This window comes from Struthio camelus, chromosome 18, assembly GCF_040807025.1.
Source record: "Struthio camelus isolate bStrCam1 chromosome 18, bStrCam1.hap1, whole genome shotgun sequence".
NCBI classification, from domain to species: Eukaryota; Metazoa; Chordata; class Aves; order Struthioniformes; family Struthionidae; genus Struthio; species Struthio camelus.
The window spans coordinates 4,743,833-4,815,921 of NC_090959.1; positions in this window are offsets into that span (position 1 = coordinate 4,743,833).

The following is a 72,089-nucleotide window of genomic DNA, read 5'->3' on the forward strand; positions in this document are numbered from 1 at the left end:
ACCTTGCTCAGCTCTGCTCTCCAATCTTAAAGAAAGATAGAGCAGAACTAAACAAGGTCTACAGAAGGCAGTGGAATTGATTAAAGGAACGGAAAACTGCACTGTGAGGAGAGATTAAAAGATTAGAACCATATATCTTAGACGTGAGAAGAATAAGGGGTGCTGATAGATATATAAAGTAGCAAAATGTTTAAAGAAGGTAAGTCAGGAACTCCTATTCCTTGAGCAAGAGGCACGTACAATGCCATTAAAATTAACTAGTTTAGAGCTAATAAAGCAAATCACCTCAGCAGCCTCCTAAGCAGGGAGATGATAGCGATATTCAAAGGACGACTGCCATCCCTGTAAAGGGAGTCCAAGCATACTTGAGGAGTACCGATTTGTGATGAACAGAAATCATCATGGTTCTGAGCCCAGCCCAACCCTGAGTTCCTGAAGTCTGAATAAACTTCTTATAATGCATCTTACTAAGTTCATTAATGGATTTACTGCCTCCTCTCCAGAGGCAGCAGACACACTAACTTTCGGAGAGAAATAGCATTTTATACATCTCTGTGCTGAGGCCTTCTTTCCCCCTTTATTTCTTTGGAACTAACGAACTAGAAACTTCTCTGAGTGAAATCTACAGCGGCAGGGTCTAGCCTTAGTGTTCGTTTCAATAGATATGTTAGACGCATTTAAGTAAGACAGCAAATCTCTGCTAGGAGACTGTTGCAATTGCTGAAAGATAGGAATGAACAGCTTTCTAAAATGCATCTCAGCTTCGGCTGGCTGAGCACTCCCGGTCCTATCCAGAGCAAAATCAAACGGCTTGCGTGCCCCAGCCTCGGCTGGCGCTGGGAGCAGGCGAGGAGTACTCGCTCCCGGGTACCACAGGTCAGCCGGGAGGAGGGAAATCAAGGGAAGGCTGCATTTCACAGGCACAAGATGAGAAATCATATGCTCGGTCTCCTACCTCGGGCCCTGGGCAGCTCCCTCGACCTTTTTTCGTGTGGACTGGGAGACTGCCGCGAAGCACACACGAGGGGAGCTGCCGTGGGCTCAGAGCTGAACTATAAAGCTGCTCCTATTCTCTGGAATTTATTAAATTGTACGTCATTGCAGCAACAGCACTCGGGGCTGGGCGTTTCCAGGGAATTGTTACACTTCTCAGATGGTTAATCACTTGGCCTTTGGCCTCCTGCCTTATAACTCTGCTTGACATGTCCTATAATTACTACTTGGAGACTTTTATTACTTAATTATACAATGAGCTATTGCAATTTAACGTGTCATCAATCTCTCCCAACCCACCCCTAATGCACCCCCAAACAAGTTTCTCCCTTCAAGCACACTTTTCTGCAAATCTATACAAAGCAAGGAACTATGGAATTTGTGCTTTGATCAATAAGTTGCAAAATTTGCTGCAGTAAAAATTTCTTCCCCATTTTATATGCTTCTTCTGCTCCTCTACTTTTGAGCCCTTTAATTTCAGGCTTTTATAATATCTACAGTCGCATTTACCAGTGCTGGCATAAAGCGGCCAAATCATCTCATCCTTTTTAATATGTCTCCTAAAACCAAATTAGGTCTCCACCAGACAGTCTGTTGGCTTGTTCGAACATCTGCCTGGTGCTTCATGGGCTGCTTACAGAGCTCTCTGAACTGCTGAACCGCGTCCTCCCACGGACCGGTGGCCTAGCCAGCGTGCATTTGCTCAAGTCGTGAAACATTTCAGCCCACTTTAAAGACCAGCTTTGCTGTTGTATCATGGGAGCTGAATGAAGAAAACATTATTATCATATTAGGGGGAGTTGGGTTTGGGGATGGGCTCTCAGTCACCTCCTGTTTCTTACCTTACGGTTCGTGCTTTAGAAGAAGCACGAGGCTGAGATTCTGGAGTGGTTCTCGAAGGCAAAATCCCTGTGATAACTGAAAGGAAGAGTGTACAGTGAAAGATAATTTTAAACCGACTTGACTCCCTGCAACAGTCCCCAGTGCAAGGGTGCACTGATTTATGACAACCTCCCAAAGCCGCCTACAGACTGTTTGACAGGCCAGACAGACACAGATTCTTAATAGTGTGCTGTACAGACCCATCCCCTTCCATCTCCAACATCTCTCCTGCACCAAAGACCAGAGCTCAACATAAATCTGCTGTGCCTGCACCAGGGGAATTGTCCCCTGGCCTCCTGCAGCTTAAGGGCTGCTTCAGGAGATGGAATTAATACCTTGATGCTCAGTATTGATCTTTATTTGATTTATATTCCCTTGATCTGATTTTCTTGTTGGCGTCATGCGTATAAATCAAAAGTAACACCCACAAGAGTCAAAGAAGCTTCACTGTCTTTAAACTCGTGCAAGTCAAATTCAGGGTCTGTTTCCTTAATTTCAGCCTCTTCGGGTGTGAAGGAATAGCAGATTTTTAAAAGACTGGCTTACTGTAGAGTGCAAACTAGACAGACATTTTAAGATGCAGCCTTCAGCCATCCATTTTAATTATTTCTTGAACCTGGATTTCAGAAGAATGAATTCCTGGATTCTATCTCATGCAATTAGATTTTCCCCTCGAAACATCCCTATCCACAATAGCCAGCAATCTTCCCTTTCAGACTTCCATTTGTGGGTTGAATTAAGTTTTCTGTGCAGGAACTTGAGGAGGGAAGGTAGTAGGGACAAGAAAAGTAGTTGTACAGTATGGTTTCCGATGCGTGACCATTTTGCATCGAGTCATTTGGATAAGAGCCGACAAAGACATCAAAGTTCTGTAATCAGTTTTCACTCTCAAGGGAGTCCAACAACTAATATATCTCCTGTAACTTCAGCGGCATTTCATAGCTGTGGTATGAGGGATTGCTACATCCTTGAAACTCTCCTAGGAAATTCAGGGCCTCTTTCTCAGACCAGCACTTGGAATTTCTAAAACATCCATTAATTTGTCCAGAAACTCTTGTTTATGTACTGGACAGGTGCTGCGTCATGAACAGGGAAGAAGAGTGGTCTACTCGCACTATTTCTTTTCATCGTGGCATACGTAGTGAGGGTTGATAAAGGTCTGGAGGGATCAAGTTCAATTCTTTTGCTGTGGAAGCCCACTCAAAGTAATAGAACCGGTGTGAAATATTTATAAAGGAGAAAGCTTCCACGGAGTCCCCTGGTGATTCTCTGCAGCAACCCTTAGGTACTGATGTGACTGATGGAAAAAGTAAGTGTGTCTGAGCAAAGGCCATGGACCGTAAAAAGGCTTTGTAGACAAAATGGGCCCTCTTAATTAAGTTCTGTGGTTTTTTGGATCGCCAGGAGGGATAACTTTGACAGTCAGGCCTGGAGTGAACATACAGGCTGCTCCTCTTCATCTCTCCTTCATGCCCAGGTTTGCCTCAGCCCCTCCCTCCTGGAACTCTCTAACAAGGCACAGAGACAGTTTTTAGTTAAAGCTTTTTTTTTTTTTAATTTTATTTATTTTTCAATCAGCCGTTTACAAAGAAGGAACATGTGATTGTGGAGCCATTTATTCCTGTAGAATTAGTATTACCGTAACATGTTTAAATTTTATTTTCACTATGGTCTGCATTTATAGCACTCTCTTGAGGAATAATCGCAGCCATTTTAAGTCTTTTACCTGAAATTACTGCCTCTCATGCTTAAACTCCCAGACAGCTAGAAAAGGCTGTTGGAAAAATGTATTTGCATGCCAATATGTTAAAACAATACTCCAGCTCATTAGATTATTTTGAAGTTTTGTCTGATTTATTACTTTTTAAAACCATCTTGAAGACAACTCCGCCGTTGGGATTAAACACACCCTGGGGGAAGGCTCTCCACGCTCAGAGACCAACTTGGGGAAGGTGGAAAGGCACAAGATGGAGCTTACATGAGAATTTTGCAATATTATATATTAAGCATCATCGCATAGCCTTGAGGGGAAGGAAGAAAAACAGAATCAATGCAGTCAAAGCAATGGCTATTCAGTTTGTTTTCAACACACTGTCAGCTCTTTCTTATATCGCTATCTTCTGATAATGAGGAAGGGAAAGGGAACGGATGAGAGATTGGTTTCTCCAGTTTGAGTCTTGATGCGCTTCATGTGAGCAACACATTATGCATACTGCATCGTACTACACCCATGAAAGCCCTGGGATCTTTCATTTTGATGATGCCTCATTTCTTAGGGTAAACAATAAGCACATTTGGTGGAATTCCAAAGACCTTCTGCAGATTAGTTATAGTCTCCACTGAGAAACCAATTACTCTAAAGTTTGAATGCTGTTTAAGACTGCGACACTTGCTAAATTGGGTTCAGAGAGCACTGTGTGGGCAAAAAGGTGCATGTTTTTATTATTCTGTATCAGTGCACTCACGTGTGTTCAAACCAAGGAGGGAGAATAGAAAAAGCCAGTTCCCTCCAAATACCACCCTCCATTTTCATGTGTCATCAGATAGAACAGAAAAAAGTATAGGGACAGGAAGGGATTTGAGTTGAGGTTTGCTCTTTGCTGCAGGATACAGGAAGGAAATATGAATGGCTTCCCTTTGATTAATGTGCGCCCAAGGTCACACATGCAACTGTAACAGTCAATAGCAATCAGATTAGTGTAATGTATTATTCAGTGTTTATGATGGTGAATTTGTATGGTGCCCGTGAGGCAGCTTTGATCCCCTTGAAATGTTTTCTGAATGCCACTTGGGATTGACACAAAGCTGAGGCCGCTGTGCAGAGTCTCTACCTGATGTTCCTCCTGTCAGCTGCGTATAATTGCACACTCTTATTGTTTCTTTGTGGACACATGCTTAGTTTTAATCATTCTGTAATTGGTTACCAGCCTGGCCTTTCTGGTCCAAAGCATTTTCATATGGGAAATGATAAAAAATAATCCTTTTAACTGAAGGTCCTAAATGCTTTACAAATATGGCTTCATTAGGCCTTGCTATGAATTGGTGATAGCTGTACATATGCAACACTTGGACCATCAGTGAGCAGGCAGCACCCTTTAGGATGCAACACTGAGTTGTGTGACAGGTAGATAATAGGTCACAATTCATATTTTCTTCATTTAATAACCATTCCCCTTGCTCAGGAAAGGCTTTTAAGTCATTTCCAGCTCTCTTCATATATTTGAAATGATTTTGTCAAATTATTCCTACAGATAATTTCTGCGTTTTTTTTCTTCACAGTCCTTTGCAGAATGAATAAAGAACTATGGATATTTGTTTGTATATAAGGCAATCCTTTGAAAGTAAACAGTACTGCATAATACAACAAGTACAGTGGAGATGTTTTTGGAGTTCTGTATATTTGAAAAAAATAGACTCTTAACGAACAATTCGTTGGGGAGTGGGATGTAAGGTTCATTCTGTGTTTAGTTTTGTTTAACACAGAGTCACACGTTCTTGTTTCTGTTAACTGTTCAGAAATTTATGAGTTTAAAATAAACTTTTCATGAACACTTTGAAACGCTTCTACAGACTCTTCTTCTAACTATTTGCCCAGGTCACTGCTAGAAGTCAGTTCAACACCAAGCTTGTAATTCCCACAATACCACACCGGGGGCCTGGAATTACTTCTCCCACTCGCCGTTTCTGAGAAGTGCCCTCTATCCCCCTGCAGCTGTCTGCAGTGGAAAGCAAGGACTCGATTCAAACTCTTTGAGCTGTACGTCCCATGCATTTCAGTTCCTGCTGCGGACTGTAGTTTGTCCTCAGCTCGGACTCCACATACCCTCCCTGCACTTCAGCTCAGGACGTCTGCGGAGAAGCAGAGCTGAAGCCACCCTGTCCGAACCAAATCTGCCCAACACGGAGGTCAGTCCAGCTCCATGCCTGAGCTCGTGCACGTGAGCAGAGGCTGGTCAGGGTGTGCGAGGGAGCTTGGGGCCACCTCTAGCAGAGGCTGTGCTGGGACCACAGGTACTACAGGCTGGCAGCAGCAGGCTCTGAAGGAGAATCCCATCAACTCGCTTTAGCCAAAAGCATTGCTGCTCCCAGGGTCTGTGAGAGGAACAGCTGAGATCCTGACAAGAGTGCGAGATCTTTAAATGTCCCGCTCTGCACTTAACATTCAGGTTACCAATGCGCAACAGATAAATGGATGTGTACAAAACTCAGGGTGAAAGAGTGATGGGTTGGTGGGTGTTGTTCTTATTAAAAGGAACTTGTTGGGTTAGTGCTCTTATTAAATTTGAAAGCGTAGACACATCAAACCTTTATAGTGTTTGGTCGGGTAGCACTCTAGTAAATAATTTCGTACAGTGGCTCACAAATCCTCACTTGAAAACTAACTCATTTTAATTGCCTCGGATGTAAGCTGTCTCTCATGGATCGAGAAGTATCTAGAAAGCTGTTAGCAGGGCACAACAGACATCAGTGCACTATATCTAGTTGGGGAAGCAGTATGAGGAGTACCTCAGGGATTTTTATGAGGTCCAGTCTTGTTCAAAAGCATCATTAATGACCTGGAAAAGCAGGTAAAGAGCACATTAATTAAATTCCCAGGTGATACTAAAATTGGAAGGCATAGCAAACAACAATGAGAAAACCATCCTGGAAAAGAGCTGATGGACCCAGACAGAAAAGAAATGAGGCAAGATACAATTAAAGGAAATCTATGGATGGATGGATTGGTATGTGGGATGCACAATGCACACTCAGTGGGAACAAACAATGCAGAAAGACCAAAATGGTTGATATTTGAAAATAACTTTTTGGTAATGCAGCATGGCTTCCAGTAAGGCTATCATACAATCAGGTCTGAATGAGCAGAGGCATTACAAATGAAAAAGGATGAAAGTCTTGTTCAGAAAACTTCAGCTGGGCACATGCAGAATATTGCATTCAGTTAAGACCATTTCAACAATAGGAAAAAGTTGACAAATGGAAGGCAATTAAAAAGGAGCAACAGAAAGATATCTGCACTTATAAATAAAAATATATTATGATACTTTTGCTGAGCTAAAATTTGAACGGGTGAGGGAGAAAATTTTGAATGGAGGAGGGAGAAATATGGTGAACATCAACATGTGTTTAAGATGTAGTCAGATATATTTAACATGTAGATAGAAGAAGCAGCAGGGATTCTTGGTGGCAGCCAGAAAGTGCTCACTAGGGAGGATAGGAAGATATTGGCTGAACATCAGCATCAGTTTCCTAATATCAGAGCAATTAGTCCCATTGAAAGATCTCTCAAAAAAAGTGCTGAGTGGTTTTAAACGAGTACGGTCCAAGAACGAGAAAATACACCATACTGCAGAAAACAGTCTCCCACTGGCGCAAAGTTTTAAAAAATCCTCCACCTTTAGCCGTTTTGTTTCTAGCTCTGATAGCTAAGTCATCCTGACATTCAGTACTTTCACTGTTAGAAGGATCTTGCTATTTCCCACTTTTATTTTTACACATCGGAGGGCAGCAGTCAACAAGGAAAAGCAACCTGGAGCGGATGAAGGACCTTCCCTTTTCATTCACTCTGAAAACTGTTGGCGAAAGAAGGCTCCTTCTGGGAACTTTCTGCAGCTTTCAGGAGCAGCACTCATGCGATGCATTAGGTGCCCTTGTGTTCACTCCCAGAAGTTTTTGGGACAGGTGAGAAACGCTTCAGCACGGAGAAACCTCTCGGAGGTGTTTGCTAGAGCATTGCCAGGGCCCAAGAGCCTCACGAGGCCATAACGGCCTGAGCAGCCTCACCTGGAGCTCCCCTGCACTCCCCACCCACGGCCTCAGCTCCATTTCAGCCCCAGCCCCAGCCCCAGCCCTGGTCAGGTCTGGAGGTGCCCCTGTGCTGGCCCTGTCCCCTGTGGACTTGGGGCTATCCCCAGCCCTGTCCCCCATGGGCTCCAGGGCTGTGCTGGCCCCTGCCTTTGTTGGCTTGTACTGCCCCACAGAGCAGCCCTGCTCCCAGCCTGTGTGACCTTCTGTGTTTGTCCCTGTGGTGGCTTGGATGTCCCCTTTGGAGTGGTGAGTGTCAGCTGGCAGCTGTCCCCTTCTCTGTGTGCAGAGCCCTGAACCCGATGTCTCCCTCCTGCTGTGGTTACCAGCATGCTAGATGAGTTCACAGGGTGGCGAGAGCATGAAAGGAGAAAGGACTCTTTCTTCCAGGCTTGTTTGGCTGCTTTCTGTGGTGTGAACTGACAAATAACGTCAGATTTCTGCAGCAATGAACCCTGTTCTCTAGAAGCCTGACTAACCCTTAGTTAGGCTTGTCTTTCCCTCTTTTTGTTGGAATAACATAAGTGTTGCTTTCTTGATATGCAGGGCAAAAGCTATGGTATAAGATATTCCTTTGTAAAAGGAGAGAAATGGGGGAATTGTTACCTTCCTATTTCTCTGGCTATCCTTTTTGTTGCCTCCCAAGAATTATGAAAAGACTAAGTGTTCAAAACAAGCTCCCACCTCCCTTTTTTGCAGAAGTAGACATTGCATCCCCAAAGTGAGGATTTCAAACTTAGCAATATGTTTGTGTGGAAAGAGTCATCTGCTGAGTTCAACACCTATTTCTATAGCTGCGGGAGAGAGGAAAAGGGCAGTTAGCAGAGAGAGGAGTGGTTTTCTTACAGTCTGAGACACAACGGAGCCAGGCAATATGCTCCTGAAGTCCACTGAAATTCAGTTACTTTTCAGTTTTGTGACAGTTTGAAGTTAGCTGTGCTTTGAGCAGTGGGTAGGATCAGATGACTCCAAAAGGCTCTTCCAATCTGAATTATTCTGGTTCTGTGATTGTTTTCAAGTTGCAAACACAAGTGGAATTGCTTGAGGAAGAGCAGGACTGCTCCTACAGTATGTCCTGCTGATTGCCCAGCCCTGAAGGAAAGGATATATTTGCTCCTGAGACCTCCAGCCCTGCTTAGGAAACTCAGTATGTTCTGAACAACGCCACAGAATGTGGCATTCAAATGTCAGTGCAACCTGTATGACCGTGAATTGGAAGCAAAATTGGGCCGCTTAGGATTATAACTGAGCATTAAGGCCTGATCCAGGGGATGCAAGGATCAGACTCTCAGGCACGAATCCTGGGCCAACATGCTGGGCAGTGACCTGGAGCCGTCATCCATCCAGAGGTCACAGGCAACGGAGCTGCTTTGTAAGGACCCTCTCCAACAGTGCTGGGCCCTCATAAAGAGGCCAGAGTTCATAATCAGTCTCTGGCATTTCTTTCCTTCCTCCCCACCATGTTCCAGCCCATCTGCCACAATATTCCATGGAGCATCCAGCTCTCCTTGATCCCTGGTCCGGGGAGAATGCACAGCCCCACGGTGCAGGCTAGTACTGGACTGCAGCTGTCTGTAAGTGGGCAGGCAGCAGGTATAAGTGCTCCTGCAATCATATTATTGCTTACACAATGATTGTACTGCACTGCAAGATAAAAGGTTCTTTGCTATCAAGTGTAGGAGCCAGACTCAATCCCTATTGTGCCTTCTCACTCACTTTATTAAGTTTACTTCATTTCTGCTCTGTCTCTGCACCTCTGTGCCCTCTGCCGTGTGTACCAAATCTTATTGACATTTTAATATTAAATTATTATGACAAGAAGATATTCCACTTGCTAAGTAATTTGTTTTATTCTGAGGAAAATTGGAAGCTGCAGAAAAACCATTATGAAAGATTAAGACAATGGAGTGATACTGACTGATACAATATAAATTATTATTTTGTCGGCAGAGCACCCAAATCCTCCACTAAAATTTTAAGCGATAAAGCCAACAAGTTAGAAAATTAAATTTGGGGGAATGAGGAGAATATTATGCACACAGGAAAAAGTAATATTCAGGCATACAAGTTGCAGAAAAACACATCCCAAAGAAACCTGGAGAAACACAAAGGGGACTCACAAAATGAGCGTTTGGCCTCAGCTTTGCTCCTATTCAGAGTGCCTTTGAAATTGTCATTGACTCTGCTGAAACACAACTGATCCTCGCAAAGGCAGAGTTATAAGGATGCACTGGGTACAGAATTTCTCCCAGAGTGAGTAGAAAGGTGAACTTTTCTTCTTCTGAAGATTCGCTTTCTCTTTGTGAAGGTCTGAGGATTTGCCCTTGCAGAGGAGCATGTAGCTCCTGTCTCCCACCTCCCTCCATCTTCCGCTCTCCAAGGAATAAAATAAGCTTCTGCAGAAACAAACCTCAAACACTGAAAACGAGGCGGCTTTGACAGACGCATCATCTCTCAGTGGCAGTCTGGGGAATGGAACTTGCCCCTCGCTTTTCCTGCGTTCCCCCCTCAGCAGGGGAAGCGGCTGTTAAGATAGCACTCTGGTAGTAAGTAAAGCTCTCGGTCTGGGTAATGTCTTCCTGCTTCTAGAGTAAATGCAAGCTCATAGCTATCTGAGAAATAAAGAGCTAGCAGACATGACTAGTAAAGAAAGGATCATTTTATATGAAACTTGTGGTCCTGCAGCATCCCTACCAGTGCTTGCAGTTTGAATTTCATTTTAAATGCACTACTTTTTGTACAAAGAACACTTCACCAAAATATTGTTCCTGCCTGGCAGTTAACCTAGCAAGTGGTAGAACTGTAACTTAAACAAATGTAACTCACTCTTTATCATCATAATGTATTTTAAAAGGTAAGGTTGCTGTTGGCTTTCTGGAAGGAGGCAAACATCAGAATCATTTCTGATCTGAAAGCACTATTGTGAGCTTAGATACAATTTCCTTTGTTCCAATAACCTTGGTTGCACACAAGAGAAGCAGCTATTCTATACTACTATACTAGAAAGATTCTGCACGGCAAGTACGTTTAGGAATAAAAAGTCAGGCTTTTCCCATCTATCAGTGCTCTCCACTGAGTAAAACTGGGAAATGCTGATATCCAGCTCTGACTTTGTACAGAAGCCAAGAAGTTGCATCTTCACTGCCTATCTTTGGTCAACTAAGGTTAACTGCCGTAGGCCACCGTTGATGTCAATGGAGCAGGCTGGGGAGAGGGAAGCATCAGTTACCTAAATCGAGTCAGGTTTACGTGGAAAACCAGGCTGGGCTTCAAAGTTCAGCTGCTGATGGAGGTATGAACCTGTCCCACATCAGCTCGGGCTTGTGTTTACACCTCTTGAGAAATCTGAGGATTATTTATAGGTACCTGCTCAAATAACATTTCCAAGAAAAGCTTTCCTAGAAGGCACAAGTTAAGGAAGTATCCAGACAGGTTGTTATGGACCTAATAGATTGTATGGACCCAAAATGGTCATAGGGGTAGACTCTGTTTAAGGAAGATGAGCTGATTTAGGCACCGTGACCTTGCTGTTGATTGTGCTGTGATTTTTGTTTTTTTTTTTCTCCATGTAAGGCTTCAGATGATTATTGCAGGCACATGATTGCAAGTCACTGTATAAACAGCTTCATCCTCTGCTAGCTGGATTTATTCATAATCTCACTCTAGATTAGTAATGAATCTTCAGTACTAACACTCGCTTTCTCCAAAACAGATGGAAACATTCCTACTAGAAACACAAGCAAGCTGGGGCTCTTCACGATTTGTGAGTGGCTGGAATGCCCCATCTTGGGCACCAAATATAGAGTATTGGGTTTACTTGTTAGAAAGTGAAAAGTGATTACTGTTAAAGAGCTAATAAAGTCTACCTAGAAAACAGGACCTGGTGACAAAACGAAGATCTGGAGCTAGCTCCTTCCAGCTTGCGCTTCTCAAAGAGGTTGTTGCACCATGAGTAACAGGAAACTTTCATGATGACTCAGTTCAGCAGTTCATTCTCTTTCTCCCTGGGTGACCTGGAGCAGGTAATTATGTCCTCCCTTCCTTCACTGGTACAAGGCAGGAAGGACAAAAGGCAAACTCATTCTTTGTGAGGAAATATAAGCTGGAGCTGTAGAGCACAGGGAAAGTCCAATGCAGGGACTTGTTCCTTAGCCTGTTGCATGCAAGTCTTGGAGGCTGAGCAAGTTAAGTGTTTGGTTGACATTTCAGAGGACTCCTTAACCAATGGACAATGTAATATATGTTTATCATAAAGATCTTTCCAACATCACTATTATAGGGACATCCCAAGCATTCTCCTGTATTGCACAAGGCATGCCGAGACCCCTAATAAATGGGATTACGTCAGCCCAGTCTCCTTTTGGTCTTGGGGTGATGACCTCAACTGCAAAGATATGACTTGTCATCCTTGTCTCTGGAGTCACCTAGCTCCTCTCAGCATTTCACATTTGAAGCTCAACAGTACTGAATATAAGTTGAAGAGAAAACAGACAATTAAGCGTTACCTCATTTTTAAAAGACTCCCAGGAACAGTGTCTCTGCCTGTAGGAGACTGCTAGGGAATTTAAGAACCATTGTGTTCATAAAGTATTGTTATCATATTGAAGTCTAAATTTGTAGGTCTAAGATGATAAAATTTTGAAGATAAAAAGATTGGCCTGTAGAAATTACATGACAGAGCAGCCATTAAATATTAATCCTTGGGTACCTGAGAGATTTCAGATTAAAATTTATGATTTAGGAACACATAAAAGCACCAATTGTCTTGGTAAATGCAACTACATTTAAGCAGAGGAAACAACCTAGGTTCAGGGATGAGTGCAGCCTTCATATAAAACAGAGGGGTTTATAGTAAAATACCAGGTCTTAGCGTGGCCACAGGAGGGCAGCAAGGAAACATTGTCATCTCCTGCTTGGCTGTTCAGAGATATCCCTCGGTGATATCCGAGGCTCTGCAATTCAAGGGCTGCTCCTGCCTCTCTGCCCTGGGACAGCAGTCCCCAGTGCAGGCAGGGAATGGATGGGGCTGGCTGGGCTCTCCCAGGCCGGCTCGGCTTTACTGTGAGACTTTGGAAGAAATGAAGGCTGTGTAAACAGCTGGTCTCTTGGCTAAATTTGCAAACTGGAAAAGAAAAATAATCTCAGGTGGACCTGCAGTAAAATGTGTTCCAACGTTTTTCAGTGAATGAGACAGTGGTGGAAAAGCCATCACTTTGGGCTGAACATTTCATCTCCAGGTTTCTCCATATTTTGAAATAAAATTGAAATAACTCTCAAACCTGGATGTTGCTTTGAATTGAATTTAACTGAAGAAAACTAATCTTGCCACTACAAATATCTAATTGAACTAGCATTTTTGAGACCGGCTTGCCTTGCTCTTTGTTTATTTTTATTGCCACTCTTTTTGAAAGTGAAACCGAAGGTCATGAAATGACCTTCCCAGGAGTATCAGAGTGAGCAACCATCAGCAACAGCCCCCCCCCAACCCCGACTGGTGTCAGTCTCAAAGCTTTGCCCAGCTCTGCATCCATGGCGCAAGCATCCCCGTCCTCACGTACCTGTGGTTGCCCTCCTGGGGCAGGTGGCCCGACGTGAGCCCTACGCTCACAGCCTGGGCAAGGCATGTGCTGCAGCCCTTCTCCCATTAGCACTAGCAGCACACCGATCTCCTATAATAAGTGACAAACGGGCTCTTCCAGTCAACAACGTTAAGGAGAAATTAAATAGGATAAAAGGGTTTCAAGAAATGACGTGCTGTGGCAGACGGCAATTAGACACACAGGCTGAGTGAAGAACAGATGTTTAATAGGGCTCCAGTGTAACTGAAATGATGTGCTATATTAATATTTTTTTCATTTTCTATTGATCTCAAAAGCTTCAACCCAGCAAAAGAAAAAATTGCCTATTGCAGACTGAACAATATACCAAGCCTTATCTTAATTGAGCATTAGGGGACGTTCGCGTGGCCAGCTCAGGGCTTTTGCTGGTTCAGCGTTCAGGATGGCGTTGTCCAATTACTGTGATTAGTGCTATACTTAGGGGAAACATTTTATTCTTTTACAGGAGTCTGGGCATTTCGTGGTGTCGCTGTGGTTGCACAAGAGTGTGAACGTGCAACTTGTTAGCTAGTCTGTTGTAAGTGCCCTTGAACCTGCTTTTAACCTCCCGATAAATTTTTTTTTTTTACTGTAGGATAAGATGTCTTAAATTGCTTCCCACAAACTGTGAGATTAGAGCGTATTTGCAGGAACTCTCTAAACTGTTATGAAAAAAATTGCATATCCTGGTTAATACTTCTGTGACTTCTTTATACACGCGCAACCCTTCCCAGCCCCTACCTCTAGTCTTTCAGAGTTGAAGCTGCCATGGTGACTGGATTCGCAGAGAACCGTCACATCCAGGAGTGCTTTTCTGTAGGCAAGTCCTGGCTACTGGCACATCGGAGTTTTGCTAGTTTATTGTTTGTTTTTTAACCTATTTCTTCCAGCCAGATTCAGTCCGATACCAGAAATCCAGTTTGTCACATTAGAATTCTCCCTTCGGAAATCTGTGACTAGAGCACTACAAAAATATATATACTGGCTGCAGTGGTATTGGAAAAATCTATTTAAAAATATGTATTCTTCACCATCCAAGGCTTAAGCAGATGAGTTTTGTACATCCACTCTGTTTTCTACTGGGTAGAAGTGCTGTTATGCTGCAGATGTCTTACATTGTGCCCAGACTCAAAGAAATCGAAACATATATTGTCTTGGTGACTTCACTCTTTTCTGACTTTTTGGAATGTTCCAGTGTATAGTAACTCTACCTCAGATTTGTTTTCAGATCATAGGCTTCTCCAGATAAAGTTTGGAGCCTGGTATAATGAATCTCTGCTGCCAGATATGTTGACTGCAGCCTCAAAGCTTTTGTTTACCATGTGGTTTCTTTATCAAAATACCAAAGATCACGTTTTTCTCAGTTCTTTCCGTAAGATATGCACAAAGTGATAGATGACTGTCATTTTGCATAGCTGATTGCTATCCAAGAGCCATAAGTGAACACTCAGCAGGCAGCTGCATGATACACAGCTTTATATAGAGAGATTTGCTGCGCATCATTGCCTGGGTGAACAGGACTTACGTGTTTCAGATGTAGGTTTCATGTAACAGTGGAGACAACTCTCCCATGAACTGAAAGGACAGTCTCTCTGGCATGAACCCATAGACAGCAATGGTCACGTCCTTTTTTTGCAGATACTATTTAGGCTTTGCAACAACCTGAGGAACCAAGTAGGGACAATGTAGGCTTTGGCTAGGAAAAAGAGAGATCTCAGGGGAGGGAGCATTTGTATTCTCTGCTCTGTCCATCAAACGTTCTAAGGAAAGTTGCCAGCTTGATGCTAATTATATAGTATTTGTCTACCACCAGGGCCAAAAGTGATTGAAAGAGACTTTTTATTCTGTGATGCGATTTTTTTTTCTGCCTAAGAAAAATTTGTCTTAGTGAGTCTCTCTGTACTTCCAGTGTCTTGGAAACTGAACCTCTTCAAGGAGCAAGCCTAAAAATATATCTTTCTTTTCCCAGACAGAGCATAGCTTAACAAATGAATTGATTAAACTCTAAACTCCAAGCAATTATAACCAATCAAGATGTGGAAGCCCCTTCAACTCTAAAAGTTTTATGCGTCTTTCTGTACTTCTGCGAATTCCTCCTTGTTCTCTGTCCAGATTCTGAATGTTTAAGCACTCTAGTGACCTCTTTCCTCCTAATGTTTTATTGATGCTTTGTATTTTAGCAATCATTGAGTCTGAATCAGGCCTTCAAACAAACTTAGGCGTATATAGATACGTACAGTTTTGTTTGCTTTATTTTCAGTCGTTATAAACAAATATATGCTGATTGTTTAAGGGTAGAAAGGAATGGAAGTAATCTGTCCTGTGTCGCCATCACAGCTTGGTATGGATTTCTGTAGACTTGGAGCAGGAAGAAGTTTGCTGGGATTCTCTTAGCAATGACAGTAAGTGGACTACAGCCTATTTCAATCAGCATTGGCTTCCAATAAACAAAGAAAAGACATATTTTATATCCATACCACTAAGAGCAATGGTTTTCTCTCTTAAGTGCCTTATACCTAACTTTTATTAGTACCTATGATGAATGAATCTCTGGTCTTAAGCTTTAACTATACCATTTTAAAATGCCGACCTCATCCCCTTTTGAAGTTCTGTGCAGAGATTACTTCCGTGTTTGCTGTTCTGGCATCCAAATACTATGGCCTTTTTAATTAACTCATGCTATTTCTCAATTTTTTAATTCAAGTCTGTACTCCTTGTCTATTATATATTTGCACAGAATTGCTTTCGTATTTCGGCAACTAGAGTAGATGCACATTTTTCCTGCACAGTTAATCCATTATGGGAACCATGAAACCTCTTTGTTTGCTGGCATTGACATGTAGTGAGGATTTTTGGTGTAACGTAATCTACATAGAAACCTCAGTTTATTATTTTCCCTCCCAGATACATTGCATTCAGTCACTAAGACCTGACACTTATGAATTACAGCGTCATCTATACAATTTCTGTATAAACTTAGTACACCTTGATCATCATGCAACCGGTTGCGTGTTTTAAGGAAAACGCAAACAATCACAACCCAAAAAAAGCAATGTGCAAAAAGATTGTTTCGTTACAAGGGTGCATATGTTCATTCACAACTAAGGTAAGGCTGTTTGCATAGGACAATACTTTGCAACAGTATTACCCTGAACTTAGTGAAAATAATATTTGTTCATATATTTAACTCTAAGTCCAAAAGCAAAGCAGTTCCGCACACATATGTTATCACTTTGGACTCAACACGTCTTTTGACCTCCCTCATATAGCAAGGTGATTTACTTTCAGGTGTGAATGGTGTGACAGTTGGGCTTTTTCAGCTCTTTTATACTTTGAGGTCTTCCTAATCACACTCTCATCTCTTATTAAGCACTCTGCAATCCTTCATGAATCAAAATTAATTTTTCAATTTGCTTTTCTTTTTGTATTCTTATATCAGAACCATGACCTATTTTATTTACCTATTATATTTTGTTTTTATGTGGCACAGAATATGGCTCAGATTTGTGTAATCCAGGTTTATAGCAGCCTAGGTGGCAGGAACATACTTGAAACTGTTACACTCAGAGTATGTAAGAACCTGTTACTGTCAGAAGTGTATCTGCTGTCTGTTTCCTTTCCATTTACAGCATTGTTTATACTTGTGAAGTGTTGCATAAATCCCTTCCAGTTGTCTTCCATATCTTCAGATCGCTCTAGCTCTGCTGGAACTTTTCTGTTACTCCTGTCATACATTTGACATATATTCTTTGACTTCTCTTCACAACTAATAGCAGGCGATGTTCAATAATGTCTCAGGGTCCAAAACACTTGAAAGAGGTTTTCTCTATGCAATATCACGCTTGCAACTGCTTCTGCTTAAACGAGCATGAATTTCTTCAGCACGTCATGCTTAAAACCCCTGTTTCTTGGAACTCTTTTGGTTATAGTCCCCAGTACTGTAGTTACCGCCTTCATTAATTTTCTTTCTCCATCTCTGTATTGGGGATTTCTTTTTAAGGAGCTCCTAGGGGAACCAAAAGCCATAAGAATCTTTAATCTCAGGGTCATATCACAGCAGGTACAAACTCCACAGACACAGAGCTGGTTTATCTTCCCTCCACCTATAGACGTTCACTGAACCAATGAGAATAGTCTGAAGCTATTCAACACAGGTCAACTGTACATCTTAATAAATTCTGTGCTACGCTTCCAGGAGGAGCTGAACAGAAGATGTTGGCCATGGCTGGCAAAGCTAGTTAAGCTCCATTGCATCAATCCCTTCCTGGGCTGGCTTGGTCCAGATAAGGTGCAGATTGGATCTTAGCAGCTTCCCCAGGGTTCTCACCATTCCCGTGACATGGCAGATACCGGTAACACATAACACGAACCGATAACCCCACTGAGAAGCGGTATTGTCGCCACCTGGCCATAGTGAACAGGGGCTCCTGAAGCAGCCCTCTTTGTGCCAGCTTCCAGAGAGAGAAGGGGTTACTCTTCCTCCTCTAACCGCTCCACAGAGTTACGTCGCTCTAGAAGAGCGAAGAGCACATGGAGACTTGTTGTGAATACAGCTGCACCTGTTGATCTAATGCTTTGAGATCCTGGGATGAAAACCACTTTATGGACACTGTCATTTCAATACATGCGCACTGTGAGCGAGCAGTGTGTAGGTGCTCCAGAGAGGGTGAGGACAGGCAGAAGCAGGGAGGGACCAGAGTTATTGTTCATTCCATGTCAGCTGTCTTTGTTGTGTCTTAACGAAGCTTCATTTTTGGCAATAGCTTCCTCCTCCAAAATCTTCACGAAGCTCTAGTGCAACATGGTGCTTTATCCAGCAGAAGTGTACAACTACGCAGTCAGTTGCCCTGCTCTGCATGGGCTTGGAGTAACAGAATGAGTCATCAGCTGGGATCTTAAAATTATAACGTGTGCCACTGCTTTTGAAAAGCTAAAGGGATTACTATAACAAACAGATACCGTTCCATTAATGGTGTAATGAAGAGGTATTATTCACACTAGGCACCTATTGACAAAGGTATGCATTTAGCAACCTATTGTCATTTGAATGTAGGGAGATTAAATACACATTAGAAAATAAGCATTAGGGAAATCATGCCATAATTTCTCCAAGACTACATCAAGAAAGAAAAGAAGCAGCAAGGAAGAGTGAAAAGGATGTTGCTGCTTTATATTTTGGATCTCCTTGATGGTCTCAGTACTCAGGAAGAAAAGGCAGAAAATGTACGTGCAGTGTGTTGGTAGGAGAGTTAGGTCCAGCATCTGCATATGCAGGGTTTGGTTCTAACAAGCCTTAATGGAGATGCTCCCAAGTGCGTTTCCAAAGTCTGAGACTTCCAGCACCCTTATATAAATGTCACTGATGGTCATATTTTGCTGGAAATCGCACTCAGGAAAAGGTCGGTAATTATTCTGAAATAAATGCTGGCCAGCTCCAAGAAACTAATGTTTAGCACACAATGGCATCTTACCACACATCTTTACACATAATCTTGCATCTTCCTATCCTGATAAAAACTCTTACTGAAAAATAAAATAATCTTACTTGTATCTGATATCTTTCTGAAGCGCTATACACAGTATTTGTGAAAGAAGAATGCTAGCGAATGCATTTTTTTTCATTATTGATATGAGGTTAAAGCCCAATTTCTTGGAGGCAGTGCAAGATCTGTAGTATCCAGTTGGGCCAAGCTCGACTATTTTTTATTTTTAACTCGAAATTTAGCGCTGCTGAGCTGTCTAACTCTGTAACTACAAAGCATTTGGAGCAGACCACTGATCTAAAGAAGCGCTACAAAGTCATCAGCAGTGCAGCAAATCCCACGCTGTCCCAGTACCACTTAATGTTGGAGGCAGAGTGGGGCATTCTGGAGCTCAAGATACGTTTTAGTCATTTTTTGCTGTGTTCATTGAAGATATTTCTGGCCTGCCAGAAGATATTCAAAAGTTCTTCGTGTCTTCAACATATTTGCCCCGTTTGGTGCCCCTTGACTGGCAGCTTACGACCCTGTAAGGATGGGTCATCTTTCCAACAGAAAGGCTAGGTCATGTTGCCACATGTCTCAGTCTTTGCTTCTCATGTGAGCTATGGATGTCAAGGCATGCTGAATTGTGACACTGGGCTAGGCATAATCTTGGGATCATAGCCATGTTCAGATGTCTTTGCTTTCATACAAATACTGCAGGAAAGATTCTTCTAGACCCCCAAACTTGCTGAAAATTTTCCTGAGTTCTCTTTCCTTGCATGGCAATTTTATCAGGATAACACCAAGCTATCTTGCAGACTTTGATTTGTCATTTTATTTTCATTCAGAAAGATGGGTGGGTGAGGAGGAGGGATGTTGATTTTTGCTGCATTAAAGCCAGCGAAGAAAAGAAAGCAGCTGAAACCTAAGAAAATTGCACTACTAATCATATTTTCATAAGCAGTCCTCTGTAGCATTACAGTCATAGAGTATATTTATAATTTGGTTTATATGAGCAACAATTTAAGTTGAAGAAAATTGGTTTCCTTTTCAGAATGTCATGTTTCTCATTTCCTCTCAGAATCTTGGGCTGTTTCAAGCTCTTATCAGCCTTTAAATCATTCAAAAACACACTCCGTAATTAAAATGCCGTAAATCCTCATGAATCAATTTAGGTTTTTGATTTGTTCTAAAACGCATTTAAATAAAGCTGAAAGCTTACTAAAATATAACGTAACGAACACAAGCGCAAAGCAAAGGAAAGACAAACGCGCTCTAGGATAGCTGTATGGTGGTGGACGCAGAGTCGAGGTGAGAAACATGAGTTCCTCTGAAGACAAGGGAAATGATTCTGGGCTCCCCCAAATGGGGGGCAGTTAGCTTTCTCTTCAGGTGCAGGTGCTCTGATGACTTTTTTTTTGTTTGTTACTGTGTTGTTTTTGGCTTTTGCGAGTACCCTGCAATGTGCTTGTTTTGCTCTACTGAAGGATCATAGTTTCCTTTCGTCTCCAGATGCTGCTCCTGCTCCTCCTTACTTACTGCATTTTGGCACTGCAGCACCCGAATGCCAAGTGGAGTTGTGTCTCACCCGGACAACGGATCCGAGATCTATAACATGGGTAGCTATCAGTCCTTCTCCTTAGTGAAGCAGCCAAGTATACTAACACACTGTAGAAAACTATCTTTGCTATTTTAGGAATAGGCAGACTCTGGAAACTGCATCTTTGATCTTCAGTAGAGTAAAAGGTTTGTAAATTGCTTCCAATTGCTTATAGTCGTTGTTTTACTACACTCATATGAAAGCAGCACATTAGATTTAAGTATCTGCAAGGCTCGTTTTTGTGGTATTTAATGTTCTGTATAGCACCCACAGTATCAAAGCACTTTCCTATCCCCACAAACTATCCTCTGGATCAAGTGACGCTCTTTGGTGGGTAACTGCTCGTGGCTTTGCTAAAGTTAAACACTGCGTCTCCTCATCTCTTCTGAATTTTTATTGTACATTTCAGTCAATATCTGGATCTTGTCAGTGACTCAGAAATTCTGCCGTCTTCGAGATATAAAATAAAGAAGTTGTAAGATTGGCTGCTCAGCCTTAGAGCAGTCACAAACGATTCCATATTTTCTCTTTCTTCTGTAACTCTCATATGTTCAATTTGTGGAGTTTTCTACTCCTCCAGTGTGTGTAATGCAGTTAGTACCTTCTGCCAGACTAACCCAAAAGCTATTAAAATCATGAAATGTTTCAGACCCAGCTATTGTTAGAAATAAAGCTACTCTCTGAATGTCTTCCTTTTTGCTGGCGCTCATTGCTTGCAGACGCAGAGCGGAACTTTGCTCAAAACCACTCCTGTTGATAGTGACACTTCTGGCATTTCCATTCCCTTGGGTTTTGAGCGTCCCATTCTGGTACTTGATATCTAGCCTTTGTTTTACTTCTGATGGCACTTCACTCACAACCATGGAATTGAACAGAGACTTGGCTCATTCCCTGTTAAAGTATTTTTGAATAAGGGACCTAAAACCAAAAGTTGGTTTAAATTTTACTGTTGCAGCGACAGGAAGAATGTTTGAATGGCTAAGCTAGTATAAGAATGGTTAAGTTAACATAAGACGGAGAAGCCCTGGGTCCTAATCGTTCATCCTGATTAGGACCCTGCGTTCTAATCAATCATCCTGATTTCCTGTGGATCTTGGAAAAAGTCACTTGGAATTCTCTGTAAAGTAGGCATTAAATTTGCTTGTGGATTGGACCTTTCTTTGCACCTCGGTTTCCTGCCTGTGAAACAAGCCTGGTGTGCCTGCCTTCCTTAAGGTGGTAACACTGGGAAAACTCAGCAAGGGCTCTGAGATGCTCTGTTGGGATGGTAAGGGATACTGTTCTACCACAGTTCAGATGTCAAATAGATTCTTGTATTGATCAGCAACTTGCTTCTATTCTATTCTATTTCCAAACTGCTGTGTGATCTGGTGGCATTTGTTCCGGGGTTCAGACTCACCCTATTCCTAATTATAAGAAGGCGATGAAACCATGGCTTATGAAAAACCATGGAGACAAAATCTGTTGATCTGTAGGATAAAAATTCTGAGCTTCACCATGCCATACCGATCAACAGCCCCCTCCTTAGACCTACTTTATGTATCGTGAAAATGTGTGGGTTTATAGGTGTTACAGAAATCCATGCTAAGGCTTATCCAATTATTGGTAATGGTATTTAGATTTATTCAACTTGAGTAGCTGCCTTCAGACCTTCATAAGTGTTAGAATATGGGACAATAAATTAAAATTAAATCAAAAAGAAATGAAATAGAAAACAACTGACCCCTAGGCCCCAAGAACATCTTTACTTCATGCAGTTCTAGTTGTAGAGGCAGAGGCAGTAACAGGCTGGTTGCATAAGAAGCAAAAAAAAAGATGCCATCCTAGAGGGAAACAAAACATTAATATTTCAGAAAGGATATTTCTTCAAAAAGAAATTGGGCCTTCTTTGTTCAGACTTTTCATGTCTATTGTTTGGATGGGTAAAGTCAAAGCCAACAATTAAACCTTATGAAAAGATTTAATCCTTTTTCTCAAAAATTTACCTGCAAGAAAATGTGATGAAGGGAGAGAATGTTGTTGAGGATAAAGACTATTAATGCAGCGCTTCATGAAATAGAAAAAAAAGAGTTTTCTTGGAAAGGTAGGAAGACCAGGCTCCTTCTATGTTTTTATTAAACTGTGATAAAGCCCTGTTCTCCCGGGTTACAGGAAGTTGACAGACTCTGCATATAGATTTCTCTTTTCCTGCCAGCACGAGGTTGGATGTAAGCCCAATGGTGCATTCCGTTAAGGAGCTTATTCATTCAATTAAATTTAATTGTCAGCAGTTTTGATCTTTCAAACTAAAATGAAACCTGGCTCCATTTCTGAGGCTTAGATACACCTGCAGCCTAGAAACCCAATTTGATGGGTATAAAAATTAAAATCTTGTATTGCTAAAACGCCAATAAGTTGCAAGGACAAATTTTGAATAAGCAGATTCTTTCCTCCTAAGTGTGGGTAACTGAACAGCAGGCCTTGAATATAGCCTATTTAGTCTTTTAAACAATAGGTTCTCAAATACTGCCATGTTGGGAGAGCGTCTGCCCCGTTCACGTTGGCCAGTGTGTTCCTTCCACAATTCAGTGCGTTTCAGAACAGTTTTTTGAAACAGATGCACATATCCTATTTCATATTTATATTAAGTTGAAATACATGGAATTTTGCAAATGCCACCAGACTTTCATACGCGATGCCATAATTAGCCTTAACCTTATTGTTTCCCTCAGTCTGAGAACAGAAAGTTCGAGAAATACTCTCCTGCTGCGGCTGCTGCTTCCTCTGACACTTAGCACTCTCCCGCTCTCGGACTTGAGAATTTCTATGCTTCATTTCTCTTTCATTTTAAAAAGGGATCACAGCAAATCAGCTTCTGCAATCCTCTAGTGCCTCTTCTTGCCTTAGGAGTCTTGGTGCTTGTGCAAATTTCTCAGCTGGCTACAGTGAAGATTTTACTTATACAGAAGGCACAAAATAGTTGAAAGTAATGCTAGCTTCCACTCCGTAATAGATAGCCCTGTTACAGATCATCTCAGCTTTCCTTTAATGATGGTATCAGCATGGGGAGTAGGGAATTTGTTCTCTGTCTTGCCCTATACCTTGGAGTGGTTATGACCATGGCTGGACATTCTGGAGTGGAAGATAATAGTTGAGTTAGGCTTCCTCAAGTGGAACAGAAATAACACCAAAGTGCACTCCTTTTTACACGAGTCCCTAACAACCGGGCTGCAGAGTGCCTAACAGCAAAAGACACAGATCTGCTGCAGAATATTTGCAAGTCTTGTGACCGGGATGCTCTCATAAAAAGCCAGAAGAACTTGGTTCAAATTGCTGCCGTAAGTCAGTGCAATGAAGGATTTCCATTATTTTGGAGAGTCCTTTGACAACTGTATACCGCTTTCCCTACTGTTTTGTGAAAGGTGGCAAAATCTGTTTGTAGATCTACCACTTTGCTTCCAATTACCCTTGACTTTCTTTAAGTCCCCACAATCAAAGCAATGCATTTTGTTTAAGTCAAACTGTCATTTCATGTACTCATATGTTTCTTTAAATGTTGTTTTCAAGAATGAATCCAAGGATGGATGCTTTCTTTTCTTCCAGATATCTATTGTTATAGTCACTTTGCTCACACATTAGTGATCGTTTATTTGTGCTGTAATCAACATCAGCAGAAGTACTTTCAGGAACAAGAGCTTAGTGCACAGTCCAGGTCATGGTCCTATGATACGAACAGCAATTTGCAGAAGCAGGATAGTTGTGGCTAATCACATTTTGCAAATCACAGAAAACGTGGCATTACTTAATCACGTGCTGTTGTAAACACTGAAACCTCTGTTCTTTTTTAGAAAGCAAATTGCAAGAAAAAGACAATTTCGTCAGTTTTACCTGCCCATTATAGTTCTGTTGGCTCATTAGGTAGAGTAATTAAATATCAAGCAGAAATAATTATTATAATTATATGACATTTGAGAGTTCATTTGCCCTCATGAAATATGAGTTACATAAACTAATTTCCTTTGTAAGGTCCACTCACAATAGCAATGAATGTCTAAACAGCTATGCTCTTTACCTACCTGTATTTTGCAATATTATCGGGCCAACCTTTCAGCAGCCATTAAGAAGTCAGTAATTACCAACTATTATGATACCAGGATATCCAAATGGCCTCTGTGCAGTTAGAAAATAGGAAATTACTGTAGTAATTGTGTTCATTCGTTCTGTTCCTGATTCTGGAATGATTGCAAGAAAAAGAAGTGTAGCGTATAGTATAGTATAGGATAGGGAAATAGTTCAGTATTTGCTCCACCGCTCGGCTTACTGCTAGAAAATGTTTAACTTCTGATGGCAACAGCTGTTGTTTGTATTACTACTCTGAGTATAACTGGATTTTGGTTTTGTGATTCCTTTCTCACAGTACTGAGCTAATTCAGTGACCAACTCCTACGGTATCCATTTGTCTTCCTTGGGAGCGGCGTGCTCCCGGTCTCTATGCCTAAGCTGTGTTCACTCAGGAGTCTTTGCCAGCCTGTCTAAGGTAATCCAAGTTGATCCAAATTCAAGAGCAACACGCAGCACAATTGATTTAGGCCTCATGCATAGATATTGCTGCTATTGCCTCTAAACATCCCTGCATTGGTTTGGGGTTGGCAAGAGGCTCTTCATGCAGAGTTTTGGGAGAAGGACGCTATCTTTAAAAGTTGTCCAGAAAAAGTCACCACCAACAGAGGAAAGCAACTTCGTATTTCCTAATTTAAACTAAATGTGTTACCAGTAAGGGATGAAGAACAAAATTCAGGTAGGAGGAGGGTACCTCTTCACTCTTTCTCTCATGAACCATGAATCTGGACACCCATTATGTATGTTTAGTTTAACATAAGCTTTCTTGTCTCTTTCCGTTCTGCCCTTTCACGATCACAGCTCAGATCAGCCGTGGCCACCCTACTGAGCTGCTGCAGCCATGATTTGCACCAACTGCCCTTTCAAATGGAAATAAATACAGATTGGTCTCTGAATTCAGACTTCTTGAAAGGTTTCCAGGATTACATTAATTCGGACGATTTGGGCACAGAAGACCTAAAAGAAAGTGACAGTAAAAGTTTACCTAGGTTTCCAGGGAACCACCTAATAAAGGGCAGTGAATAAAGCCCAACAAGAGGCTAAGGCTTCTATTAATTCATGTGTTTACTTTGCTCCCAGAGAAGCTTCTGCTTGCATTATTCTGCAAGAGAGGCTCAGGTGGCTTTTTATTTGCCTATTTAAACACCCTCCCCACCTTATCCTGAGTCCTGGTGGGTTTGTGCATCTATCCGGCTAGCTGCTACCATTATTCCCTTGAATGTCTGACTTTATTCAATCCTCCATGGGGTTATCAGGCAAGGAGGAAGATAACAAAAAGGTCCATCTCTTACAAGCAGGAGAATAGACACGTTTAAAAGGAGTCTAGCATCTCTGCAGCAGTCTTAACTCTGGCAGAATTTATCCCTGTTCCTAAGGTAATAAAAAAGGAATTAGAAAGCATCAATGAGAAACTAAATGAATGCAACAAGCTACTGTTAACGTACAAGCTCAGCTGTCTTATTTTTTCTGTTTTTTCTTATTCAATTTCAAACGCACATAATTAATTATTTCATTTAATCTCTGTTCTCTCTCTAGTCTGCAGCAATCAGACCAGCACTTAATGGTGTCAAAGCTCTTGCCAATGTAAGACAAAAATTGATACATATGGATTCCTGTCAAACAATTTCTAGGCATCCTTGGTATGGTCAGGCTAGTAATTAAGATGTAATTGGAAAGAAATTAATTGATATAAGTAGGTTATTAGCATCACCATTGATTAGGTATAATCAAAATCAGTCTCTGCACAAAATATTGATTGCCACGTTTTTTTTTGTAAATGTAATTATAATTGTAGCATGCATCGCCTGTGCATGGCTGGACCTTTTATTGCTGTAAATATCCAACTAAAGAGATTAAATCCTGTACAAACTTTAAAATGCCTAAAATAAGAAGTGCGGCAACCTGGCTTTCATTTGTTGCTGTGAGGATTTAATAGAATATGAAGGAATATTTTTCTGTTTCCTGGGTTAGATTACAGTTTTTGTCATATCTGTATGAAGATAATACTCTCTAGACTGTGAGGCAGACTTACAGCTAGGCCAAAACAGGTCTGCAGGCTCTCGGGTCATACCTGGCAATGTCCACAGAAACCTAGCCTGGTACAGAAGCAGCTAGTTGTGCAAGATAGATGGACTGCTGTAAATGCGCAATTTAACTTCTTATATAAACTCGCCAATTTGACCATAGGATTTATACAACGACTAGCGTAGTAGGACTTCAGTCCCAGCAAATACGAAAATGCTGCAAGCGCAGAATCACTGTCTGCATCTGGTTTTCCTCATGCGTTTGTAACCAGTATAGGGCATTTTGACAGGCATGTTACTTGAAAATCTGGCCACGTATTTCTTCTGGAGTATTTACGGCATAAGAAAAATAAAGAGCTCGTTGTGATGATTCATCATTTCTAAGAAAATACCAACAATTATAGAATAAAAAGAAAAATCCCGTAGGTGATCATGACTGTTAATTAGCATACCCAGTTACACTTTTTTCTTTAATTCATTATTTAGAATCCGCTTATGCCTTTTCCACTTCACACACAATGTCGGGACTTGCTTTACTTGGCCGTCCTCTGCAGATTCATTGCAGGGCGGTGGGAACGGGTGGGAGCTGACTCCCTCGGAGGTGAGTAGCAGGCTAGAGCACGCAAACTGCTGCAGTTTTGATGTGATTAGGCCAAAGTCACATTAGCGTGTTGGTTGAGCTGGGTCCCCTTCATCCGAGCAACGAAGCTCATGTTCTGCAGGTGGCAAATCAGGGCTAAACATCAGCATTCAGGGCAGTTAGCATCGCCCTCAGATTGATTAGTAGCACGTGAGAAAGGAATTTTTGAGCCCTTTCGGTTAGGTATTGTTTCTCCAAATCAAAGATGAAGCGCAGTGGTGAGGCAAGGTGAGAAAATCTGTGCAGATACCGTGAGCTCTGCCTGCTCTGCACATTAGTAGCGTCATTCTCCAGCTCTGCCGCTGCTCGGTTCTCTTATTTAATTTGTTAATCATTTAAAACCTAAATATTGATTTTCTGTGGCGATACTGTTATCCATGTCGGGTAGTGGACACACCGGAACAGTGCAGGCGTTACAGCTCTCCTGCTTAGGACGTCCATCCAAGATGGACTGTGCTCCGCGCGCACACAGAACAAACGTAGGTTGTCTGAGGAGGGTTTCCAGAGCTGTTTCTTCACCCTCTTCAGCAAATTTAGAAAGAAATGTGAACCTGATGCGTTCAGCTCTGTGAGTTGCCATGGTTGCAACAGAGACGTTCTAAATGTGGGAGATTATATAATCAGCTAGAATGACTATTTATACAAAGAGTTTAATTTAAACAAAAAGAGAGAGAAAAGCAAACCTGCTGCACAGCGCATGACTTTGTCGCTTTCTGCATCTGCACAGCAAAGCTGCTGTAGCGCTGATGGTGTTAAATCACAGCGCTCACGCATCCGCCGCTCCTTGCGAGGTATTTATCATGCGTACCAAATCCAAAATAAAAATACAGAGGCATTAAGTAAAAAGTAACTGACCAGATCCAGGCAGGCAAGATGGAGGCTATTTTATTATACCCGGATCAGTATCTGCTTTATAGCAGATACACAAGCTTTTCTATAACTTTTGTTGTTGTTTTACAATCCTGTAGACTTTTAAAACCTACTAGTGTGGAGCTCATTTTTTATAAGGATTATCCTATGAAATGCTATCACAGGGACTAATTTATCCTCCTTTAGGAGGATTTAAGCATATGGGGGAAAATGCTGTGGCCTACATGATATTACCTATACATAGCAATTTCGTTCTTGCAGTATAATCTCCCAAACACCTTTGAGAAAGGAAGGTCTCTGTCAAAAAAATCTCATTGTGTGGTGCACTGGGCTTGGAGCGCCCAGTGCTGAGAGTTGGAGTACGGAGGAAAAGATGGCTTATGTTAATTTTTAGCACAACCTGATGGAAGGGGGCACTCTGGGACCTCCCCTATGGCTTGCACACAGGTAGAAAGGGCAGCCCCACATTCAGTTTGGCTTTGTCTCCCTGATAAGCCAGGCTTGTGGGCAACATAGGCTTTTCTAAGCCTTTTCACCGATTTTATGGGAACCTGTTCTAGTTCTCCTAGGCTGGGTCACAGCACAGCTCCTCCTCCTTGCATGTTTGGGGCTTTCCACAGTTTGGGCGGAGGCTGGTTGGAAGGACAGCTCCCCCGTGGACTCCCCTTCAGATGGGCAGGGGGGCTCTGTAAAAATGACTGAGCTCAGCAGAGGTTTTCCCAGAAGGTGCCATTGGCCAATACTGTGGCAAGGAGCAATAATAATAATAAAATTTAACTGGGGCAATACAGGGCGAATAAATTGGGCCCAAGTAAAACGAGGGTTGTTTTTCTGTAGCTTGTTCCCTTAGAAGGTCTTGCCTTTGGTCACGGACTAAAAAGCCCTGAACAGACTGTTTTCATGCTTCTCTATTATGTAACTAGTTCCCAGGTGGACCCCTTAAAACCCACAGGTTGGAGAGTGGAAGGAGTAAGTGTCTATTTAAGCACTTGTTTGGAGCAAGGGGACTTTCTGCACAGTGGCAACAAGCACTGGAGCAGCCAAACTAAACTGGTGCTGCGTTTTGGCATCGATCAACGGAGCCATTAGTTTGAACAGTCAGTTTTTCTCCTCACTGCCTTTCAGTTTCTGCGATGATAAACCGTCTGTGGAGGTACAGTTCCGCACAAGTGACAGAGAAATGGGCCGAGTAAGTGTGGGGAGCAAGGTCAGAAGAAAATATCTACTACGGACACAACAGTGATATTAAAAGTGTTAAAGTTGTGCAAGTAAATTCAGTTAGAGGAGAGAGACACAGCAAAATCCCTCCACCCAACAGGCCATAGAGGAGGGTGAATGCCTTGCTTCCATCTTTTACGGGATGTCCAGGTTTTAATTGCCTTGTAGCAGAGTGTGAACATAGTGAGACTGAAGTGTGAGTACAAATGACTTCTCTTCATTTTTAGTGGAATTTGGCCCAAGAGATGGTGTTTGACACCTAACACCAGGATTCAGTAATGCAGCTTGGATGAAGAATGCGAATCACCAAAATCTGCACGTGAGAGTATTATCTTATACTGTTTCCAACCTTTGGGCCCCTAGTAGTTCGGGATATAAGGGAGGATGACGCGTAGGAGAAGACACAGCCTGGAATTCCCGTTTATGTGTTGTAAGGCACAAATAGCCATATAGAGGTGTTCTGGCTTTTTTTTTTGTTTTTGTTTTTGTTTTTTTGTTTAAGGCTAAGCAGTTAGGGATGGAGGGGTTAAGATGGATGCCATCACTCTCCGTAATAATAATGTGAGGCAGAGCACTGACCTCTGATTGATTAGCAAGGGGAGGGTTATCTCTCCCTTGGCTGCAGGAAACAGCACCACTGCCTTCACTGCAGGGCAGTCTGGGGAGGCCGGCTCAGGGGAAAACTGAGTCCTGGAAGGAAAATTAAATGAATGCCAAGCAGTTTCCTCTTATGATTTGGGCTGCCCTGGGAGTTAGGTCCTGCCTCACCGCTGAGAGAGAGATGACGGGTGGTAGGAAACTGCGTAATAGAAACCGTCTCTTTGGTAGGGCTCCCTACTTCTTTATATTCATTTCAAATCCTGTAACGCGTATCCCTTGCCTTGGTAGGGTTCACCTCCTCTACTGCATGAAGTGAAAAAAAGACATGCAAATGTCTCTTCTCAAATGTGAAGTCCATTTTCATTTTCAGGGAGTACAAAGAGAAAGCTGTATTTGTAATTCAAGCAGGAAGGGCAGATTCTTTTCTGCTTTTCCAAAACAAAAATACTGTGTGAGGAGAGGCCTTGCAGCAGCCCAAAGCAAGTTCCTGCTGCTCTGCTATAAATCTCAGAAAATAGGGATGATGCAGCCTCCACTCTGCTTTTGTACAGACTGTTGTCACTAGAACATAAGAGATTTTTTTAAAGGTGATTAATGTCGCTCTCCCATACACAGAGCAGCCACATGCACGCTGTCTGCAAGGCTTGTTTCAAAGTAAGGGATATACGAGAGCCTCCGGAGAGAGCACAGCACATGCCTCTTTCTGGCTGGAGATGGCTGCTGCAGCCTCCGCAGCCTTGCAGGGCTGGAGGCGTACGGCCTGCGTGTTGGAGTTAAATGTTTGGCAGTTTCTTCTCCTGTTGAAAATATTAGTTGGGAGCTTTAAATGCTGCTCCTACAGGCACAGCATGCTGCCATGTCCCCCTCGGTGAAGACAGTGATTAGTCAAAATGAGTAAGGGAAGTGTTCCTTGAGCAAGATGACTGGATGTGGGAATTACTTCCCGTGCACTTGTGGCCCACCAGCTTCTGCTGGATTTCCCCAGCTTCCAGTCTGGACGCAGTCAGAGACAACAGTCCTAACCGTACATGCTTTCTAATCAAAGCCTGCAATGAGGCTTTTTTTTCCATAATTGCATCGGGCTGCACATCCTGAGGCATGCCTCAAACAGCATCTGCTCCCTTTGAATCCTGTTTTACGTAGGAGAATGTCTCTGTTACTGCTCCTCTGTCCTTCCAACTTCCCTTTAGCAACAGCTACGGAGCTAGAAAGATGAAAACAGGCAAGACAGTTTTAAAAATCAGAGGCTCAGAACTTCCTGACTTCTAAGGACATGACACATTTATTAACTTTCTTTCACCTCCAATTCAGTATCCTGTGAACTAGCCCTCATTAGATAGTGGGATGGTCACTTAAAGAGCAGTAATCTTACCAAGCTTTAGAGGTTCACGGTGTAGACATCTGAGTGAGTGACCGCTGACTTACTACGGAATGGAGTGGATGCTTTTAGGGTGTAATTCACCTGACTTTGCTGTACTGTCTAACACAAGCTAGATGAATTGCACCCGAAAAATGCTCATTTCTCTCTAATAACTTCAAAGGCAGCCCAAGGTGACTCATTGAAACAGGAACATTTACTTTTGGGCAAAGACTCCCACTCTGTTGTGGCAAAAGATCCACAAGCCTGCCATTGAGAGCAATTCATGTGGTAAGGTCAGAAATTCAGTTATTTGAAGGAGTTTTATTGACTTTTCTTAAGATCTAGGGCAGTCGTCTTTGCCTTAATTAAATTTCAGACATTCCTTTTCTTTAGAAGTCTTCCCTACCAACTATCATGTTTGTATCTTACAATCCCCCAAATCCTGTTCACTTACACGTTTCCTCAGTGTCTTTTCTGTCATGACGTGGGATTGTCCTCAGTGACGTAAGGTCACAGAATCACAGAATCACAGAATCGTTTAGGTTGGAAGGCACCTCTGGAGATCATCTAGTCCAACCTCCCTGCTCAAGCAGGGTCCTCTAGAGCATGTTGCTCAGGATCACATCCAGGCGGGTTTTGAATATCTCCAGGGAAGGAGACTCCACTACCTCTCTGGGCAACCTGTTCCAGTGCTCTGTCACCCTCACAGTGAAGAAGTTTTTTCTCAGATATCCTTTTTCATCTGGCATTTTATCTTTTTAAAGCTTCATGTTATCTGAGAAGTGCTTCAAACTGAAGCCCCATGTCTCCTAAATAAAAAGTAAGAAATAAGCCTGGTCCAAATCTCCAGAGGAATTTTTTTCTGATAGACAAGTCCTTGCAAATATGTCCTGGGATCTATCTGCTCTGCCTAATAAATCATCATTAACTCTCACCAGAAGTAAAGAGATTCTCTTCATCTGACGGGATATCAATTCAGTTGCCTTAATGTATATAAGGTTTTAGGTACCTCCACCAACAAGCTCCAAAATAGGCTTTTTATCAAGTGAAAAATGGCATTCTGGCAGCAGAACTGGGCTGGCAGGTGATGGACGAGGCAGAAGGGAGCGCTGCTCTTTCCCGCTCTGCTTTATTGATTCTAGGGCTCTGACCAGCGTAGCGATTTTCCTTCATCAGTAAAACCAGGTAGAAGTGAGTAAGGGGGTGGGGGGAGGTGATGATGACTTAAAGCCAATGTCAAAGCCAGAGCAGTCTTGAGGAGAGCTGTTGGGAGGTTGGTGGTGATGAGAGCTCTTATGTAGGTCAGTCCTTGATCTCATAGGACCGTAAGTTACGGTGTTTTACTAACTCACTGCACGTGAACACTAAGGGGAAAAATTGAGTTTTTCATTTTCGCGGCCAGTTTTTCATTTAGGCACATCCATAAAGAGCTAAACATGAACAATTAAGGAATCAATATATGATATATGCAAGCTACAGTTTCAATGTTCATTTTTGACCAAGCCATCCTATGTCAAACATGAGAGGTTTGTTCTGGTTATTCGGATGTGCTACGTATCATCTGCCCTTCTACTCTTCAGTTCCTACTCTTCTGTCACCCGTGAGTCAGGAAAAAACATGTTGTCTTCCTAGGCCGAGGCTGGGATTCTGAGGGAGGTTTTGTTTCAAGCTAATAAACTAAAGGTAATCACATAACTGTGTTGATACAATAAAGTACCTATAAAATAATAAAAACCACAACAGTAATTTAGCATGTAAATCCTTGCTAATGAAAAGGCAGTCCAGAAATTTCACTTACTCCATAGATTTCCTTGATTGGCTTTCTTGGTCTTAAGCGTCTTGGTCTTAAGCTTGCACAAACTGTAATCAGAGATTTTTAAAAAAATACTGCTATGTATCTCTCTTCCTCACAAATGCAAGTTATATCCTTTTACACTTCTTTCCCTACAGACTACAGAATTTAAAAAACTTTTTATTTTTTTTTTTAATCTAATTCTTTCCCTGAAAGAGCTGAGCTATTAAGAAAGGCATCAAATAGAAGTCTTGTCATGCAATCGTAAAGGCATCAATACTGAAATTGCTGCAGGGTTTTAGCCCTTTGTGCACAAGTACCAGGATCCCACTTAGAAAAATATAGTTCATGAGTTAAACCAGAATGTTTATCGCCTATTTGTTAATTTAGTTGCTGTGGCAGAGAGTTCAAAACGAGTCAACCTGTGGGGAGGCAAATGCCACTTGAAATTGGCCTGTGGCCTTTGAGGAACACAACAGAGGAATTAACGCGCTGCCCATTGTGCGCGACATGCATGGAAAAGTGTCGCTGGGTGTTGCCTTTGAATCTGGGACTTCCTTCTGAGATGCTGCTGTCCCAGCTGGAGGGTAGTACTTTCAGTGCCAAGATGACAATAAAGGAACCAGGGGGAATCAGATTCGTGTATTGAGTTGATTGTAACAAGTTGTCTTGAATCAAACAAAAAAAAAAAAAGGAGTAAAGGAATAGTCAAATATATTCTTCCTTAAAGCACAAGGGTGTTGAGTCATCCTCTCGCTACTTTATTAGAGACAAAACGGCTCCTTTCTTTTTCTTTTTTTCTTTTCCTTTTTTTCTTTTCTTTTCTTTCTTTTTTTTTTTTTTTTGGCCAATATTTCATCTCTGCATCTATTTTTCAGCACTCCTGGAATGCTAGCCCCATTCCTCAGGTAAACTGGACATTCTCTTTCCTGAGTGTTTTCCCTTGGAGCCCTGGTCCTCTAAATAAATGAAGTATAAATGACTATTGTATGGTCCAATTCTTTAAGCTTTTGACAGGGCTTTTAAAGGAAGCTCCTCGAAATCTTCGCTAAAATAGAAAATCAAAATAAAACACCCATATCCCTCGAGACTGCAAGCGTGTCTTTGCCCAGTACTTAAGATGGTGAGAGCATAGCACTGCAGTCAAGATCAAAACGTGGCATTCGAGGAGCAGAGATGCTGCTTGCAGTGCCTTTAGGGCTTGAAGGAAAAACAGTGTTCAGAGGCATGGAGCAAAACAACAAAGAAGAATGTAATTAGCGGCTCCCAGCTATCAGAAGAAAAGCTACGGAAGGCAAGTAAAAATCAAGGTGCTCAAATGTCTGAGATCGTTATAAACGCAGTCTGGGCGTCCTGATGAAGGTGTCACTTGCTGGAATGTAAAAATAAGCAGTATTGTTCTGTTAGCATCGGTAAAATCAGTGTCATAGAGTGCCAACAAATGGCAGAGTCTTCCTTTTGCTTCTCAGGGCCTAGCAAATAAAGGAAGCATTGGTCTATGATGAAAAGGAAATTTCTTAGAGTGCGCTCCAGTATTCAATCCAGCCTCATAAAATATTTAATGCTTGTCACTTCTGTGGTGCCTCTCATATGGGAAAATGTTGTGTGAGAGGACTTGCAACACTTTTGCGGTGCAGTAAAATTATGTTATCCTAAATATGTATGTAATTGGCCCTCTTGTTGGATAGACTCAGAGCTGCTCGAGTACCAGGGGCCTTAGGCTGCTCAGGGCTAATCCAGTCTTTCAGTCGGATAAAGCAGAGGGAAAAAACTTGCAGAAAAAGGAAGTTGTGAGTTCTGGCCCTGTTAATGCTGCCTTTTCTCATGGCGGGTGTTATACCCTTAAATAGGGTTTCCCAAAATATAAAATATGACAGACTTGTTACAGCACTGCCTGCTGTTTATAGCCAGGCTTACTACATGGAAAAAATGCCCTACCAATTTTGAGCAGAATTCATAGCAGAAATCAGACTAGATTTTAGGCTTCACATTTCTTTATTGTGACCATTAAATTAAGCCTCTTTTTGTAGCTTAAGTAACTCTTTGGAGTTTTCAGTGTTCTGAAAGGGGTTAAACAAGCGTTGCGTCTTGCCATGTGCGTTGGCTGTATTTTCTCACGCCCTGTTACTGAACCATCACATCTGTTACCTGTCTTTGATAACAGCTTCATAAAAACTGGCCAATTTCCAGAGCACTCTCTTTTCTTTGTCACTGTCAGCTTCTGTCAGTTCATCTCTCAGTCATAAAAATTATAAAACTAAGTCCACTCTCTCTTGTTTAGCGTGCCTTCCATTAGACATGCCCTGCACTTTCTCTGTGGGATTCTGCTTTATTGACTTTTGGCACACGTAATGTTTTACCGTACTAAGAGATTTAGTTGACACTAATTGACCCTCCCTTCACACTTAGGAAATTGCTGTGACTATCCCTATTTTACAGAAAATATTGAAAGGAAACTCAGACAGAAGGGATACCCCAATTTTCACTCAGGGCCTGTAATTTGGATGTCTTGCTATTTGTGTTGGTGACATTTCAGCCTGAATTTCACTGCAGTTGAATAATCGGTTATATGGGTACTTTAATCTTCTGGAAACTGAATGTTGTTAACAGGATGCCCCCAAAGGTAATGCACACAATAGCAGTGTTTAGTACATCTAAAACCAGAAGCTGAAGTCATGAGGAAGGCTCCCTTGTTTCAGCACCAGGACTTAAGTCAAATGTTTCTGGATCCCAGACATCAGCTGTAATAGAACGGCAGATCCTTTGCCCTTACTGACCAGGATCTTAAGGATCCTTTCAGATCCTCTGCAGGAATTTTAATATGCATACAACTTTTTATTATCTGGCCTTCACTTACATTTTATCGTTATCTTTGCTGGTTTCCCCCAATAATTCACTAACCTTTCTGCTGAGGTATGCCACGTCCCAGCTAGTGGAAGTCTTACTCTCAGTATTGCCTGAACTGCAATATTGTATCCTGTGGCTCAGTTTATAACCCATCATATTTTCCCCGACTCTCTCCAGAGGAATAGCGCTTCAGATTAATTTTATTATTGGGTTTATTTCAGTTCAAAATGAGGCGTGGGTTTCCAAGTGACAGAAAACGGTCCTTTTCTTAGAGTATAACAATGTAGTTTAGAGCTGTATTATCCAGAGAAAATGAGAAGATTTTAAAGGCTTCTTTAAAGGAAGAAAATTTTAAGCTTGGCTAAAAACAGAAAGAAATAAAGAAAAAGTTCGGCAGTAATTGCAGAGCAGGAGCTGCAAGGAATGTTCACATGGGCTGCTGCTGTAGACTGTCACCTTCAGGGTGAAATGGTCCGGAACATGATGGGATAAACAAAATCTTTCTCATTAGGAACTAGTGTGCAAAATTTAGGAATTTCCAGATGGAAGAGCGATGAGGAACTGGGGATTTGATGAACTGAACCTTAGTGCAAGAAGGAAAGGAAGGAACAATAAACTCTGTGGCATTCTTTTGATTAGAGTGGCTGTTGCACCAAACTGAGCATTTTTCATCATAACATCCCCTGTCTTCAGTGAGACTATTCTTCATCTTAATTTCTTCCTCTTGCCTTGCAAATATCTGATGCAATTGGCCATTTAATGAACAATACTTAAATTCTTTCATGTTCTCCTGAGACACGTGGTGTCTTTGTACATGGAGGATCATGTTCCTCATGAAATGCGTGCTCATTCTTATTCCAGCTTCCAACATTTACAGCTGAGCTCCTTTATAATGCCTGAATCATGTATCTCGCCTCTTGATACCAGAAGTGCTATGACTGCTATATTTTACCTAAATTCAATGTTCTTCTTTAGCAGCCCATCTCTTTGTAAAGCATTCATGGAGCAAATTATGGAGTCTCAAGAGCAACCAAGTCTTCCTATTCAACTATTTTCATCAGTTTAGTTAAAGTTGTGAAGACAGAGAGTAGAACTCATTTACAGAGAACTGAATGTGACTTTTTTCTCTGCCTTGGCTCCAGAGAGCTCTTAATACAGAGCAATTTCCTCTCATCAAAAGCTTTCTCTAAGGTGGTGCTTGCTTTACTCAGAAGAGTTTATGCGCATTCATCTTCCTCAATACTTCATTAATCACACAGGGGAGGTCTGTTGTGGAGGATCCTGACTGAAAGCCTGCCTATTCTCTTGTTTGGTTTAAAATGGGAGTTAATGGCTCTGCACGTTTGTAGAAAAAACATCTACAGAACATTACAAGGAGGCTAAAAGGACTGGAAACTCAGCTCACAGTTGTTAACACTGCTAACTCTAACTTCGATTGGGAATTTCTATATAAGCTTTTCAACGTTGTGAAGTTTAGGATTGCTCGATTCTGATATCCTTATTCTGACTTACAGAAGTGATTTAGTTTCCAGTGGCTGACATCTACGGTAATTTTCTAAATGAAAGATTAGACTCCTTTGTTCATGATTATGTGAGTGCAATTGTTGTTAGCTACATGTATTTCACTTCATCTTCATGAGTAATTTTGCAGGGTTAAGTTTAGTTGTTCGCAGGACACTTTGCAAGATCGCGCTTACAGTTGCATGCACAATGCAGGTGTGGCAAAGTACTTTAACTCACCCAATGCACGTAAGTTCTTCCCGTAAGTATACATACATACAGATATAGTCGTTCATATGAAACATACATATTTATGATCTTTATGTTTTTTTCTAAATGCCAAAGGCTGAAGTATTGCAGAAAATCAAAACCAAACAAATACCCCTTTTCCCAAGAGTCTGAATTATCTTCCTGCCCAACATTTACAAATCAAATAAAGACTTAAAGTGCCTTGCGCTTACATGTGCCTGTGTGTAAGATGTTTAAATTTCATCCTTTACTAAAATGTCATTCTGTTTGGTGTCGCTGGCCTTTATTTGCATCCCAGATGCATCCCAGGTTTGTTGCATGTGTAGACTAGCATTGGAGTACAAGATGAAAATTACCTGTCATTGGACAGTTTATCGCATTTATCCATCACCTAAGTCTCCTCTCCAGGTCACTGGTCAGTCCAACATATCAAGGCAGTCTTGAAAAAGAAGAAGCAGTTGCTCAGGAGAGGAAGGGAAATCAAATAGGTTCAGAGCCATAGTTTAAGAAAGGATAGAGAGCTTTTTAAATAAGAAGGAAACTATGACGAACCTCCAGACCCAGCATAAACATAGGCCTTACAGCACCTTACCTCACTAATAAGAGTTTGTGCTCATCCTTACTGCTGCCTTCTAAAGAAGTTGCTACTATTCATCCTTTCAATGGAAAGGATGAATAGTAATGTCAGTTATTGGTGTTAAAAAAATACTTTGGAACAGGCCCTCAATTAGCAGGCTGACTTACTCATGAGACATACTGTTTTCTTGTTTGTCTTTAATTTTAATTTTTTTAGGATACAGAATGCCAGACTTTTTGACACAAGCTGATAGAAATTTTACTTGTGAACTTCAGCTTACATTTAATTGTCAGTCTTCAGCTGGAGCTGTGCAGCTGGAGTATGCTGCATTTATTTTACTTGAAAAGAGGGATGAAAAAAGGATGTCAGCATGACCCTGCTAGTGTTGCACACTAGCTAGTTAAACAAACTGCTGGGAGTTGAATTAATAGACTCCAGGCTGCTTAGTCCCATGGCAACAATCAGCCTTAAAGATCTTTTTAACCTTTCATTAAGGATATAGGAAAAGGAAAAATAGTTAAAGAATTGGAGATGTTAAGTATTAAATAAGGCTTTCATTTTAACAATATCCCTTAATCCTTTTCGTTTAGCTATTGAGAGAGATTTTTCTTAGGAAAGCCCAGGTTTGGAGATGTTCAGGTGGAATAAATAATATTTGGGAGAAAAAGAGCAATTAGTAGAGATAACGGAGCTGCTGTTACTGCTGTTGCTGTTGTTTCTGTTGAAATCTAATTCTGCTTCCCTGAAGAAAAAATAAGACACTCAAAAGTGGAGGAAGACGAGATTAATAAAGAAAAGATGCATCGTCTGTCTTCTGTGGGACAGACTTTTCCTGGCAGTCTTACCAGGAGAGAAACAGAGATAGCAGGCGATCTGATCAGCTCCTCCAGGGCTGGTGTGGTGATGCTGAAGACTTTGCTTTTAGCTTCATTTCTCGTAACAAATACAGCAATGCTGCAAAAAAGATAGTGAAGTCTTGGTTGGATGACACTGTCTTTTTTGTTCTAATAGCAGATAGCAAAAGAGAAGAGAAAACACAAGTAGGCCAGTGAGCACCAAAAATAATGAAGTCTGGCTTTCTACAGATTTATATCCTGTGGCTGACTGAATTTTCTGCCCAAGGAGGTTACGATGAAAACTCTTCTTGCATGTTTAAGTCCGTTTATAATGACTGCCTTGCATCTGGTGGGATGTTAGCTTACGCTACAGCCTTTCCTCTCATTTAAGGCAGTTATAGCAGATATTAATAAGGTGTTTCTCTTTTTCCTTCGCTCTCTCTCAGCTGCCTCTCATGACAAGACTTCCAGGAATCCAGCTGTCTTTGAGTTTCCTACTCATCTGTCAAATTCGATGAAAATAGACCCACAGGTTTAGCCGTTGTATGTGAGGTGAAGGGAATAAAAAAGGCAGCAGGATCACACAAGCCTTGTTTCCATAGTAAATGAGGCTAAGAAAGTGGAGGAAGACAGAGGAGACATATGGCAAGTGGTGATAGAAGGAACCAGTTCTCTCCTTCTGAGGGTGGCTTCAGGGTTTAGTCATAGGTTGGAGACGGTGATGTAATTTCTCTGAATCAGCCAAGATGCTTTTCAGGATCACATGAAGGTGCAAGAGTACCAGGGATCCAGGAAATAATAAGACTTACCGCCATTATGGTGAGCACACTGCTTGCTCTTCATACATTTCTGTTTATTGTCGCAACACCCACCCTCCTCCCCTTTAACGTTTTTTAAGGATCCCCAAATGCTGATGGCTTACATAATTTCTGGGGACCATTTATTTCCTACTCTTGCTGTTTAACACAGTGCATATTGACAAATATTTATTTGCCCTTTCATCCAATTGTGTTTAACAGTAAATAGCACCTATTATTCTTGAGCATAGTCCTCTGCATAGTGTTTGAAAGTATTGTGACCAAATATCAAGAATTCACTGCATTAGGAGAATGGCCAGGGCAAGTGTGTCTCCAGTTCTAGTGCAAGTAACCTAATAATAAAATTAGATACAGTGGGTTTACTACTTACTGTTTGCTACTAATAATCTGTTTTGTAATGTTTTCTTAATTATCTTCATTAAAAAGAGCTCAGAAGAATCTTGTTTACAGTAGCGACGCACCTGTTGCCAAAAAAGAAAAGCATTTTCTATACTTTCTCAAGAGAAAATGGGTTTTAGATACATGAGGAAACGATTTGAATCACGTGCTGGAACCAGTCAGAAAGAGAGAAATGCTGTAAAGAACACACAAATTTGTAGTCCTCCTAATATAGAAGAAAAGAAGTGTCTCTGTACATACTTCTAGAGTAAGGCAAGGCAACTCCATTTGTCAATGGGCCAGAGGTTCCCATCAAGAAGAGCACATGCTGGTACCTGGGCCTGTTAAAATACTTGAGAAGTCCCACTTTGGATGGATTACTAAATAGTTATTTGCAAGGAAAACTGAAAGCACCTAAACTCTTTCTTTTCCCTCCGTCACTTCCCATTTTGGACTGGCACCAGAAAGTTCCTCTAAATCCTTATTTTTTGAACTTCTTGCGTCCAGTCATCATACTAACACTACTCAGCCGGGGTACAAGACAGCACTTCCCTTTTTCACCACGTGCAGTGTCACGGCAGGAGCAGAGTACGTCCGTACAGATTTATCTGTTTTGACTGCTCCTCTCCCAATCACAAGTGGGGAAGGCAGTCCAGTTTCAGAGCTACTGTTTTAACAAGAAAGTGTGCACCACTAGGGATCTCAGAGGTCTCATCACATACTATTTACAGGTAGAGAGGGCTTTCTTCAGTCTCCCCCTCCTCCTGACGTGATTCCATTAATCTGATGCACCCACAGCGTTGGGTTTCGTCCATCCAGCACAAGCAGGAGACCCTGCAGGGGTTCAGCCGCCCTCGGTGCCGAGCCCAGCCTGCCTTCCCCAGACCCTACCACATTTCCTGGAGGCAGCAGTTGTCCTCTCATCATTTTCTTCTGACTCTGTCCTCCACATATAACCCCCCTACCAGGCTAGACAGTGGTGGAAAGGTCTGTTGCTTAATATGCCAGACAGTAACATCCTCACTGAAGAAAAAATGATGTGGGTCTTTCAGAGTAGGCACACGTGATTATTGTGTTTACTGTGCGCCACCACATCTGAGGGCTTGATTGAATGCAACTTATCTGACATTACCTGCTTAGTTACCTCACTGTGTGAATGATTAATTGTGAGAGTAAAGCTAAAAGAAACCAAAATAGAAGAGTATCTGTACCCGCAAGCCCTGCTCTCGGTGGATCACACCTGCAGCGGGACCCAGCGGGGCACCCTGCGCTCCACGCAGCGTGGCCCAGCGCAGCGGTGGCAGATGCTGATACACAGAGAGGTTTTTGGAAACGGCAGTCACTTGTCTACTTTGGGCCATGTTAAATCAAAGCTCGCCGTGTCACCTTTAGTTGAGTTCAGAAGGTGGGCTGCAGGCCGGGGAAAGGGAGGGAGAGAGAACAGGTCTTTTGCCAAGTGGCAAAGAGTGAATTAACACAGTGGGTAGAATTTTCTTGCTTTTAAGTGATTGCTAGGCACAAGGGCAATTGCCTGCTTAGTTTCTTGAGCGATTTGTAGGGAACAATGGGAGGAGCTGCTAACAGGATTCCCAGGCTGAGGAGGAATTTGGGAGGAAGGATCAGAAGAATGAACTACGCAGCATGTAGCTGGGGAAGGTGATAATGACTGGGTCTACCTACCTGGCCCAATCCAGCACCGGCCACTTGAATGAATTTATTTACGGAACAGAAACAAAATAGCTGGGTTATCATGACTCTCCTTGCAGCAACATACCCTTTTCTGTGAAAAATGCCAGCCTAAGTAGAGTAAAGCCTGGCACTGAGTTGTTCCAGTAGGTGTGCTTTCGCGATGGCCTAAGCATGAGGAGATCAGTGGAAAGACTTGCTTTGACCAAGGTGCTAAAACTCGGCCTTTAGAACAGCGGAGGAAGGCATATAACAGAGCTCTGCATATTTTGGAGGCTGTAAATGCTAATGTGAGAGGAGGGGGATTATTTTACATAGTACAAAGGGATCTATTTAAGCACAGAGTTACACTAAAATAAGAATTTTTGTATGAGCCATAAGAGAGTGTCAGATAGCTCAGATAATAATAATATCACATAAAATAAAGTAATTGTGTTGTATAAGGGTTGTCAGTTTATTTGCAACACATCTAGTCATAAGGCTGCTCATTTTCTATTAAATTAAAGTAGCACAGTTTGCCTCTGAGCAAGAAATAAAGGGAGTATCACATTTTATTTTACATTTGTAATTTATTCATTGCATTTTAAAGTCATTAACGGAAAAACACAGGGCCAGACATTTACTTGCTGAAATATAGTGCGTTTCAACTGGAAAAGCCAACTCAGCCTCAAAGTTGCTTTTTAAAAAATGTTTGGATTATGGACTAGTGTCCCAAGGAAGGCAGAACAAGCATCATAACTTGGAGTAATGAGAACCAAGCAAGACAAAACGCTAGAAGCTGGTGTTGGACTGACCATAGACAAGGGTCTGGACTAGTTGACCTAAGGGTGCTCTTACTGAGGTTGGGGACAAGATTAATGCGCTATCTGCAACAGTTTCTAGCAGGAAACCCCCCGTTACAGAAAAGCAGAGAAAGCTAAGAAAAATGAAATGCCTTACCCACTGTTGCACGACATAAAAATCCACGTTCCTTAGTAGCAGGCTGAAATTAACCCAGAGCAACTTGGCCTGTATGCCGAAACATTCCCCTTAAACCTAGGAAAGAAGGTGCACATTTGGGAAAAAGAGCCAGTTCTCCTTTTCAGCATGTAGCTGTGAAATATCCCTGGGTAGGGAAATGCCTCAACAAAACAGTCTTTTAACTATTAGCAGCATGCAATTTCAGCTGTTTGATAATTGCCACTGGAAACTATTACTTTCACGGTAGTTGACAAACTGATGCCACTACTGTTCACTCAGCAGGAAGCCTTATGCATGCTCCATTACAGGTCATCAATTTGGTGTCCTACATTTAGTGGTACAGCAAATAGGCAGTTGCATTTTATTTGGTCTCTGGATCAGGACATATATGATTGTCAAACCTCATAACAAAAATCTTTGTTTTTTATCCTTGCTAAATGGGTTTAAACTCCAGCCCTTCGGATCAGTGAATAAGGAAGATGAAGTAGTAAAGCAGAGAAGACAGTTGTTGGCAAATGTATCAGGAATTTGAGAACTCTCTCTCTATAGGCTGTAAGCCCCAAATCAGATTCGATAAATCAAAAGTGATATTAGAAGAAGAGGTCTGCAGGGCTCAGTAGGCTTAAATATGGCAAGGAACTATTATTCTTGTATCTGTCTCAATGTTCAATGTGTAGTGAATATTACATGACGCTGGCTCAGTTTCCCTACATCACTTGTTACATGATTGGAAGATAGCTGAGGACTTCCACCCGGTCTCAGGGAAATAAAACCCACCTCACAGAGAAATAGCACCTCAGAAAACAACACATTCATGTCTTTGCACTCCTCTTTACTGTAGTTCCCGTACGTCCTACTTTCCTGTGATGTGCTGAAGAATCAAGAGGTGTCGTTCAGCTGTTTGGCTGGAGAGTAACGAGAAAGGCAAGGGGTGCACCAGCGAGAGCTATGGTCCTGCAGCATGCTACGCTTTCTGTTTTGGTAGAAGTTCCACAGAGGTGCTGCTCCTTTCCAGGCAGAAGTGCCATGTGTGTTCAAGGTTTCCTGGAAAATTCAAAGTCAAATGCAAAAGTTGTTCATAGCAAGTATGATCCATGCAGAACTGATAAACATTCATTTTGAGGCTATTCATACCTTCTCAGGCTTGTAACGTGGCTACTCTAAACAGTCCTCTGGGGAGTCTGCTGGTCTTCGTAGAGAATTTTATCTTCTACGTGTACCTTATAGTGTTCCAAAGCAGAGGCCATTAACACCGTTAAAGCTGCTTATGTCTTCAGAGTCAATTCAGTTTTCACTTTAATTGGGGTCCGACAGCTCAAGTCCTGTTACCTCCTGTATCTATATCAAAATAACAGTACTTACCACTGATAAAGCAAGGATTATTTGAAATGACTTTTTTTACTTCTTGCCTCCCATGAGGTATTAAAAGTGGCTGTCAGAGAATCTGCTTGAAAAAGAAAGGTAAAAATACTTCTGTGAAGTTAGTCTAAAACTTGCCTCAAAAGCCTGGATTAAATTCCACAGGTAGAATATTTCTCCCTTGTAATTATGATCCTTCTTCATTGTTAGCACAACCAGCAGCTGTTTGACTGAGGGTATTGCCTGTAGTAATTTCTTGTTATGCCATTTGCCAGTTTACTTCCATATATATTGCCAGCACCTAGTTTTGTGCATGCAGATTCCGACGACAAGCAGAGGTTGGCTGGGTGCAAATTATGTGCATCGGCAAACAGATGAATTACCCTGTCTTGGAAGTGAACCCCCTATAAGACTATATAATACAAGGATGTGTTTGTGTGGTGTCCAGTGTAATTGAGCAGCAGGGCTGGAAGGACTTGTCAAAGGCTTCCAGTTAGGCTTCTGAGGAAGGGAAGTCTGCACAATTGGACATGCACCGTGGATCTGAAAATCAGGCCCTAGACATGTACAGATGTGTACATAGGATGAGCCCATTTAGAAGGAAACTAACTAGAAGTGTAGACAATCCACCTTTCTTCAAATGAAATTATTGTACGCTCTGATCCATAAATCCGACATTTATACATATTTATATGCTATTGCTTAGTGAATACCTGATTAAGGAATACAGCTGCCAAGTGAATAAATTTGTTGTTAATCAAACGGTACTGTAAAGACAGATCATCAGACCTATTAGAATGTATTCATCCAGCAGATAAATCTGTGTGCTGCACCCTGTTAACACAATGTGTAATGCAAATCTAATTGTTCTTTAGAGCTAAACCTTGAGCTTTACCAGAATAAAAAAGACTTTGCATGGAGGCAGATGAGATGAAATCCTGCATTTTTGCGCAGGGCCTGAGAGCCCTTGGCGTTATGTCTTGTACTGAAAGTAAATTTTACCCTAATTGAACGCTAACACTGAGGAATGCATAAGTCTGTGCACTGAAGATTTTACTGTGGTCTGTAATTGCCTCTCTCTTTTGTTAGTGTATCTAATTCAGCACTATAAATTACCGGCTTAATTTTTTCATATTGTGTGATGTACTAATACTATTATTTTCTACTAGCAAGAATTAGCAACTGGCATTTACGTTTATAGAGCCTTTCATGCAGGGAAAATCTAATAACAGCATTGGTCTAAATATTGCTTTAAAGGGTTGGAGCATGTTAGAGCTGAAAAGTGTTTGATCCTGAAAAACACTGCAGTGACTTTCATGAGCTTTGAAACATCGGTACATTTTTGAATTCAGATCTAAAGTACCGTTTGCAGGATTGTTTTTCATAGTGAGTCACACAAAGTATATCTGTGCTTCAGGTATGAATGAAGGACAGATATAGGGGTTCTACAACAGACTATAATGTAAATTGTCCACTTTTCTCAGGCACCAGTTCTGCCAGGTGCATAAGTGCATGTAACTTCAGTTTGTGAGTTTCCCTGGTGAAGAAGCTACCTACACCCTTACTTAGGTCCTTTCCCGAATCTGGGCAATATTTTGAGGAAAAATGCTACGTTTGTACATAGCTTAAGTGTTCCAGACAGTTTTACACTCGATATAAACCTTTTCACCTTAATCATGCATGCAAAACTCCTTGTCACCTTGCATAAAATATGAAATCAGGCAAATGGCCCTTTTTTTCACCTCTAACCTGCTTTACGCTTGCTCCCCCACCTACTTTTCCTTCTCAGCATGCTTTTCACTTGATGAATGTTTGCTGATGGCAATAAATAGTCCTGCTTCAGATTGTGTTCCATTGAATATATTCCTACTTAGGTTTATTTACATCTTTCGGGTAGGAGGGAAAAAAAATGAAGAAAAAGTCCAGGAACAAGCGAAAAACTTCTGGAACATTGAGAGTTGTCACTGCTTGGCCCAGGCTGTAGATGAGAAGAATAGTCATTTCCCTGTACTTGTTTTGCTTCCACTGGCTGCAGAAGATGTTGTAAGGACGTGGAAGAAGACTGGAGAAAAGTAGGTGTATGCTGGACTGAAGTTTCCCTCCCATGCTCTTGCCAAGGCAGCCGAGTTGGTGCAAGGGAGAATCAGAAGGTGACAACATATCCAGAAAAGAGATTGCAGTACACTACTAATCTCCAGAAAGAAGGCAGAGGGAAGAATCACGACTGTCTTTTTTTTCCAGGTCTGCTCTTGGCACAGAATAGCAGCTTCCCACTCTACCTGCTGTGCAGGATTGAATGTGCCTATCTAATCTAGACCCCTATTATTTGCATTTATCATGCACTTTGACCCCCTTACCTGAAGTTTACACACTAATTTGTCTCTGATAGATTGCTTTTAAGAAACCTTTGGAGGAGCTTCAGAAAAAGCACTTCAGGCCAGACGCTCTAGGTAATTTCTCCTTAAATCCCAGTTAAATCCTCTTGGTCTACTCCATTCGCCGGCCGCCAGAGGTATGGTAGCAAGCACACTGAATGGTTTTTTGAACTTTGAATCTTCCTTTCACCTTTCACCTTTATTGCCTATCCAGTAGGGAGGTGATTGCAGCCAATTGATCCAATAAATACAATAGAGAAAATTAAAATCCATAGCCATAGAGTTTCTTTGTTCTCCTTTAACCCTCAACATTCCTGTTAGGATATATGCAGGTGTGTATATGTGTGTGCACATGCGCGCACACACACACACACACACACAGGCTATAATATTCCTTGAATACTTGGAGATGATTCTGGTGGTTTCCTAGCTTAAGTGTGGATCAGTCATCCTGTTCCCAAGTAAACTCTGTGTCCGTAGCTAAGAAGTTTTCCAGTAAGATATATGGGCTAGGTGAAGGCTTTAAACATTCTCTTTTTCCCTAATATACAATATATTACCCTTTCCTCCAGCATGTGTTCAGACAGTGTCTTGAAGGTTTTTGGTTTCAAAACTTGTACAGAACGTTTTCTTGATTGTGAAAAGTTTCAACTGAGGTTCCTTTTTCATTCATCAGCTTTTTTCAGGTTTGCACTGAAAAAACAAAATGTTGCTGGGAAGAAGAAAAATCAGTTTTGACAGAGTCCCAGAAGTTTTGCAAAAAATGGAATCCACCCTCATGTCTCAGTTGTGTTAAAAGGTCATTTTTTTCATTTGAAAAACTGACAAAACAAAACTAAGCAGTACTATTGTGCTTGAGAATACAAGGGCTCAGTGGTGAGAAGTCTGAAAACCTATATTCTAAAGCCCCAGTTGTGTATAACCCTGGAAAAAAACAGGGCCTCTCCTGAAAGCAGTGAGTGACACTGGGAACAGAAGAGAATAAGTTTTTTTTTTTTTTTTTGAGAATTGCCTATCAAGAGGGAGAAATTGGCAAACAATATTTAAAAATTTCAGAACAGACAGAACAGAAAAGATTAAGCAGTGATTATCAATCTCCTGTCTGAGGAATCAAGTTGCACATATGCTTAGGCTGTGTAACTGTCATCTCACACTGCTCTCATCCGTCTTCCTTCCTGGTTTTTCACGTCCCTTTGTGTCATCCAAAACTAAATGGCAGGGATTCTGTGAAAAGATCTGTCTTGTGCCTCGTGTTCATACATCACCCAATGCAAAGAGTTTCAATGCCAATTGGAGTTTCTGAATACTGCTGTTGGACAAGTTCAGCCTTCCTTTTCTATGTACCAGGATCAATATGCATATAGATTAGTGTTCTGGTTTCTCCCTGAAGTACGTACAGTTTGAGTGGCTTAATACTTTCGGTTCAATTTTCAGTTTCTTTTCAGCTCAGCCACTCCGTATCAGTGGGGCCATTGTGCCGAATCATTAAAGCTGTCAGATTTCTAGATGGGCACAGATTTGTAACGACTCTCATACCGCCGGCCTGAGCCGAGCAGCTGCGCTGCTGCGCTCTAAGTGAGGTCCTTGCTCCTCATCGATCCCACCGGAAAGCTACAGTGCATATTTCTCCCCGCTGTCTCCCATGGAGAAGAAAGATGGGCAGAAAGGCCTATGAAACTGCATCCGTAGCAACTTTAAGAAAACTATTAAATCCAAAGTGATGATAATCATAGCCTTAGCGAGCTGACTGAAATTAATGCACCCTCTGAACAGTCCTGTCTGCTCTGCCTTGATGTTCCTCATTTAAAATGAATCTCTCTTGGCCTGAAGGCTGTTTGCAAACAGCCGATGGTGCCCGTAATGAGGATTCCAACCTGAAAGTCTCCCAGCTGAAATTAGACATATGTCCTGACGTGCTGACATTGATTTGAACTGTTATAGCTGTAACGGGTTTATTCTGCTAACATTTTTAATGGAATTTCAGGAGAGATGGTCTTCGTGCCGTGAGTCAAGTTGGGGAAAGGCTGCTGAGCAGTCGTAATTCCAAAGGTTAATTTGGAAATGCTTTTCTTGCCAGAACTATTCGGAGTTGCGCTTGAAAACGTGGCATCGCAATAGCTGCACTACGGCTGGAAAAGAGGGCTGGATGTTGTGGTGGGACAAGCCTTTCCTTTCCAGGCATTAGTATTCAGCTCTAGCTAGGCTCCAAATAAAATACAATAATAAATAAAAGTAATGAAGTAAAAGTAATAGATTCATTCTACTCCCTATATATAACATGATTATAGTCTGGGTCCAAACTACATTTTTCTACTAAAAAGGCTTTTAAATACCAACTGGAACCAAACGGCTGGGAGTGTTAACATCAAGCGGTGTGTTTTCTGTGCCCTGCTGTAGCCAGTGCCCGAATTACGTGTTTTTTAAACTCAAGTAACAGGAGCAGGGCGAGGAAAGTGCTCCAGCCTTTCGTACCATATCTGGGCAAAGCCATGTGTTAGACTGCACTCTGGCAGACGTGTTTTGGGGAAAAAGGCAAGGCCTGTGGCGTGAGTGCAGGGAATGGAGCGAGGAGGAAGACGGGGATGAAGCTCTTTTGTTTTGTTTTACTGCGGCTGCTGCGGGAAGCTGCTTCCCGCAGTGCCGGGTTGGGCGGCCCCGGCCCCGGCGGTGGTGGGCTGCCAAGAGCGCGTGGGAAAGGCGGGACCGCACGCAGAGGGGCAGCTCCCGGCACCGCCGATCCATCGCGGGCCACGGCTCCGGCTCACGCCTCGGGGTGGCCCTCGAGACACCGACTGCTCCAGCCAACCCGCCTCTTGGCTATTTAAACCTGTAACCGCAAGCGAGGAGCAAAATCCATTATAAGCACAGCTAAATTAAATTTCTGGGTTTGAATCTGAATGAATTGGTGGCATTTTCTGGAGTGCTACTCTCTGGGCTCCCAAACTGGCAGATAATTGGCCATTTAAGAAACAGTATTTTAGTAGTTTATTGTGGAGCATCAGAGGAGTACAAAAGACACACAAGGGAGAGAGGAGCCTCATCATGAACATTTCCTTTGGGTGGAATCCAGCTGGTTTCTCTGGAAACCAGCTCCCGCTCCAGGTCCATGGACACAGATGGAGAGCCTGTCTGCTGACCCACCACCCACAGAAAGCTCAAAGGTGAGCCAAAACTATGCCACACTACTTGTTTGGTTTATTAAATGTCATTAAAATCCCACGATCTCTCTAGGGACAGTCTTGGAAGGAGATAACCGCCATCACATTAGAAATAACTTGGTTTAGGTCAATGGGATGTGGCAACTGGCTGTTATTTTTGAAACGTAAAATTTCACTGATGACTGGTTTTTAATCCAGTGCAATTCAGCAGATCGTTCATACATTTATCTCATTCTGCTGACTTCATAAGGTGGAACAGGAGGCACTTTGTGCAGATTAAACAATATTCTGTACACAAATTAAAATCAATAACTTATTTATAGGCCTGCCAGTGTTCCTACAACAAAATAGGCCTCTGAAGTGGCAGTGAAAGTCCTGAATCAAATGCCGTATGTCTCCAGGCCTCTGCACAGCTGGTTATCTGTGAATATAGATAGGGCACGACCCATCCAGTAATGGTATCACTTGATAATTATAGGGTATAAATAAGTAAATATGATTCTGGAACAAAGTAGTGGCAATGGCTATGTTTCCAGATCTATATGCTGCCTGGATGTGTTTCCCACATACATCACAGTTAAACCTAATATTGCTCATCAGGATTTTTCAGGAATCCATTTCTTCCCGGGAAAGGGGGCTGCCTAGCTAGCTGCACTGTGTTTTAACCTCCCATCGATGCTCGGAAGAGCAAATCACGCAGCGGTATGGGGAGCATGACAGGAGATCAAAGCCCAATAGTTGTATTTTTCGTTTGCCTTTTGCCAAAACCCTTCCTGTTATGGCAGCCACGGTATTTTGAGCAAAAGGATGGCAGACTTCAGTGTGAGTGCAGCTCTGCACCATTTGTAGACTGTGCCACTATTTTCTTGTGGGGGTTAACAGGCTTCCAAGATGGTGTATCAGCAGTGAGATCATTAGCTGGACACGATGCCTGGCTGTAGCTTTTCTGAATGGGATTACCAGAATACTCTTTCCTTGCATTAGTTGTCTTTCTTATCCCCATCAGGTGCAAGACACCCAGGGAATGATGTTTTCTAAATCTCCAAACGTCTCTTTTCATCTAATAACCAGTATTGCTAATGGACATTTCAAAATACTTTGTGAATGTCACTGAGTTGCACAAAGTCATATGGAGGGATCACTTAACCATTTACTGACACCCAGTCATTTCAAGAACAGTTGTTTAACGGTGCACAGCAATGCCAGGACTGTTATATCACTGAATATGACCTCCGGCCTATCAAATGCGTTAGTTTTTGCTAAGTGGCTGGACGTAAAGAAGGACTTGTCCATTTACCTCTGTACAGGGAACTTCTGGTGGTAGAACAAAGCTAGCCAAGGTACGGTATAGGCAGGACATGAGGGTTAATGCCTCCTGATTTTAGACCACAAACACTGAGGGGCTTGACTCCGAGTTAAATCCTTATGTTAATTGATTTTACATATCCTTCTGGTCACCATTCCACTTTTTTGAGATATTTTGGCTCAGAGCAACCTTTCTTGAGTCAATGGCAACTCTCTGAGTCTTTCCACATGCGTTACGGTATGTGTAGCATTTTTACATATATATAGGTCCAGAACCTGAAGACAAGAGATTACATGGAAAAAAACAGTTTTATCTCTAAGAGTTATGATATAAACCCCTTGGAAATGTGAACTATGTTTTCAGAGAAGAAATTTGATATAAGGATCATGTATTTAGGTCATGTTTTTGGTGGGCTTGATGAGATTTTTTATGCCTGGAGCTTCCTGAAGCAAGTATTTTTTAAAGAGTGTCCATTTAAGCTTTCAGCCTGAGGAACCTGTAAGTAGTGCCTGAAGTTACTGACCTTGGTGGTGACCTTATAGTTACTGACCTATATAAAAGGTCCAGGTTTTAGACCCTCTTCTGTCTCTTTCAGACTGCAACCACTTTATCTAACAGTTTCTGCGAGTTGTATCTGAAGCAGATACATATTTGGACTGTTTGCACATCAGGGCTTTCGTCTTTCTCTCATTCTCCTTCCCTATGAATATTGGGAATCCTTAGGTTCACATACCTAGCCTGAGACTGGTAAAACAGAGATTAAGTTTCCCCTTTAGCTTTCTTCGTGGCCTTTTTGTAGGTCACACATCCTTCTGCCCTTTCCTTTCTTTTCCCTTTGTGTCAGTGCCCTGAGCAGAACAGAGTCAGCGACTGCTTCATTAGCAGCAACTAGCAGCAGCAGAGTGGTGATGAAGAAATCCCTCTACTCCTGCCGAGAAAATCGAGTGAACGGGGATGGGAGGAGAGATGAAAATAGATGCAACACAAATTGTCATTTTGCAAAATGACTTTTTACCGGAGCACTGCTCTGAATACATAGTGACACTGTACAGATGATTCTTGGCCCGTTAAATAACTGTTTTCCCTATATTTATTGCTCTTGAGTTGTGCCTGACAGTTTTATTGCGTGCAGACTGGCACATTATGAAAAGAAAAGTAAATAGGTCTGTGGAATCATGGCCGCTGTATTCCTGTTTAAGGGGAAAACAACTCTTTGGTTTTACCACATGTTTGAAAAGACAAGGCAGTTCTCCCTCAGTGTTTTATGGCAGTTCCCCCTCCCGCCTCCCCCTTCTACCTTAAACAGTCTGGATTTGTTTTGCTTGTATAATTAGGCAATAGCAGCTGATCGGATTTGAATCAACGGCATTATATCATCGCAAAAGCTGCCTCACTTGATGGACAAGAGACGCAACAGCCTGTTTATTTGCAAAAGCTATAAAATGGCCTGCCTGTGCCAGGCACACAGAAAAGTACATTAGCTTCAGCTTTTCTATAATTCTTTGAGAGTAGATATACTGCTAAGGCACTTGAACTCTATTACGATGTCAAGCTTCTGCTATTTTCTATTATCCTTAGGACAAAAGCAAACGAAATCCCGTATATGGTCTCATAAAAGAGAATGTATTCTTTGAAAATAATTGTGCCCATAGCCCTTAATGCACCATCAAACCTATACAAATTAAAAGAACTATTATCAAAGTTAGTATAGTTTTTATCTAGGCTAAACCACCTCTTTGCCAAATAATTGCAATGATGGTGCACAGCAGCAGTGCTGAAAATGTGTTTTACTCTCTTATTTCCTTCCTCACAAATCCTGCAAGAAAAGATACAGCTATCTTCTTTTATCAGCCAAGATTTGGATTTAATGACTTGCCCTCTCCCTCCTAGCCTTTTCTGTCTGGTCACTTAAGAGCAGAAGTAAGTCTTTTTCCCATGTATACCTCCCTATTTTTGCCTTCAATTTTCCACTATTATCTCCAGCTGTGAACATCTTCTAGACAGCATTCCTCGGTGGGCCTGGGAGTGCAACAGCACCCCAAGGATGCTTGTACTTTACAGATGCTATGAATCCAAGGAAGCAAAATCCCACAAAGCCACGAGTCTTTCATTGTTCTATCTGAGACTTAGAGGTATAGCTACTACTTTGGGTATAAAGCTATGCTTGCTAGTTCTAGAGTATCCTTTCCAACAAAACAGTTGAAATTGTCTACAGGAGCTCCTATAGGATTAGAGCTGAATTACTGGCAAGAGATGACATATATCTAATGTAGGCAGGGACCTGCTGCATATTAACAATCAAATTAGTCTACCACCTAAATGATTATTAATAATTTGAAAAATTTTTTTCTGTATGTTGAGAAGTAAGATGATTTTTTTCTCAGTGCCTAAGCAGTCACCTATGTTAAATATCCCTGCTCCTTTTTCACCCCTTCCAGTCCCTGTATTGGTGAGCAGTTTTGTGAGCTTGAGAGCTAAGGAAGCCTGGCATCTGACCGGCTTTGGTATCCCAGAAGGCGCAGGCTCATGCTGTCCCTCTACCCACTGCCAGGCCATGCAGAAAGCCTTTCCCCACGTGCGTTCCTCGGTGTCTGATAGGAACCAAACTCCATGTGCCTTTCCATCCCTGGAGCTGCTGGCAGGACGTGTTTCTTATACCTGACCATCTACTTTAATTAAAATTATAGGAACTAATATCCTTGGAGCTTGTCACGTTTGGAAGAAATGGTCAAAGGTCTCAAGAGACAGGGTGCGGGAGACCGCACTCACCGCCGGACAAAAGGATCAGAGAAGCTTGTTTGCTTAGCTTAAGATATTGGGCTGAAAACAAGCTTTTCTCCCTTTCTTTCTCATTGCTCTTCTGTCTTTAATATAGCTAAAATGGTCTGCACAGCATAGACAGAATGAAGCACATCTTTGAAGGAAAACTTCTGTAGGCACAGCGGTGCCATGGGTCAGTGTGGTTCCCCGCTATCCTACATCCCAGCTCCAATTGCTGCTCAGGTCACTATTAAAAAGAAGTTTCTGTGTCTCTTACAGGATACTCACTCGTGTCACTGAATATGCCAGCATAATTGTGGCCAGCTGTGCTAGGTGAGAGTCTGCAGGGCTTCGCTGGTGGCGCGTGTCTCCCAGCCGTGGTGGAGTGCACCAGCGGAGGTGCACGTGCAGGAAGATTACATTTCACTGGGATCGGCCATGCCTCGTCCAGCTGGGGCTCTCAGTCTCATTTACCAGATACCAGATTTATTGTGACCTTGCAGCAAGTATTTTTCTCTTGTCTAAGAAGAGGGGGAAATAAGCCAAACAACAGTGTTCAGCTAAGCAGGCTTTTTCCATTCAACCGTATAAAAGATACCTTGCCATACTTGTAAATATGAAGGAGAATATGGTGTCATCAGTCTGTAATAAAGTATTCGAGCTTCAGATTGCCATCCGTCGATGATAGCTTAGCTTATTTTCTTTCAAGAAAGTGAGGTTATTTTCTTTAATCTCTTGAGAAATTACTCTTGTTATTTACAGCACTGGATTTCCTTAAAAAAGAGTATGCTGCAGCCAAGGGGATTATTTGACCAAATAGGGTTCTTTGCCTTTGTTTCATTGCATTAGCTTGCTTTAAAGGAGTAAAGAAAACCTTACCTAGTGCTTAGTGGAGGCTGCTACAAGGTTTTTTAGTTGTCATTTCTTATTTCTCTGCAAAAAATCACAATACAGTATTATCGGCTACATACCATTTAGAAGTTATGAAACCCAAACTACCCAAATTGACTTTTAAAAAGTCAGTGTTTACAGTAATATTTTCTTGTTTTTATTTGCTTTCTATTTGGAGCCTCAGGTCTCTAAAAACGCTCTGTCGTTACGGATGCTAGAAACTTTTTGAATGGAAGTAGGGCTTCTCAGTCATCTCAGAGAGCTGAGACTTGAGATGAAATGCCCAAGAAAACAGCATGGGAAGCGTTAAGTCCTCACTCTCAGAAGGTCAAATCCCATATCCTGACAGAAGAAGGCAGGGAGTATACCTGAAAGCAGGTGTAGGTGGCTACTAATGTGCAGATTTGCCAACTGGGAAACGTTTCCCAATAGAATTGCTCTTGCCTAAAAATTGCAGCCTCCGTTCACTAAAGCTGCTGAAGCTGGAAGAGCCTGAACAATCAGCTCCCCATTATTCTTTTCTTCCCCACATTATTCTTTTCATTTGGTAGCTAATGAATTTTCCCTCTTCCCTTCTACATCAGTTTTCTTTCAGCCAGAGACTTCTTTTTTCATATTACTTTCAGGTATCTCTGGTATTGGAGCTTTGATATCCAGTTAGCACAGTCTCTAAATACTGCTCTGCAGACATTGCCCAAGGGCAGATTTTGACCGTCAGCACTCTGGCCTTTTCTTCCTTAGAAAATATATCTACAAAGAGTTGTTTGAAGATTTTGGGTAATACTGCAGGCTAGTGCTTCAGCAAAGAGTTAATTTGAGAAGAAGGACATGAAATGTAGTAGTGGTCTAGCTTTCCCATGTCACATACAGTTGTTTTCGCATAAAAATACTCTATGATGACAAAGTGTTGCCAACTCTCGCAGTTTTAATACGAGTCTCATGTTATATTTCTTTGGGCTTTTTTTCCCCTAAAGTCCTGTTTCCTGGAGGTGTGCCAGTGTAAGAAATTCAGCTTTTTTCCCCCTAAAAGTAAATTTCTACTTCATGATTAAGAACAAAAGCTTGAAAATATGATTTAAATGCATTTTAAAGATTCAAAAAGCAGAAGATAAATAACTCAATGTGTATTATCTTTCTGGAAGATAAGACCGCATGTTTTTGTGAGGGCTGACTCGTGACTTTTAAATGCTGGTGGTTGGCAGCACTGTTGTTATAATTTATGACTAAGTTTAACGTTTTTTCTGTTATCAATCATGTCTGCATATATATATTTATATACATTCCAGAATAAATACATATAACTCACATGTTTGTACGGCAGGAACTAGTTTCTATATATCTGTATATCTATATGGATATAAGGTTAGTCTAAAGAGGGGGAAGAAGCAATAAGAAAGAGATATGGGTTAAATTTGCATCCTGTATCTCTGGGTAGGTGCATCAAAAAGGGCAAGGAACTTAGACCCGGAAACCACCTTCCTCCTCCCCATCGGCAGCTTGTCTACTTCAGACTTGTTCAGGATAAATTGTTGGCACTCTTCATATGAATTCAGAGTTTACCTTACCTCTTCCGACAATTGAGATGTTGCTCGAGCAGAACAGATGCCGTCTCCTGCTGTTCTCCAAGGGCTGAGGGACAGCTCTGGAGAAAGGAGATGGAAACGTCACTCCCTGCTCCTGCCTCCAGGATTGTGCCCATTTACACCTGTTTTTAATGCGTTAACCTTGTACTAGCAGGTTTTATGCTGAGTCAGGTATCATCTGTCCTCCCATAGACAGCCTGAAGCCAGCATAAAACATAAATCTTCATACCATGTACTTTGGCTGATCTGATAGAAATGTAGCTATGTGCCTACAAGTGATTTGAATGAACCTGTGCTGATGAGGGATGTGGCAGTGCAGCGCTGTGATGTTAACGGTGATCGTGCTCCAGACCCAACCTGTGTATGTTAGCGTGAATTATCTATCCATTGAGCTATGTCTCAACTTGCAAACTGGTAAACGTACTCATTACAGCGCTCTCATAAGCTTAAACTCATTCAGTCCACAACTGGCCGTTTCAGGGTGATAATGGGCTTGGGGTGACAGCTTTGGAGAGCCCTCCCTCCTTGAGGGCTAATTTCATAGTTGGCTTCCTCTCCACGTACCACTCTGTCCAAATGGCAACTACGGGATGCCTGTGTGCGCTAGGAGCGGGTGGGAGAGGAGCAGGAGCCACTGTTTGCTTTCCTTTTCACAGCTCCTTCTTCCTTCAGCTCCAGAAATCTCGCTCCTCCCCAACCAAAAAAAAAAAAAAAAAGATAGATTATGTATTTATTGAGAATACTGCAAACTAGAACATTTTATTATAAAGTACATTTGACAAAATTGCAGTGTGTTGAGCAGCACTTTTCTGGCTGATTTCTCTTCCGTGTTGAAAACACAGGATTTCACGCACACAGGAATCTTTTTCCTCAGCTTAGGACTTAGTGAGGGTTTTTATTTCGGTAAAGTTTTGCAGCAGCAAGCAAACTCTATTCGGGAAGCACATGAAAATGTCTAGAAATAGTAACAAAGAACCAATAATCTTAACCCCAAATATATTGAACAATCCCTGCACAGCAGCACTTACTTCACTGCAAACTCTTGTGCGTGTCCAGAGGGAGAATAAAATGGAGCTGGAAATACGGAAAGCGTCGTGCTGCCAGCCTGACACTGCAGAGCAGAGCTGCCTTCTCAGTTCTGCCAGAATATTTAGCTGTGCCCCCTACATCACTCACAGTGTCAGATAGGGCCAGGCTGGAGAATAACATCAGAGTTTAGTTTGCTGACCCACCCTCAGCCTTTGTAACTAGGCACTTGTTCCATTTTCTAATCCCGCGGTTCACAGCTGTGTCCTCCAGCTTTAGGACACCTTTCAGAAGTCCAAACTTCTTTCCTAGACTGGCTTCTGTGTCCCCCAAAAGTCCAGGTGACAAACCCACCACTGTGGCGTGCCATCCATCACTCTCCAAGTGCTTTTTGAGCCAACAAGCAGGGTAGCTAGTCCACCGTTAATAAACACCCCGCAAGAGCCAAGAGAGTTTGTTCAAATGCACATAGAAAGAATGACAAAAATCTGATTTACAGTCTTCAGTCCTCCTGAAGATTGTGTCTCAGAATTAAGAAGGGAAAACTTATTTATAACATCTTGGAGGATGAACAGAAACCAGGAACTGCTTGCTTTTCTTGCTTAACTTACACTCGTGCTCCCTTCTGTCTAAACATAGTCTTGGTGCTTCATTATTTCAGCCTGTAAAATTCCTGAGGGTTGACTAGCTGGAAAATCTGGGGTGACATTTAGTTTTAAGCTTTTAGACTGAAAACTATGTGTACTAATTTCATCTTACACTGTTTCCCCCACTTTTTACTGAAGCTCTTTGTTTTGGTAGAACTCCACAGATTTAATCTGTTTATATAGATGCTTTGGTGCCTGCAAAGAATTATTTTAATCAATTTATTCCCCCAAGTAAGTTGAATACAATTTTATCTATTTGCACTTGTTTTTTTCTCGTAATATAAACATCTTGATAAAAAACATTACATATTTTCAGTCTTGAAAAATAAAACAGGGACCAGCAAAACAGTTAAGATGAAGGCAGTATCTTACTCTGTGGAAGCACAGTTTCTGCTTTTTAAAGATTTTATAAAGTTACAGAAACCATGACCTTCTTGCTAGTCAAGACACCCGTGAAATTCTCCATAACATAACTAGATCCCTCCAATAAATTAAAAGTACATGAAGGAAATCATGAAAAGATTCACACAGCATAACAAGTTATCCTCTATCATCAAAGGAGGAACACAAGGCATCTTCATAACGTGCCCCTGGTGACCGTCATTTTGAAGAGAGTATCTTGCTGCCTGTTCAAAGTGTTGCATCAGTCTCTGAACTTGAGCTCTCAGAGCTCAGTGAGGCGCTCTCTCGCCTTATCAGCCTTTGTGCACAGACAGCACTCAGAAAAAATTTGCAGCAGGTATGGCTCAGCAGCCGCTAGCCCTTCTGCTGGCCATCACCATCTACCCCTCGGTCTCACCAATGTGCACGCCCCTGTCCGCTGTAGAGGCACCAATGAAACCATCCTTCTCTGAGAGCTAAATGTCCAGGAAAAAAGGCTTGTGAGCCACATCAGAGAGGACGAGCTAAGTCTCCCAGAGGTGCAAGAATATCTGCACTTGTATGATGGCCCTCCTTTTTTTTTTTCTACTTAAATTAAAAAAGGTGTAGTTTTCTACAGTCCTAACAGCAGGACCTCTTCCAAATCCTACTGCTCTGGTACTGGCAAATCTACCACGATGATTTAGCAGGATCTGGAGCATGACAAAGAAGTATGTTATCTTATTTTTCAGTTCAGAAGACCAGCACATGAGCACAGCGTAGGAAGATGGGGTTTCTAACACATAAAGTACACATTTGGCAGCAGTCAGGGGAGTTTGAAAATCAAAGCTCGCACTAAATAACAAATGAAAAATACTTGCACTTTAAGTGTGAGGTTTTTTTTTAGTAAATGTTAACGTTTTGAACCGTTCTAAGGATTCTTGCTCTCTTGAGGTTGGTTGTCCTATAACAGCATAAAAAACGAGGCTGAGATGTGTTTATAAGATAGCTAATACACATCTGAATACTGGAGGTAAGTAACTGTGTCCACTCCAATGGGAGACGAATTCATTGCTGCAGCAAAGGTTTTCCATCATATTGCTGTAATTTGATAATTTCAGTGCTGCTGGTAAGGGAATCTCGAGCAAAAGCTTAGAGAATTCTCAGCTAATGGCTCCTGAAGGCCTGCAGCAGATATTAAACTCGAACTTTTATGAAACTGGATTTTCTTCTACAAAGCAGTAAAAAGAATACTGAATCTGTGCTAAATGAGAAAACATTTTCTCTGTTTGCACGGGGAGTATGTTATCCACTCCTTTAACATCTGCCCTGCCAGATCTGTTGGCTAGCAACTAGGAATATTTGGCCAATCCTGTTTGCAGACCAATTGCTGACACATTTTTATAACCGTCCCCTGCTGTTGCGCTGTGAGAAGAGCGGTAATTTTTGTACTTGGCTTCTTAACTCCACGAATGCAACCGCACACCACTTAACATTAATAGCAGGGCATCTGAATATACCAGGTCTGGGGAAAAAGTGTAACAGTTACCTCTGCTGTGGGCAAGAGTTAACATGAGTAATAGAGAGCCTACAACTGCAGCTAAAGCCCTCGGGAGCTGATGCGGGCAAGAAACTCTTGAAACTCAGATGCTTGATTCAAGGCTTGCAGTTAGGAATGGGGATCTTTCCACTGGTTTCAGTAGGCTTTGAATTAAGTGCAGAAATTGTAATAATGAATAATTTAATAAAGACACAATAATTTGAGAAGCCTGACAAAATAAAGGCTACGACGGAAAAACCAAGAAGTAAAAACCTAATGGCGTATAACTTGCACTGGCGCATTCTAGCATTTAAATAATGCACTGAGTAGTCAGTGTTATTAGAAACGGAGTAAAATATTTCAATATCTTCTTGGATAAGCTTGATATTGAGACACAGAAACAGCTGATACTTGCTATCTTGTAGGTAAAGGAGTAAGTGACACTGATTCATTGCCCCCCCCAAAAAAACAGCTAAGAAAGACCTTTGAGAAAATACTGGGTATTTTGACTGACCTTTTCTTTTAATATACCTGTGGAATATGGAAAGTTACCTTCATAAAAGCAACACACTGCAAAACTGGTTATTTCAGTGCCACAGTGTGCCAGCTGGCACTTGTGTGTTACTTTTGTGACTTGCATGATGAGACGAAAACATATACCATATCATATTTTAATCATTCAAGTTTTATAGAAGAGCTCTTGGCAAGCTAAATGAAGCACGGTGGATAACCCTTTAGGTGCTTACTAGTACCTGAATTCTGTGCTTAGGTAAAGTTGCTTTTGTCTGTAGGTACCAGCTTGAACAGCGCGATTTTAATGGAGGACAAGCAAATCAGATCCAGCCACTTGTAGCACCCGCATTTCACTGAGTGAGCCCCCACCATGGAAGATTCCCAGATCCTTGGACTGCAGCATAATACTGAGTCTGCATGCACTGCAGCTAGGTATACTTCTTCTCCCAGGGCACAGGACTTCATGAAATAAATTTGGACCACAAAATACAGGGAGCCTGGTAGCTGTGGATCAGTCCTTTTTTGAGGAGGATAATCTATTTGTCTGCTATGTTCACAGGACAATTATAATTGTCCAGTTATTATATACAGTTGTGGGAAAAAAACCTGTCAAGGCTTTAGGTATGCAGGTCCAGCTTCTGATCTGAAGTAGAAGCAGCAAATTACAGTTAGGAAATAAAACCTGCTCAAAACTTATCACAAACCAAATCTGACTAAGACTCATATGCCTTGTGCTTATCTTTCACTAGCAGTAAAAGATAAATTTTCAGGGTGAGGTGGTGTTGCACAGTGTAACTGGGAGAAAATTATTATATGACTTCCATTATCTAACAGGCATTGTGGATGTCTTCTGTCAACGTTAAAAATCTGGGTTTCATCACTGCAGTTTGATGAAGGTTTGGTTTCAGTAATCTTGTTTGTTGTAAATTACTAACCACTCTACTGATTGATCCCTGTTGGAGTAGAAAAGTTAAGACACTTTCAAGCCTGGCTAAAGAAGACATGTGGATATAAGAAAAAGCAAAATCTGCTGGTATTTCTTCTAGGTTCCACCAAGTTCTCCTGATCACTGTGACAACCCTTACCAGTTTTGCTCACTTGTATTTTTAAAAGGGTGTGACTACATCAGATGAGTCCATTTGGAGGGTGTGATTGCACCCACCACAGGGAACACCTGAGCAGGATTGGGACAAGTAGTTTCCAGAGTACAAAGAAGGGTAGGGAAGAAGAGAGAGAATCAAATCAAAGAGCAAGCAGCTGTAGCCAGGAGTTTATAATAATGGAAAAAGAAAATTCCTAGAGATTTAGAGAGACTGTGCTGAATTTGTTGCAGTTCAGAAAGCCCTGTGGAGAAGGAGTCAGCTGGAGGGATATAGTAAGCTGGAGCATAAAGGTGTCTATACTTTCCTAACTTCTATTTTTGTCTTTTGTGTTTTGTGCTTTTCTATTGTAGAAAAATTAATTAGTTTAATGTGTATCCTACCAAAATCTGACTCTTTGAACTTAAAAGCCTTTTTGGTCTGTTTGTGGTAGTCTGTAGTAAGGAAAAGATCTAGGTAGGCTTACTTCAAAGCCTTGTTTGGTTCATGATCCTATCTTGCCTACCTTACCTCCTATGCAAGCCTATAGGCTAGCGCCTAGTGGTATATGCATGTATATGTATTCAATTTTAGCAAAAAGAAAGGATGTTGGAAAGAAATTAAGAGTAAGTCTAACTCATTCCAGGTCAGCTTGATTAATGGAAGGAAGCTCAGCCTGAGGCAAAGACCAGTAGGGTCTAAAGTATACAGAATAACTAAAGACAAAAAATATATGTAAAAGCAACACGCTTCTCATCATTAAGGAGTTCCTGTTCTTAAAGTCAAGTCCCTGCCTGTCTAATACCGTTAATAAATCTTGTAAACTTCAGTAGAAGTTCAGTTGTTTGAAGCCTGTGGTGACAGATAGTATTTGTTTTACTGGTTTCTTTTTTTTGATGTAGTGAGTTGTTTCCTTAGGAGGAGAGTGACTGGGTGAGGAGATCCTCTTTGGAAAGAAGGAGGTAGCCCTTTCCACATGGAGAGTAGCAGAAGAAGGTGGGCAGAGAAGGTTTCAGACAGTGGATGGGAGATGGTGGCCTGGGTCTGCAACCTTGGAGCTTGCTGGGACGAGGCTTAGGAAAGAGCTTCTCCAGGAGACCAGGGAAAAGCACAGGGTTGGCAGTAGCCTAGAAAGTCTTTTAAATGGTTTGAGAGCAAACCTGAATGGATTTAGTGGAGCTGGAGAAAGTGATGGGAAACAGGCTTCTTTATAAACTCTGCTTAGTTCTACTATGTCTGTTTCCTTGGATTTGAAATTGTATCTAGTCTATCATCTGTTCAAAGGAAAACTTGCTTTTAAGTTAAAACCCTTTTAGGAGGGGAAAGGTCTAAACCCATCCGCCTTGCTCCGGCTCATAGCACGCCTATCTGGTTGGGAGGGCGTTTTTGCTCTTAGTTTGCCAAACGTATCTGCCATGATAAAACAGAGAATCAGTCAGACGCCTTGGAGGACTATAGAAGTCAGCCTGTGTTCTGTGAATTGATGCTCTGATTTGAGAGATCTTATCTTGCTATGTGTATTTTTTTAATATATTTATTTACATATATATAATTTTTTTTCTTTCTGGTGATCTTTCTAGTAATGAGAATGTAAGTTATTCAAAAGGATTTATAAATGTTGACAGTGAATAATTATTGGTCTACTGGGTGTTTAAGTTGCAAGTATTATACTCAAAAGCATGTTTTACAAGGCAAGCTCTTCTTGAAAGATTTATGGCTACAGTCACATAGGGCATAGTAAATTTAGCATTGAATATTAAGATGTTTCAGTTATGGATTTCCTTACTAGATTACTGTTTGTATTAGTTCTGGTTGTTGCTACCTATTCTTGGACCTTCGGCAAAGTCGCTTATGAGCGTATGGTACTGGCAGGAAAAGCCTTCTTTGGATGCTATAAATAACTTATCAACTGACATACAAGGACTGAAAATTCATGCAAACTTCCTCAGAAGTATAGTTTCTGTCTCTGGGCCTGGTAGTGGAAACGCGTCTTCTCCTGCTGCCTGAATGAGAAGCAGAAGAGGATGAGATGAGGAGCAAATTTTAGCCTTTGGAAATGACAACCTTCACGCTTCCAGGCAGCCTACTTGTAGCAAAATCAGAAATGAAAACAAAAGAATTGTAAGTAGAGACAAGGTTTATTGGGTGTATGGCAGGCTCTGTGTTTCTATCGTGGACCGGAGGTGCCTGCTGGGCAACGTTCTTCAGAAGTAGACTGAATTTGCCAATAACTCAGGAGCGTTTGAGACTGTCACTTGCTTGCTTTAGATTTTTTTTTCCCCTCCCCCTTGATATTCCTTGATATTGTCATGGTGGTGGCTTATCACGAACAGTAGAAATGACAACTGCCACCCCATCCAAATCACTTAGGTAACTACACACCACTACATGAATAGTGACCCTTAAAATCCAATCTGCTCTGAATCAGTTGCTGAGTAGATGTACGTCTCTAGCCTTCCCACACTGATGCATACTGAAAGTAATCAAAGTTACCTTTCTGTTCCTTCTTTTTTTGTATGTCACTCTAAAAGAGTTTTGGAGTCTAATTTACAGCACAGCTCCTATGCTCGGTTCCATTCTGAAATAATTAGGAGATTATTTTGGTCAATATGACTGAACTATGATTTAATGCATTTCAATGGCTAGTTGCATTAGTGACTCTTAAAGGATTAGAAGCTTAATGAAATGCACACATCAGGGCAGTGATTTAATCTTTTTCTCATAAAATCTTCACAACAAGATAATAAACCATAGGAGCAAAAATCATTTTGACAAACCTGTCCAGCTTTCAGGCTGTGTAGTCTGTGATAATTACCTGTGGGCTGCTTCTGTTTTTATTGGGAGTGTTGAAAGGGCAGCTTTCCGTAAGGGTGGAGAAAGTTTTTGTGGGCAATGGCAGTTTCAAGCTAGGAAGGAAGAGCAAGAAATCTTCCTCCCTGGTGGGCTGGGACATATCTTCAAACGTTCCAGAGCATGTGTTTGCCAACAAGTCACTTGAAATTTTCCCAGTGTTTATTTCCTACAAATTTCTCAAACGTTATACCGAAAAGAATCACTCTTGTGAATCGACTGGTCTTGAAACACTTCTCAGAATTTAAAGAAACGATGTGGCATTGCAACTTGATTGGTCTGGTGAATGCTTTTTGTGTCTTTTGGGGCGGTACTGTCTTGTTCTTCCAAACCAAGCAAAATCTTTCTCTTTGGGTTGTCAACCTAAACTTCTCCAAGGTTGATGGTTAAGTGAAAGGCTTAATTTGGCAGCTTTTCAATGGCATGCATGAAACAAGTTTGGAGTCTCAGTCCAATTTTTAGTAGACAGGCAGGCCTTGCACCCTGCCATGTGTCGCCTTCAGCTTCCTGCCTCTGCTGGGAGCTTCCCCCCAGGTGTTACTGAGGGCAAGGGCCAGCGGCTGGAAGGCAGAGCCCTCTTGTGAGGGCTCCTTGTAAACTGGGGGTGCCTTTTTTTTTTTAAAAAAAAAAAAAGGGCCACCAGGTTTGAATTTTGAACAGTGTTGGAGAAGGGATGTATTCCAACTCTTATTTTGGTGGCATAACCCAGATACCAAACTTTCTAAAACACTGTTAAACTTGTCCTGGGGCCTTGGTGCTGATCTATTGTGAGATATTAGTAAGGTGCAAGATGTGGTGTCTTACCTTCCTCCCACAGCCTTTTCTTTCCCCTTTTCCTTGAAAGAGGAGGAGGAATAGGTATCCCTCTGTGGAAAGCCTATATTCAAATCTGCTAACCTTCACTCAGTGTTGGTGCAGTCAGGTGCTACTGGACTTAGTCTCAGTCTCTATAGGAAAAATGCCATGTCTCCAGACTATTTTTCAGACAGGATAACTATAAGGTAATAAATGGGGATGTAACATCAGAGATATTGCATATATCAAGAGATATGTTTGCTCTTGGGCTTAGAAGCCTCTAAGGATAATATATTCAAACAGAAAAGCAAATGTTTCATTGTGAGCGGCATACTGGAACTTGCAAGTGACAAATTTTATGTTTTTTAAAAGGTTTTTAAGAAAATAGATGGAACAGAAAAATAAGGTGACTGACACTGGTTTCTCATCAAATCTTATTCCGAGCCTTGCATAATGTTCTTTCTCTCTTTTGAAGCTTCTTCTGTAGGCACCATGGAAATGCTTTGTAAACGGCTGTAAAATGAAAAGTGCCCCTTAGGCTGTGTGGTTTGCCCAGAAACATTATGGATGCAAAGTTTAGGGTGAATATAATAAGTTTTTACAGTTGATTATCTTTTGTCAGGTTTTCTCTTACTCCTGTTTTGTGCAGCCTTAGAAACAGAGGGAAAGGGAAAGAGGAGGTGCTATTTTCCTTGTTAGATTTATGTAACTGTTTGAGGAGGAGAACTTGCATAGGGCAGATCTCGTTTATCATTGGTTCTACTTCTAAACTTGGACTTCTGAGACAGATGCGCAAAGGATGAATAAGACTCCAGGGAGGTTAAAGTGCATTTTCTTACAGATAATGGTGAGACTTCCTAGAGAACCCTCTCTCACTTCTGTGGATTGGATAGCCTTCCTGCTACCTGATATCTGTCTCCATATTTCTATCTTCCTGTTATTCAAAGCCGAAATGATTCTCAGTATCACTACACTTAAGTAAATTGCTTCCTAGTAGTGTGGTTCAGCTGGACACTTTTCGTCAGTAAATTTGAGGTTGTAGTATACCATGGACTTAACTGCAATACAGAGCAAATCTACTGATAAATAAACTCTTGTCCTAAGAAATTAGTTATCCATTGGAGCCTGGTGTTGTGGTGAAAACTGAGGTAGCCCCTTTTTCAAAATTCCTTTAGAAAAGGGAAAAAATCTTTCAGTATTGCTTGAAAACAGATGAGATACAACTAGATGCCTTTTAACAGGGGTCTGCACCAAAGCAAATACTCAGAAGCCAACTTTTTTTGACTGTCAGAAAAGGAAATATCATTGTTTGCATTATCTTTCCCTTTACTGAAGGACTGATTGACAGAGTCCAGATGTTGGGGCCTGGGTCTGTAATGTTTCACTTATACTGAATTTAGCCTGACAAGATGTACTAGTGCCACTTCTTGTGTTACTTACTTTTGAGGCTATGTGATGCTTGAATGGTTCTTGTGATCTTTGAGATGCCACTGGCAGTTACGCATGCTTTGCTGGCTAAATCACCCAGCCACACGGTTCCATCCTTTATGTTTGTTCGCTGGCAGTCCTTCCCAGTTCTCAGGTTATATATATATAAAATAAAGCAGTGAGTCCAAACAGTATTTTGGGGGCACGGTCCTCACCGGAGTGGGCATCAAAAAGCTGCTTGGACACAACCAGGTCAAAAGGGAGGATCTGTATATCTGTGATAAGGCAAGGTGGGGAGTGTGATCTTGTTTGCCTTCAAGAAATAAGACCTCTAGTACAACAAATAGCTGAGAGGACCTCCTGGTGATGAGGAACAGCTGTGGGAAAACTATGAGCTTAATGCTGCTAAGGTGGAATGGTGGGCAGCAGTAGATAATGGCCATGTTCTCAAGCACGAGAATGAAATAATGACAAACCGAAATCAAATTTTCTTCGGTATATCTGGCAAGAAAAGCTATTCCCTTTTCAGAAGTCTGCAGTAACCCCAGAGCATAGACCTCTGAAAGATCTTTCAGGAGTAGTACCTGCCTCAGACAAGCTGTACTGGAAACTGTTTCACCTTATATAACAAGTGAGAAGGCAAGGTGAAACGGTAGCTGTGCATGGGGGAGAGTTTTGGGGGTTTTGTTGTTGTTTGATTTATTACTAAGTAAAACAGCAGCACATAGCTCATTAGGGTAAGCGCTGCAGGTTAGAGCAGTCTGGTGCTAAAAAGAAGCAAACTGAAAGGTATTTGCTAGCGAAAAAGAACTTAGCCTGGCTCAGAGCCGTAAGACCTCATAAGTGGAAGAAGCCAAAAAAAATGGTGCAAGGTTTACACTTGCACTGTAAGTATTTAACAAGCAAAACACGCCTCTTAAAATGTGCTCAAGTTCCTCAGGGAAGCTTCCACTGTTATGAGGATTAATTCCCTCCTTCTCCTCACTCTTTGAAAGTACAAGTGGCCAAGCATTATGAACGCCTCAAAACTGGGCACTGAAAAGCCAAAAAGCTTTGCATTTTCACAAGCCCATGCAAACAAACTGAAAGTGAGAAATGGGGGGGAACCCCCCCCTTTTTTTTTTTTGAGAGAGAAATATTTACTACAGCATTGCCTCACAAGAGTGTGCTATCTTTCATGGCACGGGATTGTTAATTGTGAAATGTAAGTGTGTATGGGGACTTCTGCTGTTGAAATCAAGTAATATGCTCCCCAGCAGTGCAGAGGAAGATTAAACGCACTGCTGAATGTAAAAGTGGCCATGCATGCTTGCAAAGGATAAGCCATGTGCTGGTCTAGGGCATATTGGAAAAACAAAAGAAATAAACAGCTTAATCCAATGATACAGGGCCAAAGACAAAGTCTGGTTGCAAGAAACCAAAACTACATTTGGGGGACGTTTGCAAAATAAATTGTTGCAAAATGCTACGCTCTAGGAAGGCCTGACACCCAGTGAGCCGTTTAAAAAGGAGATTTACCGCGTTGGCAGCTTTAGTGGCTAAGATGTACATCCCTTGCAGGGAGAGGGTATCAAGCTAAAGCATTATAAAACAGGACTAGGTCTGTACATCTTATGACGTTGTCCTCATTTTCTGACATGTTTATCAGAACAATTTTTCTGAATGGGTGAGTGCAGATGATTAAGCTAGGCATGACTGTTGGTATGTAGAGATTATAAAATTACTATGAATGAAGTTTTCAGCTTAGGCAGTTGCTCTGTTCTGTATACAAATGCTTACTGCTTGCTTATTTTAGGTTTTAGTGTGTGGTTGGAGGAAGGAAAAAGGATAGCAAGCTGAACGTGTTGCATGTGAATCGCCAGACAAGGCGTAAGGAAGCTTATATAAATACGAAAGGCTTATCCCAGGGGAAGCCTGGAACTTTCAGGAATGTGGAAAACTTGTTGAAAGACAGATTTCTGTAATGAGGGCTGACAACCTTTCCACACTGGTAGAAATGAATGTGAATCTCCGTGCTGCAGAAAATAATTCAAAGATCGTAGGCAATGGCAACGAACATGGTTTTGGTTTTTCTTTTCCTCGTGACACTAGAAGTGGAATACTGGAGTTAGGAGATAGGGTAAAGATGCACTTGCTGGAAGGTAGCAATGCCTAGTAGTCACGTTGCGCTGGGAACACAAATGACCCACAGGCCTTTTAGATGTGCTAAATTACTATTGCTATTTTCTGCTCTATTTTCAGCATGTTCAGCATCCCTCAGCTGCTGAGAGGTGCCATGAGTGTTGGGCATGGAGAGAGAGTTTTCCAAAAGCTTGAAAAGATTCTTAAGGACCTTGCAACTGTTTAAGTCATTCTCTGCCAACATCAAAATTATTTTAGTTGAGAGGTTATATGAAGCAGTTGTCGTCTTCTCCTGGAAGGTACATGAGTATTCATCAAGGTCACCACCTACAGAGGAAGAGACTTGCTCCCAGCTGGAGAAGGAAATACATATACACATACATATTAATGAGATTTAAAAAATATATATATTTATATTTTCTGAACAGCTTTTTACTCTTCTGGCAGATCTTAAGCCAGCTGCAGGGCTTTTAAGTTAAAGTAAGGGTATGAATGCTATCCTCTGCCAACTACAGACCACATTTTGCATGTGTGGGGTATAAAGACTTTTTGAGTAAGAATCAAATCTTCAAAGAGACTTTTACCATAGAAGAATCTAGGTTGGAGGAGACCTCTGAAGGCAATATGGTATATACCCTGCTGCCTGAAACAGGGCCAGCTTTGGAGTTAAACTGGGTGGCTAATGGCCTTGTCCAGCTGAGTTCTGAAAATCTCGGGGGATGGAGATCACGTCACCCATCTGTCCCTTTTTCCAGTTTTTGACCTTCCTCGCTGTGACTCTCTCCCTGCCCCTCCCCACCATCCCAGGACCTAGTAATGTTTTTCCTTATTTCAATTTTTGCTCATGGCTTTTTGTCCTCTTGCTGTGCACCTCAAAAAGAGTCTGACTTTCTTCCCTATGCTTTCACAGCTCTTAATATTCTACCAGAAAGAGTTGTTAGTTGTGTTTGTGGTGGTGTGGTTTCTTTGTCAGTCTTCCCCTTTTTCCCCTCCCTGCCTGGGGTCCCCAGGGGAGTGAAAAAGATGTGTAGTGGGAGGCTGAAATCAAAGCTGGATGAGTGGTTTTGAGGTTGTTTTTGGAGCGGGGGTGGGGAGGAGGTGGGATGGGGAAGGGTTAAAATGAACCGCAGTGACCTAACTTTTGATAGGAAGGTATGAATATTTCTAAATTAATTTAGCCCAGGATGGAGAGATTCTTAGCAAAGGAGGTAATGCTTCTTCCCCCCTCTCACCCCTTTCTTCTGGCTCCCCAAACCTAGAGAGCAGCCTCAGAGTTTTGGTGTTTGCCAGCAAATGTGGCTTTGGGGACTCCCCTTGCAGAAGAAGGACTTCTGCAGTAACACAGCTAAGTGATGACAGGGTCGTAAGACAACATCAGGACAATGCTCTTTGGAGAAACTGGGCCTAGAGTCTGCCCTGCGGTAACAGCTACCTGGAGGAGGCAGGAGAGGGTGTTACCTTTTGAAGAAAAGGACAGGGAGAAATAGCAGAGCTGCAGGACAAGAAGTACGACTTTTCCCCTGGGGACAGATATGGTGGCTGTGAGGAGGTACAAGAAACTTCTTCACAAGTAGGTGCCCAAATGGACAAGGGAAGGAGGCAGATGGCTGTTGCTCAGGAGCTTTGCCTCAAACAGGAGCCACTTCTATTTTATCTTTTGGTCAGTAGAAGTTTCTCTCTCGTGCTATAATTCAGCTTTATAATTTGGGTAAATGAAGCAGAAGGCTGTAACTCAAAGTACTGAGATAGTGCTCCCCTCCTTTCTTCCCTCCTTCACTCTTGGGCCTGTGGTGGCCTACCATTAGTTTTCTGCTTTTTGAGGAAACAAACTTATTCCAGGATGAGGGAAGGGTTTGATAATGCCACAGTACTGTTAGCTTATTACTGTTTTAATTCTGAAGAGGAAGGTGCTAAAGTAGTCTCACTTCATATTCCTTTCTGGGTTTAGCCGTATCAAGACATCAGGGTATATTGAGAATAGCAGCTAGAGACTTAAGCTAGCTAAATACCTACTGAGATGTTTTTCCTTAAGGCTACTTTAAAAAAAAAAAAAAAGTTAATGAAGATCAGCTTCAGCAAGTTCATTAAAAAAAAAAAAAGTTTAACATGCATGGAAAATCAAAGCTTTAAAAAAAAAAAAAGCCAAGATTGAAAAATCAAATGGCCCGTGAAATTATATAATTGAGACGAAGTTTCAAGTCCCTTTGCACTGCCTAGGTGTTAAGACAGCAGTTGCAGTGCTCCCAGCAGGTGCAGAGCTGGCATTAGCAAGCCCCTGCGTCACCACTTGCCTCGCAAGGTCCTGTAACAGGGGACCCTGCACAGGGGACTCTGGAGTTGGCATGGGGGGGAAGAGACTATGAGATGGGAGGGCTGGACAGCCAGGCAGAGCACCTCTCATTATTTTAGTTCCCAGAAAAATGAGTCCCATGAGATGTCACTCACATTTTTGGTCACCTCTGCTAGTTTGAAATGCGGTTGTACAGGGAGGTCCCGCGTTGCTGCCGCGTGGAGCAGCAGAGCCAGCCCCTCAAGGAGTCGGGTCCATCCTGCGTGTTTGCTGTGGTGCACCCCAACCTTGGAGCGCGGTCCCGAGGCAGCGAGGGTGGTCTCCTGCGCCTCGCTCTTCCTTTCACATGACCATTGGATCTCTACGTTGACTGATGTCTCTGTTCAGAGATATTGATTGGATGTGTTGAAAACAGTCAGATAAAATAAAGTAGCATTTGGTCTGGTGCAGATTGAAAAATTCATCTCTTGCAGCCTCTCAGTGCTCAGGCTGTGCTGATCATCGCTGAGTGGTGTGGGTTTTTTTTTTTTTTTTCCCTTCCCCCCCCCCCCCCCACTCCTGTCACCTCTTGAGTTCAACCAAGCATTAAAAACCTTTGTGATTCCTTCAGCTAAAAGACCACAGCGAGTAGCTCACCTGCTCAGCTGTGTTTCTGAGAGCCCTTAAAACAAACCAGAAAGAACAGGTCCCGGTGCAGGAACTGAGGATTTCCACAGGTGCCCTTCCTTGGCCTCTCAGAGGTGAAACTGCCTCTAAGGGGGACAGACATTGCTTCCAAAAAGGACATTAAAATATCCTGGAGAACAGAAATTGGGGGGGGGGGGATGGAGCGAGAGAGCTGTTTGCAATGTTCCAGACTTATACGGTTATTTTTTTTTAGTTGTTCTGAAAAATCTATATTTTCCTGTTACTGAAGAGCTGATCTAGTCATCTCTAGAGACCAGGCTGGTTGTGATGACAATTCCTGAACAGTCTGCTGAATCATATTAATACCTTTCAATTTATTAAATCCAATTGGATAATTTAAAAGGACTATACAGAAGCCAAAGGAACCAGTCTCCTGATGCTTCTGAGAACTGCAGTCATTTTTAAACTGAGGCATGGCAAAATTATTTTCTCCCCTGGCTCAGTGAGTTGAAAACTGGGCATATCCCTTTGTCGGTAGGTGCCTCGTAAAGGGTTGGCCCCTTTGGACCAGGATTCTGGAGTCTGTAAC